General features: G+C 33.0%; 3 protein-coding genes and 1 pseudogene across 5 annotated transcripts; 1 reads left to right on the forward strand and 3 right to left on the reverse strand.

Annotated features, from left to right (window-relative positions):
* Positions 1–16862: 16862 nt before the first annotated feature.
* On the forward strand, positions 16863–19147 carry LOC107630605 (Cyclophilin-like peptidyl-prolyl cis-trans isomerase family protein). The gene is made up of 2 exons (XM_016333797.3): positions 16863–17666; positions 18835–19147. Exons 1-2 carry the CDS (start codon positions 16985–16987, stop codon positions 19041–19043), a joined length of 891 nt encoding a protein of 296 aa, XP_016189283.1. The 5' UTR covers positions 16863–16984; the 3' UTR covers positions 19044–19147.
* A 4354-nt stretch (positions 19148–23501) lies between these two features.
* LOC107630606 (xylose isomerase) lies at positions 23502–30690 on the reverse strand. Of its 3 annotated transcripts, none has more exons than XM_016333798.3 (21): positions 30496–30690; positions 29438–29520; positions 29239–29340; positions 28581–28655; positions 28351–28480; positions 28171–28262; positions 27848–27904; positions 27331–27404; positions 27201–27255; positions 27022–27123; positions 26704–26755; positions 26582–26627; positions 26450–26505; positions 25678–25729; positions 25469–25548; positions 25296–25366; positions 25162–25202; positions 24366–24465; positions 24164–24235; positions 23994–24071; positions 23502–23895 (listed from the first exon to the last, which is right to left on the reverse strand). In XM_016333798.3, exons 2-21 carry the CDS (start codon positions 29495–29497, stop codon positions 23860–23862), a joined length of 1431 nt encoding a protein of 476 aa, XP_016189284.1. In that variant the 5' UTR covers positions 29498–29520; positions 30496–30690; the 3' UTR covers positions 23502–23859. The 3 variants fall into 3 exon arrangements, with proteins under 3 accessions (XP_016189284.1, XP_016189285.1, XP_088362769.1); XM_016333799.3 differs by having other exon boundaries at positions 29438–29523; positions 30496–30689; XM_088506643.1 differs by lacking the exon at positions 30496–30690 and adding an exon at positions 30253–30404 and having other exon boundaries at positions 29438–29523.
* An 8176-nt stretch (positions 30691–38866) lies between these two features.
* On the reverse strand, positions 38867–42440 carry LOC148571464 (uncharacterized; annotated as a pseudogene).
* A 779-nt stretch (positions 42441–43219) lies between these two features.
* LOC148571465 (uncharacterized) lies at positions 43220–45429 on the reverse strand. The gene is made up of 6 exons (XM_088507265.1): positions 44996–45429; positions 44416–44584; positions 44045–44361; positions 43856–43954; positions 43560–43741; positions 43220–43428 (listed from the first exon to the last, which is right to left on the reverse strand). Exons 1-6 carry the CDS (start codon positions 45427–45429, stop codon positions 43220–43222), a joined length of 1410 nt encoding a protein of 469 aa, XP_088363391.1.
* Between the last annotated feature and the right edge of the window lie 26660 nt (positions 45430–72089).

Genomic DNA, 72089 nt, shown 5'->3' on the forward strand with positions numbered 1-72089 from the left:
TTTTTTGGTGGTTGAAAGCTTGTTTGGGTTCAAATTTGGTGTATAGCACATATTGGAAATTGGCCAAGGTATGGTTAAGGTTTTCTCTATATAATATATAATATTTCTGGACACTTAGGCTAGTGGACCATAGGATAGGTTTGAATGGTTGATAGTGGATTATGTTTATTGATGCTTGAGATGATTTTGATGAATTATGATGATAATTGTTGATGTTATAAGGAATGATGATAACTATGTGAAATATGATGAGATATGATGAATTATGTTGGTGAAGAGTTAAATTGTGTAAGATTGGGTAGGTTAAAATCTTGATTTAGAACTTGTAGAGTTTTTGTTGAATTTTGTTGGAAAAATTGAATGAAATAGGGTTGAATTGATGGAGGAAGTCAATTTGGTAAGTTGGGAGATATATGGTTGTGATTATGGACATGAATGGTAAGAATTGATGTGCAATAGAATGTTTTTGAAATTGTTTTGATTAAGGAGTTTGGAAAATTTGAGAACCTTGCTGATTTTTGTAAAAACCTTGTTTTACTGAACTTTGACGGATCATAACTTGAGCCTCAAAGCGTGAAAGTGAATGAACTTTGTTTTGAATTAAAGGTTGCTTTGAGAGCTTTAAATTGATATAAAGTTTGAGAAAAATAGATTTTTATAGAGGAAGTTATGACTGTTTAAAGTGTGGTATCTAAAAACTGAATTCTGCAACTTTGAAATTCTCCTAGCCTGGTAAGGGTCGCGTACACGACATGGTGCACGCGACGCGACCAACCCATTCGGGTTATCTCGCGTACACGAGGTACTGCATGCGTACGCGAAACAGTGCACGCGACGTAACCAAACTATTCGGGTTGGGCATCTCGCGTACGCGAGGCACTGTATGCGTACGCGAGCAACCCATTCGAGTTGAACATCTCGCGTACGCGAGTAGGGGTTGGGTACACGAGACAGGGGCTTGCGTTTGCGAGACCCCAATTTTGCTGAAAAATTACTTTTATTCATTTTTAAAGGTTCTCATGCTTTTTAAACATTCGTTAAATGTCGTTTAAGAATACTACATAGTACTTAGGTCCTAATATTTCTAGAGATGAGTTAGTAACCATGAATTTCTTTATGAATTTAGAAGATGGAGACTTAGGTTTCTAGGGTACTAAAAATGGTTTAGTTGAGTGAGATTGCGGGGTATTGTAATTATGATTAATGTGATGAGTTGTGGAATTACGCTTTGATGACATTTGAGACGAGTCTAGGACTCGGGATTAAATGATGACTTTAATGAGTACTGAGAATGAATTATGAAAAATTACTGATATTGTTGAGACGCTATGCTCCTGGTGAGGACGGTGGTTAATCACGCTTACGTTGAGATGTGAGGTCTGTGGCTAAGTATCCCGCTCGAATCCTTTTGAGTCACAAGAGTGGGCTGAGCACTATATCTCTGGGAAAGTGAGCCGAGCACTATATCCTTGGGGAGGGTACCCCTTTTTATTCATGAACGAAAGGCGACATCTCTATGGAGATGTGTCGTGTAAGACCCAAAACCTTTGAAAAATGGCTATCATTAGCTAATTTCAAATTCAGTATTTCTGTAGCTTTAATTTCGGAAATTTCTCTATTAAAGAAAATTAAAGCAAGTTTTGATTTATTGAATTTGAGACGAGTTATGATTAATATCCAATTTTACAATTATTGGATTATTTTCTATATTTGAATTATAAAGTTGATAGTTATAAAATAATAAGGATTTTATATGATTTCGATTGGATAAGTAATATTTTAAATATTAATACTGCTATTTTGAAAAATGAAGAAATTAAGTATATTATTTCTAATTATTTGACTTGAGCATTTTATTGAAAATAATTTGTAAAATTGATGAACAAATTGTATTTTCTATATACAATTAGTGTTGGATTTAATTTGGGTTTTAATTACTATATTATCCCCAATTTTATGCGAAATTACTATATTGCCCCTTACCCTAATTTGGCATACCCTTCCCTCTATTCTCTCTTCATGCTGCGCAGCCTCAAACCCTCTTCTTCACTGTCTTTGCTGCGCAGCCCTACCCTAACTAAGCACACACGCAAGGTTCTTTGAACCAGAGGGAAAAGAAGAACGGGAATCAGGAAGGGGGAAATCAGAAAAACACAACACACACACCCACGAAGCACTGTTGGTCGCGGAGAAGGGGAAGGGAAGGGGAAGAAGTCGCGCCGGTGTACTGGGTTGCACCACCACCATGTCGCCGTCTGACCGAAGAGGGAGAAGAGCGTGCCGCCGCCACAATCCATCATGACTGCTGCGAGCTCACCGCGTCGTGCCGCCTTGGAGTCTGCTGTCGGGACCGTCGAACCCTCCGTGCCGCCGCCGTTCGTATCGCGACTAGAGGGGAGCGGGAGACCTAGAGGGAGGCGTCGCGCAGAGAGGGGCGCTGTCTTGCGCGCCGCCGTCGCACCTGAATACCGTCGTTGCTTCTGCGAGTTCGCCGTCGCCGGAGCTGGGTAGTCGTCCATACCAGCAGCGAGGAAGAAGTGAGATGAAACCCCCCTCTGTGTCTGCTGCTTCGGTCCGCTGAGAAAGGTCTTGGCGCCGCCGGACTGCCTCACGTGAGTAGCACCGCCGTCGAAAGCTGCCGTCGCCTAACCAACGGCTGCAGAAGTTGTCTCCTGTCGTGTATGGCTGCCAGAGAAGTTGTTGTGGCTGCCGGAACCACCGCCGGAGCTTCTGGCTACTTCTGTCGTCGCTGGAGAAATTGCCGGTAAGGGTTTTATTGAGGTTTCTGCCATTTTGGATTTGAAGAAGGTTTTTAATACTGCGTGGTTTTTTTAGTTGATCCATCGGAGATTCTGGCCGCCGCCGGAGCTGTTGCCGGGGCCAGTTCGAAGTCGCAGCTGCTTCGTGTTGTTATTTCGGTAAGAAATTATGTTTCAAGAAGCCTCGCGTTAGTTTTCAGTTGTGTTTGGTTAATGAATATGAGTTTTGATAACGTGGGGTCGAGTCCTGATTATTGTATGTTGCGATTAGTGTTGCTATGGTTATTGCGAACGTGACTGGGAGCTGAGGTTTTGGTTGCCGTCAGTTCGGGTTGAGGCGGAAAGGACTTGATGAGGCGTTTGGGTTATGGAATTGCGTTTTGAGGTAGGGGCGCTTTCCAAAAACTATACTTTATATATTGGAATTATTACATATGGATACTGATGTGATTGAATGTGTATTTGGTGATTGTATCGGCCTTATGTATGGCTTGATTTGCCTTGGTTGGTTATGAACGTCTGTTGGTTGAATTGTTGTGTGGTTTTGTGAAACGAAATGCTTTTCAAGTTGGTTCTTTTAAAGCTTTGAGATCGAGTTTAACCCGTTGAGAATTGATTTGAGTTAATTTTTATTGAGAATGTGAAAAATAGAATCCACTCTTGATTTCAGCCTGGCTAGCTTTAAATGATCTGTTTTTGATAAACGATTGTTGCTGAACCGTTTCTTTGAAATTTTAGAAATGAGTTTATTTGGCTGATAAAGATTTGATTCTTGAAAAGGTTTCCTTGAAATATGGAATTGAGATGACTGTTGGATTTGGCTTGCCTTGAACTGATTTTGGAATTCGGGCTGTTGGAAAAGGATTGTGGAATGGTTTTGTTGGGACCCGAACCGGGTGGCAAAGTCCAAGTTTTAGGGGAGATGCTGCCGGAATTTCTATAAAATCTGAGTCTTTATTAAAATGTTGTTTGGAAAAATGATGAGTTAAAGACTTCTACTATTATATTTGAATTATCAAGAAAAGGATGATTCATGCTTTTGAAATGAATTATTAAAGAGGAAATTGTGATTTAGTCTTGCTTCTTAAGAAAGGTTGTATCTCTTTTAGGAGAAAGTTATTTAGATGAAACTTATGTTTTAAAGCTATTTTAAATGTGACAAGGGCAATGCCTTTGAATTTGACTTGAGGGTTTCAATTAGAGGAGTTTCAATGATTTTGAAAGGACTTGAATGTCTATTGATAAGTTTCATTTTAAAATGTTTTGAGAAAGGTTTTAAGTACTCTTTGAATTCTGAATTCTTGCAAGACTAAAACAATTTTGAACAGTTGAAACGTTCTAGAATTTATCATAGGGGTTGAAGTTGGTTTTTGCCTAAGTAAAGGAAACGGCTTTGAAAGAAGTAAATGATTACATGACTCGGTTTGGCTTAGATCCTATTTTCCTACTCAAATCGGAAAGCCAATGTTTTAATGATTTTAAATGAATTTGGTGAAGTGAGTTATGTTATTCTCCCCTAAAGACTTGGGACTCTGCCGAGAAACTTTGTTATAAAATCCCATTGTTGGATGGATGATTTTGAATGTTTCAAAATGAATCTTTAACTTTCAATGGTTATGGAGGTTTTGAAAAGAGGATGCCGAGAGTGGCATGGTTTTAAAAGGGGAATTTACCTTGAGTAAAAGTGGCTTATGAGCCTGAGATGATTTGAGAAATGAGATCTTTAAAGCCAAGGCTGAAAAGAGTTGAAACTTGATTTCAAAGTGAAATGAATTGAGAAAATGATTTATGGCTTAAATGCCGATTTCATGAATTTGATGATTTTGAATGTGGAAGTGCAGTTTTGTTGAGAGCCAGAATGGCTGTGTATGATTATACATATTGATTGGTTCTGGATTGAACCGTGAGCCGGAATGGCTGTGTATGATATGAATATTGGCTAGTTTTGGACTGAACCGTGAGCCGGATGGCTGAGATGGATGTTGATCCATGGATGAGATTGAACGCATGTTTATGCTGAATCATTGATAAATGTGAATGTTGTACTTCCACCATCGGAGATGAGGGTTTCCCTGGGAGGAAGCAGTGGCTAGCCACCACGTGCTCCAGGTTGAGACTCGAAGCTCTTGTGACCCTATGTCGTAAGTGTGGTCGGGCACTGTGAAAGGCCTGGATGAGCTCGCCCCCGTGAATATACACCAGTGAGGGTGTTGGATATGGATCATGATTATGATCAAGTTTATATTGAGTATAACTCGAGTTGGGGATGCGCGACAAAGGGACAGTCCATTGGTTAGCTACCAGGACTTGTCGGGTTGGCTCTATAACCGACAGATGATATCATCAGCCACTAGGGACAGGCATGTATCATATGCATCTATGTGACATTTTTTGGGTGTGCATATTATACTTGGTGTGCCTATGTGATTAATTGCTAATTGTTCTACTTGTAATAACTGTTTGTTTGTACTTGTATCTTCCTATTTGTGTTTGCTACTGTGACTCTGTTGGACTGTGATGATTGGTTGATGGTTGGATTGTTTGGGTCTAGGGCCGTGGTTGAAATGAGATGAATCGATGGTTGATTTCGGTTTTGTGTTTCTGGTTTGGAATAAAATATGAAAGGCTGTTTTGGTTCAGCATAGATAAACTGTTTTGAAAGGCTTTTGAGTTTTTGAGAATTGAACGGTTCTTCCTTCAGAAAAGATTTTTAGACTTTACTTTTACTGTAAACCGTTGTTTTTGAAAAGGAGGCATAAGACGGTTACTAATCACTAGTACGGTTTATCTTCATGTATCCTATTACAGTAATTCCCAAAAACCCTCTACTGAGAACCCTTTCGAGGATGATGTTCTCACCCCCCCTACATTTTTCCCCTTTCAGGATATGGGCGCAGAAGTTACGAAGAGCTTATTTAATTGTTGTTGTGATGCTCTATATTGTTTTAGTTATGGTTTATTGGACCCTCACCATTATCTTGATATAATCTGTAAGAGGGATAGGAATTGTATTGGATTATGTTTGTAATATTATATATATATATATATATATATATATATATATATATATATATATATATATATATATATATATATATATATATATGGATGTACTCTTTATGAGTTGTTGTAAGTTGTATGGTATTTATGGATGTACGTTATCGAACGGATGTATTTTTGTGAGTGGTATTGCGGTTTAAAGTTTTAAACAGGCTCATATTTTAGTATTAAATAGTATAAAAGTCCTCGTAATGTTCGAACTATCAGAGTCGCGCAGCCAGAAGCGTTAACTTTGGTAGTTAGGGTGTTACATTATGGTATCAGAGCAGTCCTTCCTGTAGAGCCTGAGGAATAGATCGACTATGCTTTGGTTGCATACTCTGAGCGTTTGTCATGTACTAAGTCTTGTCGAATGACGAGGATTAGAGCTTTATGCACATGACGGTCTATTAATTAACGTTGTTAGTCTTGCATTGCATGATTCTTGGTATTAAGTTTGGCCGGCTTAATACTAGTGAATTATGTATATGATAGCACTAATGGGTTATCATAGATGATCCACGAGTTTTGAGTAAAGTGAAGTCGCGGGTTTTGGGATCGTTGAAAATTATTTCTCGAGACTATTCAGTTGTGTGTCTTGAATTTTGTTCGAGTCGACTTGTTCTTTCATAGCCTAAGTTGAAGTTCTTGTTTGCTACTCCTCTTGAAAAGTAGTTTGATTTTTCAACTCTATTCCTCTATTCATATGTATTCTTGTTTGATCTTAAATGCATCTGCTCGTTTAGAATCCTTGTTGCATCTATCTTCCTCTGTTTGAGTTCTTCTTGATTCACGTATTCCTTGCTATAGCTTTGCACTTGTCTTAATGTGCTGTGCTTTTAACTCCGGATTCCGAGTCCATTCTTTGGAAAATTGTTGATTCAGTTTTTCTCTTATTTGACAGTGATCACAGCCAATTTCGAGATTTTTATAAAAATTGCTGTTGATTATATATACTTATCTGTATATATAAAACTTTGAGATTTCTTATACAGCTTAACAACTATTTATTTCTAATACCTCGCCTGTATTTTTACTGGTTACGGAACTGCATTTACTTTGAACTACAATTTGACTTTCTAGTAATTTTACTATAGTTCCAATGCACATCTTCATTTGATTATGTATTTGAATATTTTTCAAAATTTTGAAAAGAAAGGATTTACCACTTTTGTCTCGTGTTGAGTTTCGTTTGATAAGCTTTACTTAACTTATTTTGAATTGAGTTTGATTTAGCATGCTATATGGTTTATGCCATTATTGTTCTTTTGAAAATGTTGGACTCATAGCTTTCTTCTTACGAACGGACTAAAGTCTTCCTTAAGCCTTCCATCTCCATGAATGTCATGCTTGACCTTATTTTTAACTGATCTTTTACATCTTGTGAATATTGCCATTGATCTTAGTTTTTCCTTTTTGTGAATCTCATTCTTATATGAGTAAGTTTGATTCATTTCAAAATAGTGCATCATTTATCCTCTCATTGTCTCTACTAGAGTTTTTAGTCAAAGACTTATCCTTGAGAGATTACTAATGATTGAGTTGTCTTTTTCTATAAATTTTGTATTCTTTTGGATCAATTGAAAGCTTGTTTGATGACTCATGCCTAGTGAATCTTGTTTGAACTACTTTGATTTAAGATCCTTTCTAGTATGACTTGACTCCTATTTAGTACATCTTAAACTTCTTGAATGTTCTTCTGAGATGGTGATTTCAAGAACACTTTTGGAGTCTTGTTTTGAACTTTTTAAAGAAGTTTTGAATTCTCTTGTAAGAAGTTTTAAACGGAATTTATTTTCTGTTGTTTGATTGAGATTGAAACCATTGTTCAATTTTGGCGAAGTTAATTTAAAGTTGGCATACACTATTTTAAATGAAGTTTTGAAAAGCTTCCTTGTTTAGTGGAAACCGGTTCGTTTGTAACGCACCACTTATTTCCTTTACCAAATTGTAAGCAAATTTTTACTTCGAAGTTTCTTTTCTAAAAAGAGTTTAACTTCCTCTTTCGTACTTGCTATAAATGTTATACATGCTTGTTTGAATATGAAATTTTGAGAATTTTGAACAAGCATTTGATTACTTCCGAGTTTTTATGAACTGCTTTTGGTTAAGTTGTGCATCTAATTATCTTTCTAAAATATTTGAGGAAATATTTAGCTCTTAGCCAAAGTTGTGTGCATTTGTTTTTGGAACTCTACAAAATCTACTTCAACATGAAATTGTATTGAAGTAAAGCCACATTTATGCTTTTGTTACTCTCTTGAAGGATATTTGTTGCTTAACTTTTCTTTTAGACTGCGAGGTGATTTTCTTGCAAGTTTTCGATTCTTTTAAGAACAATGTATTCAGAAGTATTTTTAATCATGCTCTTGATTTTTGTGAGCTTTGCCTTGGGTTTGAGATATTCTCTTTTGTGAACCTCATACTTCTTCGACTCAGCTTGAATTTGTTCAAACTGATGCAATGATTTTCTCCTTATTGATCCTATTGAACTTCTTCGATCCAAGGGTCATCTTTGAAGTTGTCAATTGAATTGAGTCTAGCAAACTTCATTGCTTGAGTGTCCTTGTTTATCTGGATCTGGATACATTCTCCCAAATCTTTGAGTACTATCCTTGACATTTAACTCTCCTTTCTAAAGTCTTGTATCCTTCTGAGTAGACTTGAGAATTATTTTGATATCACGTGCGACTTGTAGACGTAGTAACGCGATGCGTTAGTTCTTTAAGACGTGATATGTGTATACGGAAGTTGAAGCGGTAGGTGTGCAACGTATGAGTTGTGGGTGTTTTGTTCCTTGCGAATGGGTTTGCGGTTGTCAGGCTTGTGATCGAGTATGGGGATTGTAAAGTGCTTGATGGAGTTGGAAAGTTGAAACTTTGAGGTTGATATGAGATTAGTATGCGGATGTTAAGCACGTCATTTTAACCCCATCCTGTTTTATAGCCTTGATGCTTTGCCCTACTATCGCATGATTGACCCATGTTATCTTTTGCATTGAGCCTACCTTGTAACGTTTGCTTTGCAATCACACTCCTACCTTTGCACCCTTATGCATATGACAATCAAAGTATTTGAAAATCGTATATATGTTTATATGATGAGATATTTTTACTTCTTCCTTAAATGTGTTCAAGGGTGAACTGTTATGAAATTTCTTTCGTTTTGCATCAATTTTCGAAAGCGAAAATTTTTATAAGGTGGGTAGAATGTAAGACCCAAAACCTTTGAAAAATGGCTATCATTAGCTAATTTCAAATTCAGTATTTCTGTAGCTTTAATTTCGGAAATTTCTCTATTAAAGAAAATTAAAGCAAGTTTTGATTTATTGAATTTGAGACGAGTTATGATTATTATCCAATTTTACAATTATTGGATTATTTTCTATATTTGAATTATAAAGTTGATAGTTATAAAATAATAAGGATTTTATATGATTTAGATTAGATAAGTAATATTTTAAATATTAATACTGCTATTTTGGAAAATGAAGAAATTAAGTATATTATTTCTAATTATTTGACTTGAGCATTTTATTGAAAATAATTTGTAAAATTGATGAACAAATTGTATTTTCTATATACAATTAGTGTTGGATTTAATTTGGGTTTCAATTACTATATTATCCCCAATTTTATGCAAAATTACTATATTGCCCCTTACTCTAATTTGGCATACCCTTCCCTCTATTCTCTCTTCATGCTGCGCAGCCTCAAACCATCTTCTTCACTGTCTTTGCTGCGCAGCCCTACCCTAACTAAGCACACACGCAAGGTTCTTTGAACCAGAGGGAAAAGAAGAACGGGAATCAGGAAGGGGGAAATCAGAAAAACACAACACACACACCCACGAAGCACTGTTGGTCGCGGAGAAGGGGAAGGGAAGGGGAAGAAGTCGCGCCGGTGTACTGGGTTGCACCACCACCATGTCGTCGTCTAACCGAAGAAGGAGAAGAGCGTGCCGCCGCCACAATCCATCGTGACTGCTGCGAGCTCACCGCGTCGCGCCGCCTTGGAGTCTGCCGTCAGGTCCGAGTTGAAGGAAGAGAGAGGCCGCACTGCCACCGTCGCATCCCCGCCGCGCTGCTCGAGACTGTCTTGCGCACCGCCGTCACACCTGAATACCGCCGTTGCTTCTGCGAGTTCGCCGTCGCCGGAGCTGGGTAGTCGTCCTTACCAATAGCGAGGAAGAAGTGAGATGAAACCCCCTCCGTGTCTGCTGCTTCGGTCCGCTGAGAAAGGTCTTGGCGCCGCCGGACTGCCTCACGTGAGGAGCACTGCCGTCGAAAGCTGCCGTCGCCTAACCAGCGGCTGCAAAAGTTGTCTCCTGTCGTGTATGGCTGCCGGAGAAGTTGTTGTGCCCGTCGGAACCACCGCCGGAGCTTCTGGCTACTTCTGTCGTCGCCGGAGAAATTGCCGGTAAAGGTTTTATTGAGGTTTCTGCCATTTTAGATTTGAAGAAGGTTTTTAATACTGCGTAGTTTTTATAGTTAATCCATCGGAGATTCTGGCTACCGCTGGAGCTGTTGTCGGGGCCGGTTCAAAGTCGCAGCTGCTTCGTGTTGTTATTCCGGTAAGAAATTATGTTTCAAGAAGCTTCGCGTTAGTTTTCGGTTGTGTTTGGTTAATGAATATGAGTTTTGATAACGTGGAGTCAAGCCCTGATTATTGTATGTTGCGATTAGTGTTGCTATGGTTATTGCGAACGTGACTGGGAGCTGAGGTTTTGGTTGCCGTCAGTTCGGGTTGAGGCGGAAAGGACTTGATGAGGCGTTTGGGTTATGGAATTGCGTTTTGAGGTAGGGGCGCTTTCCAAAAACTATATTTTATATATTGAAATTATTACATATGGATACTGATGTGAGTGAATCTGTATTTGGTGATTGTATCGGCCTTATGTATGGCTTGATTTGCCTTGGTTGGTTATGAACGTCTGTTGGTTGAATTGTTGTGTGGTTTTGTGAAACGAAATGCTTTTCAAATTGATTCTTTTAAAGCTTTGAGATCGAGTTTAACCCGTTGAGAATTGATTTGAGTTAATTTTTATTGAGAATGTGAAAAATAGAATCCACTCTTGATTTCAGCCTGGCTAGCTTTAAATGATCTGGTTTTTGATAAACGATTGTTGCTAAACTGTTTCTTTGAAATTTTAGAAATGAGTTTATTCGGCTGATAAAGATTTGATTCTTGAAAAGGTTTCCTTGAAATATGGAATTGAGATGACTGTTGGATTTGGCTTGCCTTGAACTGATTTTGGAATTCGGGCTGTTGGAAAAGGATTGTGGAATGGTTTTGTTGGGACCCGAACCGGGTGGCAAAGTCCAAGTTTTAGGGGAGATGCTACCGGAATTTCTATAAAATCTGAGTCTTTATTAAAATGTTGTTTGGAAAAATGAAGAGTTAAAGACTTCTACTATTTTATTTGAATTATCAAGAAAAGGATGATTCATGCTTTTGAAATGAATTATTAAAGAGGAAATTGTGATTTAGTCTTGCTTCTTAAGAAAGGTTGTATCTCTTTCAGGAGAAAGTTATTTAGATAAAACTTATGTTTTAAAGCTGTTTTAAATGTGACAAGGGCAATGTCTTTGAATTTGACTTGAGGGTTTCAATTAGAGGATTTTCAATGATTTTGAAAGGACCTGAATGTCTATTGATAAGTTTCATTTTGAAATGTTTTGAGAAAGGTTTTAAGTCCTCTTTGAATTCTGAATTCTTGCAAGACTAAAACAATTTTGAACAGTTGAAACGTTCTAGAATTTATCATGGGGGTTGAAGTTGGTTTTTGCCTAAGTAAAGGAAACGGCTTTGAAAGAAGTAAATGATTACATGACTCGGTTTGGCTTAGATCCTATTTTCCTACTCAAATCGGAAAGCCAATGTTTTAATGATTTTAAATGAATTTGGTGAAGTGAGTTATGTTATTCTCCCCTAAAGACTTGGGACTCTGCTGAGAAACTTTGTTATAAAATCCCATTGTTGGATGAATGATTTTGAATGTTTCAAAATGAATCTTTAACTTTCCATGGTTATGGAGGTTTTGAAAAGAGGATGCCGAGAGTGGCATGGTTTTAAAAGGGGAATTTACCTTGAGTAAAAGTGGCTTATGAGCCTAAGATGATTTGAGAAATGAGATCTTTAAAGCCAAGGCTGAAAAGAGTTGAAACTTGATTTCAAAGTGAAATGAATTGAGAAAATGATTTATGGCTTAAATGCCGATTTCATGAATTTGGTGATTTTGAATGTGGAAGTGCTGTTTTGTTGAGAGCCGGAATGGCTGTGTATGATTATACATATTGATTGGTTCTGGATTGAACCGTGAGCCAGAATGGCTGTGTATGATATGAATATTGGCTGGTTCTGGACTGAACCGTGTGCGGGATGGCTAAGATGGATGTTGATCCATGGATGAGATTGAACGCATGTTTATGCTGAATCATTGATAAATGTGAATGTTACACTTCCACCATCGGAGATGAGGGTTTCCCTGGGAGGAAGCAGTGGCTAGCCACCACGTGCTCCAGGTTGAGACTCGAAGCTCTTGTGACCATATGTCGTAAGTGTGGCCGGGCACTGTGAAAGGCCCGGATGAGCTCGCCCCCATGAATATACACCAGTGAGGGTGTTGGATATGGATCATGATTATGATCAAGTTTATATTGAGTATAACTCAAGTTGGGGATGCGCGACAGAGGGACAGTCCAATGGTTAGCTACCAGGACTTGTCGGGTTGGCTCTATAACCGACAGATGATATCATCAGCCACTAGGGACAGGCATGCATCATATGCATCTATGTGACATTGTTTGGGTGTGCATATTATACTTGGTGTGCCTATGTGATTAATTGCTAATTGTTCTACTTGCAATAACTGTTTGTTTGTACTTGCAACTTCCTATTTGTGTTTGCTACTGGGACTCTGTTGGACTGTGGTGATTGGTTGATAGTTGGATTGCTTGGGCCTAGGGCCGTGGTTGAAATGAGATGAATCGATGGTTGATTTCGGTTTTGTGTTTCTGGTTTGGAATAAAATATGAAAGGCTGTTTTGGTTCAGCATAGATAAACTGTTTTGAAAGGCTTTTGAGTTTTTGAGAATTGAACGGTTCTTCCTTCAAAAAAGATTCTTAGACTTTATTTTTACTGTAAACCGTTGTTTTTGAAAAGGAGGCATAATACGGTTATTAATCACTAGTACGGTTTATCTTCACGTATCCTATTACAGTAATTCCCAAAAACCCTCTACTGAGAATCCTTTCGAGGATGATGTTCTCACCCCCCCTACATTTTTTCCCTTTCAGGATGTGGGCACAGAAGTTACGAAGAGCTTATTTTATTGTTGTTGTGATGCTCTATATTGTTTTAGTTATGGTTTATTGGACCCTCGCCATTATCTTGATATAATCTGTAAGAGGGATAGGAATTGTATTGGATTATGTTTGTAATATTATATATATATATATATATATATATATATATATATATATATATATATGTATGTATGTATGTATGTATGTATGTATGTATGTATATATATGGATGTACTCTTTATGAGTTGTTGTAAGTTGTATGGTATTTATGGATGTATGTTATCGAACGGATGTATTTTTGGGAGCGGTATTGCGGTTTAAAGTTTTAAACAGACTCATATTTTAGTATTAAATAGTATAAAAGTCGTCGTAATGTCCGAACTATCAGAGTCGCGCAGCCGGAAGCGTTAACTTTGGTAGTTAGGGTGTGTCGGGTTGGAAGTTGAACCGACAATGTGATATCACAGCCAAATAGGACAAGCATTCATCATCTGCATCTTCTACCTGTTTGCTTACTTTGCTGTCCTGAATTGTTTGGTTAATTGTATAACATGATTATTTGCTTCTTGAATTTCTTGATATACATGTTTATACTTGTGCTTTACTTGCATTGTTATTACTTGTGTTTCCTACTGGGATTGAGGAGGTTTGGAAGGTGGTGGCAATGGGATCGCATAGCAGTTAGGCTGGCGAAGACTGTGGGACAGCGGTATATCTGTTAGTTTAGAAATCCCTTAAGATAGAATTTTCCATTTCATTACGATTTTAATTTTACTTATGTTTTAAGCTTGAATCTCATGATGGATATGAAGCTCTAGGATTGCCTCTAGCATCCCGGAGTCTTATATCTTATATTATTGGGCACTATTACCATACTAAGAACCTCCGGTTCTCATTCCATACTTTGTTGTTGTTTTTCAGATGCAAGTCGTAACCTACCTCAGTGAGTTACGTGATGGTGACAGAGCGAAGGACCTTTATCCCATTTTGGAGTCTTTTGATTACTTTTGTTTTGAATTCTCTCACTTTTGTATTTATATTTGCCTTAGAGGCTTACTTTGAGAGAGATATTCTGTATATTCTGTTTTAACTTTCAAAACCCTGTATGTCTGAATATAACTAGTCAGCCTAAACTCCGCAGGCTGAGGCTAGTTCCTTATGACTATTGTTATCTTGTATCTTTATCTTGTGCCTTAAGTTTGTAACTTTGTGTGAACGTTTTGCGCTTTTGAAACTCTGTTTTTGAGCTTATTTTTTCATCGGACTTCTAGAATTATTGTTTCCTTCTATATATATTAATGTATAAGCTTAGAAATTGTCATAACATTTAATTAACCTTTGCTTTATGGCATGAGGTAAGGCTTAGGGTAAATAGGGTGTTACATCCACTTTAGACATATGCACATCATTTTGAAGCCCCGAATGTTAGCTTTCCAATACCATTGAAACCACTTCATTTGGACCTCTATATCTCAAGTTATGATCAATTTAGCATGAAGAGGTCAGGATTGACAGCTTTGCAAATCCTTAATTTCTTCATGAATTCTTCCACTTTGCATGCTTTTTATCTATTTCTTCAAGTCATTCTTGCCTTCAAAACTTAAATCGCTCAAACAGACATATCAAGGCATCGAATGGGAGAAAAGTAAATTAAAATTGGCAATTCTAAGTATAAAAAACATGTTTTTCACAATTAAGCAGAATTAGAAAGAGATTCACAAAAACATGCAATTTCAAGAAATAAATGCAAGGTATGTTAATAGAATCCACTCTTTTTAAGCAAAAAATAATCGTAAAATATGGATTTATTAGAATCTCACCGAGATTTCCCTTAGTTTTCGCAGAGATTTTGACAAATTTTTAAGAGCTTTTAACAGTAGTTTGAAATAATTGTGTTGCATATTTGAGAAAAAGATAGCAAGCATTTTTCATATTAGAGAGTGCAAAGTGAAACGTTTCGTTTACGTGAATGGAGTGAGTGGAGCACGTGTTTACACACTCTATTTAATGAAGATATTTTTTGTTGGGCCTAGACCAACTTGGTTGGCATGGTTGCCAAAAATACTTGTATGTATAATACAACTGAAATATTTTTTAAAACTAATAATTATTAAGATTAATTATCAAATTAATTCTTTTAGGATGGATCGTTCTTCAAATTTATCTTTACAAATTTTTATCAATCAAATTAATTCTTCAAATATTATAAATTAATTATATTTGTCCTTCTGTCACTACATTAATAATTTTCATTAAACATGGATAATTTGAAATGTTAATTGACAGCAAATATGATACCTGATATATTTAGAGTTTTAGATGCTAACTAAGTGCTTGTTTGGGCGCCATTATTTTGATAAAAAAAGATATTTTTCAATGAAAAAAGATCTTTTTTATTTTTTAATGTGTTTGGCAAATTTCGAGTAATAAAAGTAAAAGCACTGAAAAAATCAGAAAAACATCTTTTTTGAGAAGCTGTAATTTACATCTTTTTTAAAAGATCTTTTTCCTTAAAAAAGATGTTTTTCATGTAATAAATAAACAAAAAAGTACTTTTATATTGTTATATCCAAACATAATTGATAGATAAAAAGATCTTTTTGCATGAGATATCCAAACATAAAATTACTTTTACTTTTCTATAAGATCTTTTAAAAAAGATAACTCGAAAAAAGATCTTTTCTTAGAAGCTCACACAAACAAGTCCTAAATGTATGTATAAAAATCTATCAATTTAGTTTTTTTATCAATTACATAAACTCTAATCTCAATATAACTTATGACTAAATTGATAGATTTTCATAAAATTAGCATTTAATTGAACACGCCAAGTTTTATGGATGCTGCTAGTTAATGTTTCACATCAATTATTAAAGAAAACTATTAGTTGAGTGACATAAAGACAATGTAATTAATTTATAATTTTTAACGGACTAATTGAATTGATAAATTTTTTAGAAAACAAATTTAAAAATAATCATTTTTTATGGATTAATTTGAGCATTAACCCAGAATTATTATTTAAAGAATCAATCCAGCTCTTGTTCATTTTCACGAAAGATAAGGCACTCCTTGATTAAAAAAATGGGGCATTTCTGCCCTCAATATTTTTATTTTAGGATAATATGATTCTTCTGTTAAAAAATCTGTTAAATAATAATAATAATTAGTTTTGTGGAGATTTTTTTTGTAATTTGTAAGGATTTTAAACTCCCACAAACTATTAATAAGTTTATTTTTAAAAAATTCTTTCACCGGTGGTGATAAAATAGAGAAAGACCATTGCTAAAAATAATGTCACAGAAAAAAAAATAATTGCAGTACAAAAAACTTTTAAAAAAAAATAATATCGAATAAAAAATGAAATAAGATAACATTAATGTTGATGATATTTGTATTAGTGATAATTACAATAGAGGAGATAACGATGGTGATAAAGTATAGTTACACAATAAAAATAGTAAAAATAAAAATGATAATGATGAGGATGAAAAAAGTGGTAGTACTAGTTGTCATAGTTAGTTGCCATAATTATATTGTTAAAAAAAATTTGTAAGAATTTAAAACTCCCACAACTTATAAATAAAACTCCCACAAAATTAATTTTTATTACTATTTAATAGATTTCTTCGTATTATTCTAAAATAAAAATATTAACAACGGGGAATTTTTTTTTTTAAATAAAAAACATCTGCCTCTTTGTGAAAATGGATAACATGATTACTCTATTATTTATAAACAAATCCAATTTCAAGAACGGATAATTTTATGAAGCACAGTATAACTGAGTCTCAGAGGTAGACCCCACTGTCATCCTCTAGTTTTCTCCGCCGCATAACTGAACGTCCGAACCCGAACCATGTTCACTTGGTTGCGTCCATGGGCTTCTCTCTAACACCAACCCCTACCTGTCTCCTCCACCACCCCAACCTCACCCGCCGCTCCCTCCTCTTCCTCGCCACCACTACCACCACCCTCTCCGTCCCTCTCGCCCCTACCCTCTCCGCCACCACCACCACACCACCCCAGCCTCCCAACCCCACCATCACCGACCGCATCTTCATGGACTTCAGCCTCTGTCCCAACTACTTCCTCCCCAACCGCACCCTCGGTGACAACCTCTCCACCCTCTGCTCCGACTCCACCCCACTGGGGCGCATCGTCCTGGGCCTCTACGGCAACCTCCTCCCCCTAACCGTCTCAAATTTCAAGTCCATGTGCCTCGGCTCCAACTCCACCGCTTCCTCCTACAAGAACACTCTCGTCCACAAGATCTTTCCTGGACGCTACTTCCTTGCCGGCCGGCAGGGCAGGCCTGACAAGGGCGAGGTCCGCCCACCCCATGACCTCGCCCGTAATACCGAGACTGTCGACTCTAAGGCCTTCTCCCTGATGCACTCACGGCCCGGCGTCGTTTCGCTCTCGCTTTCCGAGAACGACGACGATGACGAGATCAAGCTTGACCCTGGTTACCGCAACGTTGAGTTCCTGATCACCACTGGACCTGGCCCTTGTCCTGACCTTGATTATAAGAACATTGTCTTTGGAACCGTGCTAGAAGGTAAATCAATTTTCCATGCTATGGAATTTGTTGGAATGTTAGTTTGTTATAGTATCAAATTGAACAGAGAGAAAAGGGAGGGGGGAGAAGGAAATACAATTACAAAAAATGAAAATGAAAATGATAAGGCTGATTAGTAGTACTGGTAAGAAGTTCAATAAAACCTCCTCAATTATACTAAGATGTATTTTAAAATCAGTAACTAATATAAAATACATATTGAAATACAAAAGATATATTAAAAATAAATTAAACAACAAATATATTTGTATACAAATATTCGGTGTACACATCATTTATGAAACTCATGTATTCCCTGGTATCCTAACTTTGATACAGAGTGAAACTTGCTTCATATATCTTTTTGACTCATAATGAGTGAAATCAAATCCCTACTTTAATGGTTCTTCTTAGGTAGTCAAATGCTAAGTGTTAGTAAATAAGTATTTCAGTATGCTAAGTGTAGACTGTGTAGTGTGTTAAATGCTTGAACAGGATTGCTTTTCTCTGGTTCTAATAAAAAAATGCTATAACTATAGTTATCAGCAGTTGAGTATGCTATAGGATGTTAATTTGGTATAGCAAAATAAAAGCATGCCTACCAGAAGGAAATTAAATGGTATACAATCTAAATATGTGAAGTCGACTACACCGGTTACAATGTTTCATATGTCAGCCTGAAAGATATTTAGGAAGTGTAAGGATAGAGAAGAATAAATGAGAAAGAGGAATTATCAGAATGGGGGTTTTGGCATAACACATTCAACTTTCCCGTGGTTTTTCCTTATAATTTGTGTACTTGTACATGGAAAAAGAAATTGTTTATAGTCCTGGACTCAATACTATTACGTTGGGTTTACTGGTTGTGGTTAATTTTTACTGACGAGTCGAATTGAACAACTCTAAATTGGTTGGTTGTGTTTACTTTAAGAAACTGTGAATTCTTTCTGCTTCACAAAATCCTTGTTCTTTAGCTTTAAAAAAATTAAGATTTGACCTTTTGTTGTCCATAGTTCTATACAGTGAATGAATGTATTAATCTGATGTCACGATATGAATTGAAGTCTTGTAGTATTTGATCGTTATATAGTCTGGATGCTAAGTTACATGAGTACCATTTTCGGTCGCCCTTACCAAGTGCTCAGTTTGTGTTTGAATCTAATCGCAGGTTTGGACGTTGTCACAGCGATAGCTTCCATTCCGACTTACCAACCATCTGAACGAATTCGCCAGTTTAATGACTTGGCTGAGTTTTTTGGAGATGAAAGGGCTCAGAATGCTCGTGCCACATGGAACAGGCCACTTACAACTGTCTACATTAGTGACTGTGGAGAGCTAAAAGTTACACATCCTCCCCTCTCACCATCTCTTCCATAATTTCTTTTCATGTATATATAATTTCAGATGACTTCATAGAACTGTTGCATGTAAAATCATACTCGAATTCTTTTCAAGGTAATAACACTATTTTTTATTTAAAAGATTCTCTTTTTTATTTTTAATTTTAAAAATTATATTCTCTCCATTTTCTTGTTTTTAACATTACCTGATGTGTCTGAGGAGGGTTTGTGTTCTTTAGAAGAGAATCTCATGCGGGTTTACTGATGAGACTTTCTTAACTTTAAGCATAAATTTTATTCTGATTTCCACAGATTTATTCCCTGGCTTTGTTGAAGTGTGTTGTGAAATCTATATTTTCTTTATTTAGATCACTTGCCTAATTGTCAAAACGCAATTGGCAACATTTATACGCCACTTGACTATTTTGTTGTTACCACATTGTCCTTGCATACACTAGATTGGGCTCTGCATACACTAATTTCAACCTTTTTTTTAGTTTCTTTTTTATCCTTACATTGACGCTCTCTTTTTACCCCTCTTCTTCCTCACATCACTCATCACCACCAGCATCACAACCTTACCTCTCCCCATCAGCTGTCCTTCGTCGGCCACCTTTGCCGAGCACTCTCTGGTGCCATCTTGCTAGCAGCCACACTTTAGTGGTCACTTGCCAAAAAATTTAACAAACTAAAATTAGATTAAACATTCCAATTAAAAAATTTAAAATCTAAGACTACATTTGGAAGAGAGAATTACAGAAACGGAGACAAATTGAAAAATAGAAATTAAATTTTTGTATTATGTTTTATATGAAATGTATATATCTTATTTGGTTTAAGATAAATATAGAAATTAAAACAAATAAAATTATTTAAATACCTTTGTTAATTAGAAAAAAAAAAACAAAATAAACTCTAATTTCTCTTCATCGTCATCACTATCATTAGAGTCAGACTCACGTTTTGAGAACTCAGCTTCACCTCTCTTCCCACAGTCACAAACGACACCCTTTACTCCTTAGAACTTAGTCTCAGTTTTTTGAGAAAAAATTATTAAAAATTCACTATGTTCTCAAAAATTTCAATTTCTTGTGTTTTCTTCTTTTAGAGGTACTAAATAAACTGAAATTTTGTTTTTCAAGACTAAAATTTTAATTTAATTCTCTAGTCATCAAACACAATACTCAATTTCAATCTCTCGGTCCAAAAAAACAAATGCAACCTAATAGACATCCAAAAGTTTCTAAACCATCCAAATGAACATCCAAAATCTAATACTCAAAAGAATTTATAATTTGACACTAAATTCAAATCACTTTGTAAAAGTACCTATAAACATAAAACTTCAATTTCTAAATCAGTAAGTGTGTATATACCCCTGGTCCAATACATAATCAGGCCCAAAGTGAATAAACCCAATCTACAGACAATATGCTAGTCAGTTGTATCGACGTCAAATTCGGCATTATTTATCCGAAAAAGTAACCAATCCCTACAATCTCTCTCATCTAAGAAAGAGATCTTAACAACCTCCCTAAACAAAAGGGAACGACTACCCACCATCAAAGGTAGAACGACTTTAAAAGACGATTATCGACTCTACATCTATACTTATAAATACCTTGACACCTTTCGGTATAATTTGAATCCAATCTACTAAAAATTTGCCTAAAACCCTTGCTAACTTAAGTATCAGAGTCACTTGTAGGTACCACCTCTCACCTCCTCAAAAGGAACTCGAACAGCAGCACCTCGATACCAGAAGACGTCGGATGCTACCCCAAAAAAGTTTGGATCTCATGTTTAAACCATGGTTTTGAAAACCGGACCGGACCGGCCGGTTCAATCGAAAAAATTGGGAACCGGTTACCTAACCGGTTCAGATAATCTAAAAAACCAAATGACAAAGAACCGGTGAAAAAATCGGTCGAACCGACAGTTAACCGGCGAACCGAAAGAACCGTCCGATTTTTTGGCGGTTCAGTGGTTTGGAAATTCAGAAGCCAAACGACGTCGTTTTGGCTATTAAAAAAAAAATAAAGAAAGAAACTGGCGTACGCGTTAACCTAACCCTAATCACTAATCAGCCACCAATCACCCAAGCTCCCAGCCTCCCCTTTCTTCCCCCCTCACCCACCATTCACCAAGGCCACCATTGCCACCGCCCAGTCGCCCACCAAGCTCCAGATTCCAGAGCGCTCCTCATTCGCCAGTCGCCACCCAGCAGCGCTCCTCATTCGCCACCCAGAAGCGCTCCTCATTCGCCACCCAAACCACTGCACAGCAGCCGCGACCACCACCGCGTTGAGCCCGCCTCTCATTCGCCGGTAAGACTGATTTTCTTGTCTTCTTGATTTTGAACATGCTTCCCACTGATTGTGAGCTCGCCTGTTCTGTTTGAAAAAAAAAATAATAGGGCATCTGAGTTAAAAAAAAATAACATATGAATCCAGTTAAATATGCTTCAGGTTCAATCTGTTTTTCAAGTCGTGTTGAGTCTCGAACCAGTTTTTCAATCCAGTTTTGTTGCTTCTGTTTGCTGCTGCATGAATCTGTTTTTGATTCTCTTTTTTTGCTGCTTCATGAATCTTCAATCTGTTTTTGCTGCTTCATGAATATGTTCTGATCTTGATTTTTGTTTTTGATTTTCTATGCTGCCTGTTCTGTTTGCTGTTTCGGTTTGCTGCTTCATGAATATTTTTGTTGCTTCTGAATGGAAATAATTTTAAATTTTTATTTTACCTGAATCAGTTGATTTCTGTGACTGTCAAGCTGCATGAACAAATTACATATATTATGAACAGTGTCAATTATCTAGGCAGCAAAATTTATCTTTCATATACATGACCAAATGAAGCTCATATATACCTGTATGTTGACATAATCTTCTGTGTCATCAATATATTCATGCATATACAAACAGTATCATGATCATGATGAATATTTTTTCCTCCAACAAGTTCACCTACAACTGCGACAACCACACCTTCAACTTCCTCGTCCATAATGGCTTCATTCGGTTTCTCTGTTTTTCTCTCTAGATCTGTTTTCTCTGATTCAACTTTGTGTATATGTATACATTTTTGTGTAAATTGTGTTGTTTTGAATTTGATTTGTTTTGTTTGAATGGTGCAGTACTGAAATTGATCTGGTTTTGAAACTTTAATTAAAATAAAAAAAAGAAACTGATGATCCTCTTCTGAGCTCACTGTCACCACCGTCATTCCTCCCTCGCCGTGTCTCCAGTAAGCCGCTGCTTCTTTAGTTTTGATTTCTAAGATTCTGAATTGGGATTGTGTTTTGAGTTGGGTTGTTCCTTAATGTGAGTCTGAATTTAATTTGAATTGTTTCACTTAGTTTTTCTGTTTCTGGATTTGGAGGTTGAGTTGTCTGTAACTCTGTATTCTGAGTTTTTTTTGTTGAAAAGCATTGAATTTGTTGAATCTAGTTAGGGTTTGGTTAGTTATAAGAGGCTTGTTGCACAATAAGAAATTTCATCAATGTGTTATTCAATTGAATTGTATATTGCCAGCCCAAAAAGAGATAATTGAATTGTATAAGAGAATTGATGTTGAATAATTAGCCTTGGCTTGACAATGTTGCCTGCAAGATCTTTAATTTTTTGCAGCTTGAGTGGAAATTCTGCCTCAGTTAGTTGTTTTAAAGTTATCAATAAATTTAACTCAATCTGAATATTATCAATGAACTTTTCATTTTTAATTTTTTTTATATCTTAAATTCTTTTAAAATTTTTTTACTTAAAAATTCATGAATTTTAATGAATTTAAATATATAAAATTATATTTTAAATTTTTAATAATTTTATTTAATATTTAATTAAACCGATTGAACCCCGGTTGAACTCCGGTCGAACCACTGAATCAGTGAACCAGTCGCCTCACCGGTTCATTGACCGGTCCGGTTCTCACAACTTTGGTTTAAACCCAAATTCATCTGTTTCAGATAACCCTCGAAACAATATATATTTTAGATAGAATTAAATTATATTTATATTTATATTTTTTAACCATCACTCATCATAATTTAATCTATAGAGTTAACAAAAATAGAATAAAACATTGAGTCACCAAGGGAAATCTACATATAAACGGCCTCTCTATAGACATGATACATGACAGAATACAATGGCATCATTTGATTCATGTAGCCAACCCCACCTAGTGGGACAAGACTTTGTTGTTGTTGTTGCCAATTTTTATATTCAAGACTTTTGATTATTCTGCTTTTAAAAAATCTGATTATTTTAGTAATTAAATTTCAATTAAAAAAATGTGTATATAAACCTCGTATAAAAAACACATACTTTGGTTTAATAGTTAATCTCTAATATTGATAATGCATTTTAGAATGGACTAATAGTCACCTTGATCGTCTCTTTTGCATTCGATGCGTAAACAATACGTAACAAATGAAAAAATTGTTCAATATAATAAATACGGATATTAGGATTAAGTCTTAATAACAAAACATAATATATCATAATAATTTAATTTAATTTATTATATAAAATGACAGTTAGACACCAAAAAAATATAAGATGACAGTTGCGGAAGGAAGAGAGCTGTGAGAATTGGACACAGAAAGGGTTGTCCTCCTTATATATGCACAATAGATAATATTTAAAAGATATAAAATAAAACAGCTACCTAGTTGACTTAATTATTACTAGGAGTCTAAGACAAGCCGACTAGGATTCACATAAATTCGTTAACTCAACGTCTCGTCAGTCGTCTCCTGCGGAAACTAGCAGGTCTTGCCAACCGAGGAGGATGCTAACGATTTTATTTTCCATAATTAACTGATTTTATTCACACACGATGCTTTCTACTTTCTCACAACGCAGACTGGAGAATCATCTCAGCTAGCTCCTGCAAATAAAAAAAAGAAGACGATGATAAAACTAACATTGTTACTCGTGCCGGATACACTTGCTAGCAAGTAATACAACGAGTAGATTTGGAGTTACCTGTTTGGCTGAAGCAACCTTGGGTTCTCCCCATTCCTTAGCTTTCTTCTCCAAAAAGTCAAAATCAGCTTTACCAGCCTTTAATAAGGATTCAGTTAATTAGTTCACCACCAAAAGCATTGAGTAGAGAGTATATGACCAAATTGAGGAAGAATATTATATTGCATTACCTCTATTTGAGCACCGATTTCAGTGTCAAAACTCTGGTATCTCTTCCGAACAAGCTCAGCTAGAGTACCGTCCTTCAGGACACCATATCGAAAAGTATTTCGTTTGATTTTTAGGAGATATTAAAAGGAAGCTTTTAAATAGATTTTCCAACTTTGTGCATTATAAGAGAACCAAATATAGAAGGAAGTTAAAAGGAATCACCTCAATTAGCGTAGCAGCATTCCTGAGGCCGCGGGCCATTGTATCCATACCGATGATGTGGGCAATGAATAAGTCTTCAACATCTGTGCTCTCTCTCCGCCTATCACATTGTGGGAAAGTTGAGAAGAGAAAATGTTACATGATAACAGTATCAGATTTATAGAAAATTAGTCTATAACAAGTTAATTTAACAGATGCAAAAGATCAATTATGCTAAATGCTTAAGCAGTTGATGACCTAAGAATCGCTTTAAATCACTTATTGTGCCCTCTCGGGCAAAATAGCACTTCGAAATTGAAATGTGGAACATGCACAATTGATTTTAGCATACAATTGTTGACCAGTTGCTCATATTCCCTTGAATGCTTTTGTGAAAGAAAAAAATTTCTGAGTGTAAGCTAATGTGCAAAGGGCAAAGTATGCCTTATATATATATATATATATATAGAGAGAGAGAGAGAGAGAGAGAGAGAGCAAGAGAGAAAGGATCCATTTACTACAGGAGTTAGTCTTATTGACTTGCACCATCGAATAATTGTTGAATCAAATCAGATTATCGTAGAAAATTCGGACAATAATAGATATGTAAACTAATAGTCGTATATTTTTAAAATTAAAATATACATAAAAATAAAATATTAAGAGGACAGTTCAAAATAATTCCAAATTTTATCAGATTGATCTATAATGAGATGTTGGAATTCATCGGTTAGATTGACGAAATTCATCGCGCATAAAAAGTTACTTGACGATGGTATAGTATAATATGAAACAGAAAATATGGTGTAATACTCACAATTTGGCGTCAAAGTTGAATCCGCCTGGTGCAATTCCACCCTGACAAATGAAAATAAATAAATCAAATGATATTACAATTCTACAACAAAGCAACATTTCATGATGTAAGCTAAGGAGCAGGCACTAGCATACATTTCTAATCACACTGAGCATAATCATTGTTGCTTCTTGAATATCCACAAGAAACTGATCTGTGTCCCAACCTGCAGTAACAAGGTTTGAGTCCATTCCAGCTTTTTATCAGCAGACACAACTTTTTATATTTATATGCTGTTCTTAAATAAAAGAAATGAATTCACACATACCAACTTGAGGATCACCAGTGTTTGCATCAATATTACCCAATAGTCCATTAATCCTTGCAGTTTCAAGTTCATGGTGACAACTACCACATATAGGCAATAAAAAACGAGGAACAACCCCATAATTTCATTTATAAAAATAATTAATAAATTTAAAAGTCAGAATACAGACAACAAACTCTAACATAATCACAATATAAAGTAAGGCTCACCTATGTCCCGATAAGGTGGCATGGTTGCACTCAATGTTGAGTTTGAATTCCCCTAAAGAGCAAAGTTGTGAAAATATGTTATGATGTATTATAAAAAGTTTAGAATGAAAGATATTACTGACAATACTTTAAAGTTTTATAATGATTAATGAACTTTCAATCCAGCTACATCTACACTCTATTTATAATAAACACTGTTTTGACACCAGTATTTTCTTAACAACCAAACACGTGTTCTCTTTATTTTGTTAATTAAAAAATAATTTAAATACACAATTAATTAGTACAGGTGTCAAGAATGTTTGGCGTATGAATAGTTTTTTCTGAACTTTTCCAGAGTTATTAAAATTGGCACTCAAGCATTAACTGAAATCATGCTAGAGAAAGGTCACAGCCAACACAGCTAGGTGTGACTGCAGGCTGCAGAGCATGGTGGGATTCGGTATCTAATAGCAAGGTGTGGAACTTGATCCCAACATTGGAATTAGGTAATTCTAGTGCCAAAGTTTAAAGGGCCTTCGGGGTGTGCTTCTCACAAGGATATCAAAATGCTTTCCAGCTTCAAAGAGAAAGTGGAGTACTTGCAGGGAAGTATTTAGAGCAAAGGCAATCAATAAATTAGTAAACAGTGAAATAACATTGAAGCTCCTTATTTTAATGAGAATACACATTTTGAAAAACTAGTATTGTTTGTCAAGATCAAATTTGTGGTTGAAAGACACCAGTTTCATGTGGTTCACGGGTTCTTTTGGAAGCCAGATATAAATATTACCTATAAGTCCATACTTGCGCAAGAAATTAGCGGTGGTTGCAGCATCCCAGTCATACCTGGACAAAAGAAGTTTGAATAAAGAGTAATGTATGTGCAAAGTTTACAGACTGAATAGACAAGTAAGAAGCGCACTGGTGTTTTGTAGGTTCTTGTGGCTTGGGTTCAATCAGCAGTGTCCCTGAAATCAAATTACCAAAAATGAATTGCATAATACAATCAGAAAATCGTGTTTGCGAGGAATTTCAGCATCTTACCATTGAATCCAATCTTCTTCTTGTATGCAACAGCAGCTTCAAAGAACCTAGCCTGCATATCAGATGAAAATAGCTAAAAGCCAAACACCATTGATATATTATTTACCAAAACTGGTGACGCTCTTGGTGCAAATATGCAACAAACACCATTGTAAAGCAAAAATAATCAAGTTTCCTACAAGGCTTCATGCTCCAGGGTACCTTTTTTACCCAACTATCTTTACACTTCTTCATTTTAAAGGTCATTTCTTACAAATCGTTTACTTATACAGGAAAGACTAAACAAACATTCAAATCAAAGATAAAACGATTACGAACCAAATGATTAAGTTCTCGTTCCATATCCGTGTTCAATAGGGATTGATAACCCTCACGGCCACCCCAGAAAACATAATTTTCTCCCTCCAAATAATGTGTGACCTGCAACACATTTGAATTAAGAAATGGCAAGAATTCAAATTTGATGAGCTTTGTTGACGTGTACATAGGAAATATACCTCCAAGGCTTTCTTCACTTGGGCAGCAGCATATGCATATACACCTAATTCAGAGCTGTAAAACCAGTTGATTTTGTGAGACATGAATCCAATCAGAATGAGAAAATCATGTACGGGTCTGATGGCATACCTAGTAGCAGCACCATGCATGTAACGAGGATGCATAAACAATTGAGCAGTTCCCCATAGAACCTTTTTTTTACTCTGAAGTCAAACAAAATAAGAAGTTATTACATGCCAGTAGTTCTTTACCCAAACTGTAAAATGTAGGCCTATTTGGACTAATTCAGTGACAAAAACTTTGCATATTTGACTAGAACTAGGAACATAATAAGAAAAAACATGTTTGTGTTTTGTCTTTTAATGATATCCTTCTAAAATCATCTTAATTTCAAACAACAATGACACATAATTTAATGAATTATCAATTTTCATTCTAAGATAACACAATGAAAACAGAATATGCACCATAAAGCATAAGATATAATTAGCAATTAATTAATTTCTGCCTAGCTCCAAATTATACAGATAGATATTAGAAATGGAATGAAAAATTAATCCTTGCTCATTCTGCTATAATGCTTGAAATAATGTATAATGTATATCAAATTTAATAAATAACGACCTGTCTATTCATCTAAAATTACCTGCATCTGAAGCTCTTTGGCAAGGGCAACTACTTCATCCAAGTTTGCATTAGCTTCCTGTGATAAACAAAAGTGTAATCCTATAGCTCAAAAAGCACATGCAATTCATAATACAGATAGCAGACCTTTAAGGCTCAGTTTGACATGGAGGTATAAATGAGAAAGGAAATTCTGAATTAAATATATGAGAAGAATTTTTCATAATCTAGAAGAGAAATTCCGAATGCTATGGATGAGGACATTATATTACATAGCCTCCCATAATTCATTGCCACTATTAATCTACTAATTACACATAACTGCTGTCTAAAACTTAAACTCACCTCCAGAGTTTCTCCATCAGGGGCTATATCACGGTCGTGGAAGCACCACCAATCAACTCCAAGTTTGTTTATAAACTCAAAGTTTGCTCGCACTGTATCACCGAACAGAAGATTATCTCATGCCAAATACAAATCTACCATTATACGTATCAAATTGGAAAGAGTCATTGATTATCATACTTCTTCTTTTAGCCATTTTCAAAGAATTGGTACCATCTTCCCACGGCCAGTACTTGGTAGGTGCACCAAACGGGTCTGCACCTGTTCCACGGAATGTATGCCAAAATGCAACACTAAATCTGAACCAATCCTGCATTTACAGAATGAATCACACCCATATGCAAATCGAATGATAAAAATATAAACAAATGTTGCACAAGTCTTGGAATAAATAAAAATAATAAACCAACCTTCATTTTCTTCCCAAGAATTTCTTCTTCTGCGTTATACCATTTAAATGAAAGCGGATTCTTGCTAGAGGGACCCTGAAAGATCAATATATGCATCAACAAATAACACATGCTAATTAATTATGACAAACCAAACTAACATAAAGAAACAAGCTGTGCAGCATGAGACTCAAAGTAGCTGCCGCATCCATATTCGATACGCATCCTACAAGATGCTTTGCAGATTCCTTTAGATACTTTTAATTAAATTTTATAAAATTTTGTTTAAGTTTTTCTAACTTATATATACATAAAAACAGAAAGTCCATAATAATCATAATTAATAATCAATTAACAATATGAAAAGTGGATTTTAGTGCATTTATACTACTTAATACGAATATAAAAGCAATATTTCACTCTTTTTATACTCTAGCCATATTGTATATTGCTATATTACAATTTTTAAAATTGTTGTATCCACGTTTCAGTATCATATCATATCCGTATTTCATATTTGTGCCCATGCTTCATAGGAAACAAAACTCATCAGTCAAGTGACATTTTTTCATAAATAATATTTCACCTCTATGATAAATACGAAAAAAAAGCTACTTTTGTTCAGAAAATAAAAAAAAAGAAACAAGAAACAGAAACCAGGAATAAATAATACGTCTACCTCATATTTGATTTTGTTAATGCCAGGAAAGAATTCACCCTCCCAATCTGAATCGTCACATTTACCGACATTTTCAGCAGGGCAAGTTTGAGATTCACCAATCTAATTCCAGTCAAACAACAGAATCAATTTCCATATGTCACGTCTCATACAAAAACCGATTTAAGATTATTTAAAACAAGAAATTAACTGCTTTTACCACTGCATAAGTGATGGCTTGTAAGCAAAGAAGGAGCAGAAATATTCCCCACGCTTTCATTTTGATGGATTTCAAGCAAATACCTGCTACAAGGATGTCAATTTAACACCAAGAAGATATCAGAGTAACAAAATATTGTTCCAAAAAAAAGGTGAAAAAGGAGCAACTGAGCAAGATTTTGACAAAAACAGGGTTCTTAAAAATGGACCAGACATGAAAGGCTGGGGTTCAACTGGATTAGGCGGATTATAATAAAATAATATATTGAATTTTTATATTTATATAACAAAGACAGCCTGGTGCATAAACATCCGCGTTAACGTAGAGTTCGGAAAAAGGCCGCATCCAAAGGATGTATGTAGGCTATATAAATAAAAACATGCAACAAATATGAGAGAGAGAGAGAAAGGAGAAATTTCCAAAAAATAGAAAATAATCCTACATCATTCATACTGGAATGAAAAAAAATCTTGAAACATGAATTCATATGTTCAAATTTATTCAGAAACTCCCAAATCCAAAAAAAAATTTGCATAAATGCAAGTAAATCATCATCGTCAATTCATCCTGTATCAAGCTATATCTTAAAAAAATATAGAAAGCTGGAATGGTTCCTGCTCTGATGTTAAAGATGGATCCAAATTTTCAAGTAGCACATGTGTGCCTTGTTCGTGAGCAGATTTCATTCTTTGTTCCCAAGGCGGAACAGAGTATCAATGATATAAGCAGTTTCAATTAACTCGGGATTTTAAAGAACAATAAAGAACAATATTTTAAATGCATAAGCATAAACTGCACAAATAATTAAACATTACTGAACACTAGTAGGCAGTAACCAACATATCTATTGCATTAAGCTATGCGTCTTTTGAATAATAATAATAACCATCTCCATCAGAATATATATGCACAGAAAGAGGTCATTGTCTAAAAGATGCATTAAAATTATGATAGTCAGTCCTTATTTGATTTTATTCGAATACAAATATCACCAGAGTATATATCATATATTAATATATTCTATTTAGAATCAAAAATAAAAGAAACACATGGCTTACCTTGCAGGAAGACAGCGAACAGGATGATGCAGCAAGCAAGGAGGCCTCTGAGCGGGAGAGAAAGCGAGTGAGGACTCAGCTGCGAAAGGGAGCAAGAGAGAACTGAACTGCGAGGAGGCAAATTGGCAAAAGGAGATGGGAGATTGGAAACACGTTAGGGTTCTCGAGTACCGATACACAAGCCAAACCAAATCCTAAAAATTTATATAATTTATAAACAAATAAACAAATAAGCTAACTACAAAATATTATATTAAACTAAATAAAATTATAAATTTTTATTTTTATTTTTATTTTTATCTTCATTTTTATAGTAATACAAATGGAAAGACTTTTTGCTGTGATATCGCTCATCTTTATCTTTAATCTTTAAAGTAATACAAATAAAAAGATTTTTGACTGACATGACACTCATAGATTAAGTTTAAAAGTTTATTTACTTATGTGTTGTTATTATAAATTTTTTAATTTTTATTTATAAATTATAACTTATTGTTTATTTATTTATTTATAGCAATACAAATGGAAAGACTTTTTGCTGACATGGTACTCATATATTAAATTTGGGAGTTTATTTGCTTAGACGTTGTTAATATAAACTTTTAAATTTTTATTTATAAATTATAACTTATTATTTACTTAGGTTGTTACATTTTAAATTTTTAAATACGCTTTCTTAGATTGTTAGGTATTTAATTTTTAATATTGTTGAATTAATTATTTATTTAGATGTCGTTACAATAAATTTTTAAAAATTATAAATTATTATTTGCTTAGGTTTGTTTATTAGAATTTTTTAAAATTTTATTTATAAATTATAAATTATTATTTAATTAAGTTGTTAGTTTTTTAATTTTAAGTTATTTGCTTTGGAAGGTTGTTTTGCTTAGATTGTTATTTTTTAAAAATTTAAGTTATTTGTTTAAATTATCTTAAATAAGTTCATGTAATTATTGATTATTATAGTTACCTCATATTTCTAAGCTAATAAATTAAAATTTTGAAAAAACTAATCTAAATTTACTTTAATTTAAATTTATTCCTAAATTAATAAGTTTACTAATTATTGTGATTTTTGAAAAAACTAAGTTCTATTTAAATAAACTAGATAGAAAGATAAGAGAGTCCGTTCACGTAATAATAATAATAATTCTATTTAAATAACTAAATAAAAAAATACTTTTATCATTTTTTTTAACTAAGAAAGAATTAGTTTTATCACTTAGGATTTGTAACTAAGTGCGAATTAGTTTTAACGTAGTAATAATAATAATAATAATAATAATAATAATAATAATAATAATAATAATAATAATAATTAGTCAATTAGTTTTCGTGTAACAATAATAATTTAGTTTGTATTATATTATCTTTTAGTTAGTTGTTAAGATTTATATTTTAAATTCAAATAAAAATTAATTAGGTTTAAGAAAATTCTAGCTATGATTGAATTATAAAAGTATAAATTAGAGATGCATAGTATTACATTTCTCTTACTTAGTACAATTAATTACTCCTTTTAAAATTTTTGTATTTTTTTTAATGGAGGTTCGTATTCACAAAATTGTTAAGATTAATCCTACAGTTGATAATTTGTGTGTACGTATACGAGTGATAAGGTTATGAATACTACCAAGTTACAAAAATTCTCCATTTTCATACCCAATTGAGATAGTTTGGCTAGATAAAAATGTGAGTTTTCTACCATTTTTTAAACAATATTAAATTTATATTATTAATATTTCTTCTATTTTGTGATTAGATTAAATGAGTTTTATATTTTAAAACAAATATTTGTTTTATATCTTATATAATTGCTAATTAAGAAAGTATACTTAGGCTTAGTTTGGTAAACCTTTTTGAAGAGGTGCTTGTACTTTTTAAAAGCCCAAGTTCTTTATTTTGTATTTGGTAAATCAAAAACACTATGTGCTTATGCTTGCAGCTTTTAAAAGATTTGGGTACTTTTGAAAGCACCTAAGTAGAGCTTTTCAAAGTTGGTTTGTGCTTTTTAAAATTTAAAAATCTAATATAACTTGAATATGTCTAAAATGAGCACAACAATTATGTGCTTATTGGATATGCCACATTTATATAGACCATTAGATTATGTTAGATAGAAATCAAAGGTTAATATAAAAGAAGAGCATTGATAGACTCTAATAAATGCAGAATATTCTAGTACATAATTAAATGCTTTAAATGACAAAACTTTAATACACAATATTTTAAATAGCAACACAATCTTTTATTTTTAAATACATAAATATAAAATATATGAGTATTTTTTATTCATTATGATTAATTATTATACAAAAAATTTTTATAATATCAAAAATTATATTAAAATAATATTTTAAACTGTAATATAAAAATATAAAATAATTAAAATTTTATTTTATATTATTTGACAAATAATTAGATTATTATATTCAAAATTTATTAATTAACTACTTTTGTTAAAGATATTATTATATAATATAATTTTTTATTAAAATATTTTAAAAATATAATTTATTTAAAATATTATATATAATACATAAAAATATTTACTTTTTCATTTTTTTTTAATTCTTTTTAAAAAAATAGAATAAATAATATAATTTTAAATACATGTCTATCACATTATATATTTGAAAAATTATCAAGTATGTATTTTCTGACAAAAAGTAGAACATGATATTCTATGATACTATCAAATTGTTTAGAGTGCTTTTGTCTTATAGTGAATTATGAAATGACGAAAGTGTCCATCATTGTACAAGTGTATTAACGTAATTAACCCATTGAAATATAATTAAACGGCTAAATACAAATTTAACACAAAATAATATTAGAATAATTTGTGACTAAATAAAAATATTGAAAAAAAAGTACACTTATCTATTTTTTAAATATAATAATTGTACAAATAAATAAAAAATATTTTTTGAAGTATACTTTTATATCTGACAAATTTTGTATTCATAATTTAGTTTATTTTAGAGTATTGATGATTAATTGTTAGTTGTTTGAGAGATTTTGTACAGAAAAAAAAAGTATTACAAAAAAATTTTAGTTATTATGCTTTTTTAATACGCTGAATTTGTATCAAATTTAAGAGTGAAATAATATTAAACTCGTTTAAAATTTTTTTGAACTAAAATAAAATATTTAAAATATTAGAGATTAAATTAAAATTTAGCCTAAATATTAAGATTAAAATAATAATAAAAAAAGATAGAAGACGGAAGGATCAAGAAAAATTGATACATATAATCTGGATAAAAATTTTTAAATAATTATGATTGATGATATTTTTTTTTAAAGGACAATTATTAAATTATTTTTTAATAAATTTTTACGTGTTAAATTATTAAAAATTAAATTAAAAAGTATATTGTCACTTCTATTTTCTTATTTTTTACAAATTATGCTAACATATAATAGAAAAATTCATATATGACATTATAAGAAAATTACTACTAATATATATTATTTAAATATATATTTTAGAAACAATAAAAATAAAAAAAAATTGTATAAATAGAGTCTAATCCAAATTAAAATCAAATTTGTACTGGTCTTATTTGACTTTTCTTCTTATAAAAAGATAAATAATTTTTTTATTAATAAAATTGTCATATTTTTTTTAAATATTTTTTATTTATTTATATTATGACAAAATTTGCCAATTACGACATTATATAAACACTGAGAGAGTGAAAAATGATATTCCTATTAAATTACCATAAATAAAATTCTTTTTATGTATTTCATGATCACTAAAAAAAATTTCCTTGCATGCATATAAAAAATGGCTAACCCAACAAAATAACTTAGCTTTAAAGGTTACTCCTTCAAGCAGCTACCTTTCATTGCACATGAAAATATTACACGTTTTTTTAAATATTATATAATAATTAATTTTGTTAAAATAATATTATATATACTATTTTAAATAAAATGTATGGTTACAAATATTTGAATAAAAATTTATATTATATAATAATATATTTTTAATAAAGTTAACTATTAATAAATATTTTTTAATAAATAATTTAATTATTTTTTAATAATATAAAATAATTTAATTATTTTCAAGTAATATAAAATAATTTATTTTTTATATTATGTAATTAAAAATAGTACTGTATAATAATTAATTTTAATAAATAAAAAATATTTTTATATGTATTTATATATTTTATATTTATTTTAAAGTAAAAAATTATACTTGCATTTTTAAAATAATCTGTATTAAAATGTATTTATGTATGTATGTACTAATATATTCTATATTTATAAAGTCTATCAATATTTCCCTTTCATAACATCCTTTAATTTTTATTTAATAAAATCTAATGGTGCATCTAATGCACACAAAATAGTTGAGCTGATTTTAGACATATCCTTTTTTTATAAGCTACTTTTGAAAAGTAAAAATTTTACCAAACTAAGTTTTAATATTTAACATTGTATTTGACATAAAAAAAAATAATTGAGTGTGCACTTTTTGGTAACTATGAACAAGAGTTAAATGTTTTTTTGGGTTCTGGCAATAAGGATGGAGTTGTCGTCATCCTAAAATTTGCTAAAGTAAAGTTATTTAACGGTAATATTCATTCACAACTTTCTCAAAATATGTTCTTTTTTATGAATTTTTACTCTTTGTGTAATAAATTAAATTTTTTAGGAAAAATTGTTTTACAAAATTTTATTTATGGCACAAAGATGTTCTTCAATCTAGAAGATGAAAGTGTAATTCAATTTAAAAATAGATGTGTATATTTTTTTTATTCTTTAGCTTAAGACTATTTGTGTGTTATCTAATGTAATTTTTTTTCTTTTATTTATTTAGCTTTGTAAGATCTGAAGGACCTAGAGGCAATATCGACAGAATTTTAAATGAGGCTACATTTTTAAAAATATATCAAGACAAAATCATTGAGCAGTTAAAAGAATTAGATACGATAATTTTTTTAGCTGAAAAAAAAAACATAAAAAAATTCAATTCATTACACATAGATTATTTTTATTTATTCACCTTAATTATTTCAGTTTATTTTTTAGATTTATAAATCCATTGAATTAGAAATTTTGTTTGTTTTTTATATTCAAATCAAACTTTATTTTTTTAATTCAAATTATACTTAAATTTTATTTTTACTATCATATTATATTTTATCTTTTCACGTATTTATTCTTTCTATCCATATTTTAAATTAATAATTTTTTTTACAGTGCTATTTGTGTTATCTTGGCTATCATAGATTATATTATGGATACTCCGAACTAGTCATACGGGTAATGTGAATGCAATAAATCTACTTATGCTCTTACAAAAACTTTCAAGTGTTCAAGTTGTGGCCATCTTCTTTTATCGGTAACTCCAAAATTTTTTATTTATTTTTTTAAGTTAAAGTTTAATAATAGTGGATTAAATATTGAATATATTCATATTTAATTTGTTTTATCAAGCAAGTACCGAATCAATATTGGTGTTGTTGATTACTATGATTGTGCATTATCAGTGCATATTTTGTAGTCTTTGATAAGAAAGCAAAACAAGTATTGAAAAAGAACTTTGTTGAGATACTTGATCTACTTCTTTTGGTAGGTGACTAGGTTTTAACCAATATATATTTATTTCTAGAAACATTACTGGAGGCATTTTTAATGACAATTTTTATATTTTTTTCATTATTAATATGTTAAATGATACCTTATAGAAAGGAGATTTATCGAATACACCTACACTTTTGTTCAACCTAATTGACAAGATTTTTCTCTTTTTTTTTTATCGTTGAAGTCCAAATATAGGATAATCCACATTTTTTACCTTCTTATAAAGTTAAGAAGATGACTGATGATGTAGATCTCATAAATAAATTTAGAGAGGTTCACCCTATTCAAATTCGAAGTGCAGTTATAATTATAATTTTTATTAAAAATCAATTAACTTTTTAATTCTTTGGTTATTGGTAGTATCTAATTTATATGAAATAATTAATAATTAATTATAATTTCAGGAGGTTGACTACACCGGTAGTTTGCTTCTAACTTCAAAGATATCCTCAATCATTGAAGAAGAGAAAATAGAAGGTACAAAGGTAGTTATTCAAAAAATAAATTATTAAATTTAGGAGTTTATTTGGGAGTTGTCTTTTCTTGAATTGTTATTTTTCTTTTGGTTCTTTTCGATTTTTATGTTTGAAATTTAGAATTTTTTTATATATAAATTGAAGTTATTTGGTTATTACTTGTAGTTTTATTTTCAATTCGATTCACACCGTTGATATTTTGTTAATTTCTATTTTAGTATTTAATGTCATAAAGTTATAAATTTCTCATATGAATTACTGTTGATACAATTAAGTTAGTTATTAATTTTTAATGTGTACTTATTTTAAAAGAAATCTAATTCTAATTTTTAATTAAAGTATTATGTTTAAAATTTTTAATTTAAATTCAAATATTTTTTTTTAATTTTTAAGTAAGCAATTGGGTTTGAGAATATTTTTTAAAAATTTATATAATTTATAAACAAATATGCTAATTACAAAAGATTATATTAAAGTAAATAGAATTACCAATCTTATTAAAATGTGAGGTTATTTATACTATTTAAAATAAAATTTTAATTTGACATTCCTCTATACTTAATTCTGTTTCTAATGTTGTTTCGACAAAATTGAATTAATTTAGTATTTTAAAAAATTAAATATTTTTTTCTAAATTTACGTAATTTATAAGGTTATTAATTTTTATATTGTATTTAATTTTATTTATTTTTATCAGCAAATAATAAGATTGATGCTATTTATGATGAAACTAAAGTCATATATTTCTAATGGACAACCAACGTTTAATTAAAAAAATTTATTTAAAAATTTAAAATTTGTAATTAGGAAATTCTATTTAAAAATTTGAAATTTGAAATTCTAATACTAATTCTTAATTAAGTGACTTCTTAACCATTTTAATTTTTAAATTTAAATTTTTTTACTTGCCACATTTATAATTTTTTTCTTTATTCAATTTACATTGTTATCTTTTAGATTATCTCTGCATAATAATAGAAGTACTTTCATCTTTTTCGGTCTTTTTAAATATGTTTTTTTTAAATTTACGTAATTTATAAGGTTATTAATTTTTAGATTGCATTTAATTTTATTTATTTTTCTCGACAAATAATAGGATTGATACTATTTATGACGAAACTAAAAAAAATTTGAACTTAACAAATTCCTATATTCCTAATGAGCAACCAATGTTTAATTAGAAAATTTTATTTAAAAATTTAAAATTTGCACTAGCTAATTAGGAAACTCTATTTAAAAATTTGAAATTTGAAATTCTAATACTAATTCCTAATTAAGTGACTTCTTAACCGTTTTAATTTTTAAATTTAAATTTTTTTATTTGTCACATTTATAAATTTTCATCAATAGCACCACAATTATCGATGATAGTGAATACCCATCATATAGAAGACTAGACACAAGAGTGGTTACTGAGAAAAAGGGAGTCCATATGGATAATAGGAATGTGGTTTCATACAATGCATATCTGCTGATATCTTATCAAACGCATGTTAATGTAGAATATTGCAACAAGTCAAATGCTATCAAATATTTGTTCAAGTACGTGATAAAGGTCCAGACAGGGTAGCAGTTGGAGTGACAAAGGAAGCTTCCAATGAAGAGGATGCTCAGGTTATTGATGAGATAAAATAATTTTATGATTGCAGATAAGTCTGCATGTGACGCTGTGTATAGAACTTTAACTTATGATATTCATCAGAGGTGGCCTTTGGTGATGAGATTAACCTTTCATTTGCATGGAGAGCAAAATATCATCTTTAAAGATGATGACGATCTTGAGAAAATCGTGGCCACTAGTGTTAAACCCGTACGATGCAGGGGTTTATATTTAAATTTGACATGTTAAATTAAAAATAATATTTTATAATCATAAATTTTTTGAGTTTAGTATAACACGATCATCATCATTATATAATAAATGTATTGAATATGTTGTTTTATCTTTATTCAAAGTAAAAACAAATAGAAGAGTTTGAAGTCTATAATATTCTTGAACCATAAGGAGGGAGACATGAAAAAAATAAGAACATATATAACTGTAATAATAGCATGTCAATTTTACAATAAATTTTATATCAAAAGGTTAATAAAAATTTATCGACAACCTAGTATCTTACTAACTTCATTAGAAAAGCAATTGGCATATGATGTTGTGCTCCTAGTTACACATTTTATCTCAAATCTGAAAACAGAGTTGTAGATAAATTAGTTATATCTACAGTAAATATTTATACAAAAGTGTAAATCATAACATGATATTAAAATGAAAATAATATTATTCTTACCTAAATATTATTAAAAACATCTTTGAACACAACATTTGTTGTTTATGACTTTGGATTGTCGTCTTCGTTTAGAATTAAAACCCTGAGGCCACTGCGACTCTTAACTCTTGACAAAGCAACATAAAGTTGTCCATGGGTGAACATTGATTTTGGCAAGTAAAGTCCTACATGTGATAACGATTGACCCGGACTCTTGTTAATGGTCATTGCAAAGTATACTGTTAATGAAAATTGTCTCCGTTCAAACTTAAATGGCAATCTTGAATCTAAAGGGATCAAGTTCATTCTTGGAATGTAACTTTATCTCCAATATTTCTAGCGGTCACTACCGTCACTCCAATTATGTTGCTGCCAAGTTCGTTAACTATTAATCTTGTCCCGTTGCATAAACCTGAAGTCTGGTCTATGTTTCGCAGTAGCATTACAGCGACTTATGGCTTTAAAGTCAACTTGTAATTGGGTAGTCTCAAACATTTGATGTCATTTAGGAACTCTGGTGTGAACCACTCTTGTTGTACATCTTCATTCTCATCAGCTTGACATGTTGTGTCAGAACTCAAATACTCTTTTTCCATTCCCGAAAAGATTGTAATGGGTACTGAAAATCTAGAATGAGCTGTTCTGCCACCAGGTAGGAGTAAAGACGCAATTTCACTGTATGCGACATTTAAAACAATTTTTCCTCTAGACCGAATAGCAGAAGAAAGTTCATTCCAAATAAATGTCTTACCACACCCACTATGCCCATAAACGAAGTAAAATGTAACGACCCGACTTCTAGTACGTCATGATCGAACCAAAGGTAAGGCGTTATTGACTGGATTTCCTTTATTAACTATTTAATATTGAGTCTTTAATTCGATATCGCGTTTCAGTTTAAGAAAAATACCAGAAAATCTTGTTTTTATTAATTAAAATCACATAAAAAGATCTTCAAATAATAATAATCACATAATTACTAATAATAATAAGTGCTATACAAATAAATTCAATATAAAACTCGAATACAATACCTATCCCTCTGGATAAAAAAGAAACTAAAGCAACAAGAGTGAGGGAACTCTATAAAAGTGACAAGAATCATAAGTAAATCTACTAATCGTCTGCAGTTTCATACTGAGTCTTTGAACCTGTGTCACTGAAAGGGTGGAAGATTTTGGGGTGAGAACAAACCATACATTCTTAGTAGGGAATGAGAATGCCATAAAAGTAATGAATATAATGCAAATAATTAACTTACTCAATAAAATTATTTTATTAAACCTTTGGAAATACTTTTTAATTTTACTTTATATAACTAATTACCCTCTTCAAATTTCCGAACTTAAAACAAATTTTAATCACAACCTCATTTCTTAGTCACCTCAATACACAAACTAATAGCACTAGAAACAAATCAACACACAAACAAATAGCAATAAGACAAACAGCACAATAACAGAAAAACAAGATAAGCAAACATAATCAAATGCAAATACGGAAACAAGAATGATGCATGTCTAGTCCTATCACAGGTAATGAGCTCATTTGTCGGTTTCGACCCGCACCCGACGCAATCTGACTCGCAAGTCAGATAAGGCATTCCAGTGGCATAACCTCTGCAAGTTTCTACTTCTTGCAGGTGCAGATTCTCCAGGTAAAGTATGCAGAACATGACCTCTGCAAGTACTTGCAGGCGTTGATTCTCCAGCTGAAGCATGTGCCCCTTTCTCCTGGAAGCCATTTCATTCACACGGGCATCCACATACAATCATTCACACATAAAGTCCACAGCTTAACATTTTTACATCAGCACCTTAACCATTTACTTTTCGTCACCCTTTTGTGACCCTTTAATCATGTCATAATCACACATGCCGTGTTGTCTTTTCTCTTTCTTTCTTTTTCTCAACAAACCGAACTCATATTGTAACTTAAAACAAAATCTCTCCTTAAAAGATTGGATTTAAATCATTATACTTTTCTTAATAAATCGAATTCAAAATAGAATAAATCTTCTCTTAACTAAATAAATCTCAAATAGATTAACTTTCCAAAACCAAATCTTTTAAAATAGCATTTCAAATAAAGTCCCAAATCTTATAAAAATTTCGGCAGCACTTCGCCTAAAATTTGGGCTTAGCCACCCTTACGGATTCTCTCTTTCTCAACAATTATCAAACAGACATTTCCCAATCAATCAGACATTCACAATTTAACAAATCAATCATACTCCACAATTTCTATGTAATCCATCAATCCAACTCCAATCTCATCAATTCATAATTACTTTTCGAATATCATAGAATCCTTTCCAAAGTTCAACTCAATCAACTAGTAATCCCAAAAATAAGCCTTTCGTAGTTCTAGTTATTTTAAAGTCATTTACTCTTTAGCAAAGTTACTATTTTGTTTTAAAAGTCAGATTTCAAGAAAATAATTCAATAATTAAACTTCAATCTTTTAACAGTTCTCAGACTTAATTCTAATTATTCTTGAATCAACATTAACAACCACTAAAACTAAATCCAACAAGTCGCAAGTCAGTTCCACGGCCACTCCGATACATCAAATAACTAAAATCAACATCAAACACTTATTCTCAATAATTAGAATACAGCTACAACCAACCAATTCAGTATAATCACATAAATCAGAATCTTAAACAATTCCATCAAAATCAGAAAACCAACATCAGTCACAGCCTCAATTCAACCAGTCGTAATTCAATTTCATCAATTAGCCACTCCCAACAACAAAACTAGTCACACGGGACATTTATGAATTATTTTCACTTAGTCACTAAACTTCAATGGCATTCATAGATTAAAACGATTAATTTTAAAATAAAATCCTTTAGCAGTGGCGTTGGCTCCCACAACAGTGATCGTGGTTGTTTTGAAACGAAGATTTCGAATTCAATAGAATCAAAAGCAGAAACGGCTTTGAAAATTTTAAAATAGAGCACAGACCAAAGTTGAATTAAAATAAGAACAAGCAGATTAATAAGATATCGGCAGAATAGGGCGTGTAACTGGAGCAAAAATAAGGGAAAAAGCTAACCCAGCATAGGGGATGTTGAACCTAATTGGAACGGGAACAGGGCAGCAACGATTCCTAACAATTCTCTGCGGTGGTTCCAGCAGCAGCAACACCCCGTTAGTGGCTCCAATTCACAATAACTCGAACAATCGAAAAAAGGAAGACTAGACATAGAAACTACCGTGTTTGTGACAGCTCCAACTCGACAACAGCAGCAGTGCCATCCCCTTCTTCTTGCGTGCAGTGGCAATAGTGATGGCTAGGGTTTAGCGGCGGCGGTAACCCTAGCGACGGCAAAGGTGGTGTTGCGCGACAGCAGCAGCGCTGCCTCCCTCTCTGGCCGCTACATTCTCCTTCTCTCTTGCGTCTTCGCTCTTTCGCGTGCTACTCTTTCTCTCTTTCTGTCCTCTGCGACGGTGACAACCCCTTCGGCTTCACGAGCGACGGCGGTGCGCGGCAAGCTAGCATCGCGGCGGAGCCTCCCCCTCCCTTCTTTCTCCTTCCACGACTCGGGCTCCCTCACTCGGATCTCTCTTTCTCCCTTTTTCCTCATTTTCTTTTCTTTTCTTTTTTTTTTGGTTTGCTGAAGTTGTGTTGTGTGTATATGGGGGAGAGGGGCTGGCGGTGGGTGAGTGAGTAATGAAAGGAGGGTAAGCCTGGCTCACCGAGGAGTTGACAGGTTAGGGGGTATACGCGTGTATATTGTAGAGATTGGGGTTAGGATTAGTGAATTAGGGATTAGGGTTTAGATTTGAGAATTCAGAGTTGACAGGTTAGGGGGTATACGCGTGTATATTGTAGAGATTGGGGTTAGGATTAGTGAATTAGGGATTAGGGTTTAGATTTGGGAATTCAGGATTTGAGTAGAGTTTTAATTTAAAACCAAATTTAATTAATATAATTAATTTTGAGAATACTATTTTATTTTTCAAATTACAAATTATTTGTAATTAAACACTTTAATTTAAAAATATAGATAAATAAATTTTTTTTATTTCACAATATTAATCAAAACTTTAAATTATTTCAATTTAAATTATATACAAAACTCTCTTTTATCTCCAATTACTAAAACTTTGAATTTTAATTAAGCAAGAACCATTAATTTCAGTAAATCAAAAATATCTAATTATAATTGAAATTTATATAAAACCGAATTAATTTAAAACTCGAAGTCTCATAACTTTTCTAAAAATAAAATCTTATATATAAACATAAATAATTCGTTATTTATTTTCTAAAAATTTGGGGTCTTACATAAAAACCACCAGAGTCTGTAATAACAGCATTGAGTATCTCATCAAATACTAACCTTTGCTCATGAGTCATCTTTTATTCCGTATATAAGTTTGTATGAGTCAACTCATTTGTGTCATATGCTAACTCCTCCTCTATTAGATTATTCTGAAAAAGGCAAACATCAGACATCTCAGGGTATGGCATTGATTGATAGTCTCTTAAAGATCTCGCATTGCTGTTGAGTATCTTCTCAATCTCAATAAGGCAGAGGTTTTTCAATTCGTCATCAGTCATGTTTAGTCCTAGCAAAAGCACATGGTGGTTTTATGGAATATTTAATAAGTAATTCCAAAATAAAATATTAATATTATTAATAAAATAAAAATAATAAGAGAATATAATCTTGATATAAAAAAAAGACATAGTAAAATACCTTGGTTTTTCAAAGCTTTTCTCCTCTCATATAGTATTCCTTCAGCTAATAATGTCCAAGTTGCGTTCCAAACACGCTCTGGGTTGCTAATGCTATTAGATATCAGTAGCATCGCAAATAATTTTCTCAATTGATGACCAGATGCAAGTTCAGCTACCTCATTAATAGTTGTAATGAATTCCCTATCAACGCACAATAGTCCCACAGAATAGCAAGCATTTTGGAAGCTAGAATATGTAATTCTATTAACTGTCCTAATAGACTCATATGTTGTGCATCCTCTCTAAATAGCTAACAAAATTCTCATATAATAAATATCACCTGTACCCGGTGGAACATAGTTTAACCTCCTAATAGAATACCCTCTTTTGCGTGGATGCCATTCCCTTGCTTCTCTATCATAAACAAATTAATTTGGAAACTCATCATATGTCAAAATTTGACCTGATTCAAATTTTTTATTGGCCTCCATCCATGCTAAGAACATCGTACATTTTCCTTCCTCTTCTTCCACGATTTTCTCAAGATCGTCATCGTCTTTAAAGATGATATTTTGCTCTTCAGGCAAATGAAAGGTTAATCTCATCACTGAAGGCCACCTCTGATAAATATCATAAGCTAAAGTTCTCCACACAGCCTCACATGCAGACAAATATCTGCAATCATAAAATTGTTTGATCTCATCAATAACCTGAGCATCCTCTCCATTGGAAGCTTCCTTTGTAACTCCAACTGCTACCCTGTCTGGACCTTTATTCATGTACTTGAACAAATATTTGATAGCATTTGACTTGTTGCAGTACTATACATTAAGATGCGCTTGATAAGACATCAGCAGATATTCATTGTATGGAACCACATTCCTATTATCCATATGGACTCCCTTTTTCTCAGTAATCACTCCTGTGTCTCGTCTTCTACATGATGGGTATCCACTATCATCGATAACTGCGGTTCTACTGAATGTTTTGGGATAATATTCAGTGCAGTACCCATCTTTCATGCAGGAAGATTTTGAGAAAACTCTACCACATAGTCCATGAATCATATATGTAGATACAGCTCTAAACAATTTGGGTGCCGAACAGGATCTGGGAACTCTGAAGATATTAACTGATCAATTTGAGTTGTTGTTGTTATCTTATGGTCTCCACTTAACCATAAAAGAATGTAAGCATGTGGTACACCTCTTTTTCAGAATTCCACCGTATACATCCCTTATACCAAAAAGACAAAAAAAGTATATGTTATAAATAAACTATTTATTTTATATATGTGCTTTGATAAATTAAGGGCGATAATAGAAAATCAACAATATGTTAAGTAAGAAAATATTTTGGCATTTATTTTATAACAATCTAAAGGAATATTTCTCTAAAACTAAGGTTGGATGATGAGCAATACCTGCATCTAGCACTCCAAATGGAATTCCTTACTTAAGATCCGAGATTATTATGTCAAGCTTAATTTTGAACACTCTACACGATATATCTGGCCAGTCTTCAACCTTTAAGTTCCTTGGATTGTTAACCCTGCCAATCTCTTGCCAACTCGAGTTACATGTCATTGTGATAAAAAGGTCTAGATATCCATATTTCTTACAAATTGCCATAGCATCTTGACAATTATTAAACATGTATCTCATGCCACCAGTGAAGGACGCGGGTATGATGACACGTTTACCTGCTTTCGAAGCACGAGTCTCATCCCTAACAACTACATCTTGAATCCCTTTATATATATCACTCCTCACCTTGGTTTGGTTGTTTCGATAGTAGGTCAACCTTTGTGCTTCAATCATAGAAAAGCAATCAACCAAAAGCTGCTGAAATAGTCTTCCACCATTAACAATGGTTGCATACTCGACCATTCTCTCTTGTATTCTAAATGGTATGAACTCCCTTAAACTCACACGTTGTCTCTTTCTATTTTTATATGCCCTATTAGATTCTCACAAATGAATGTCTTCTTGGTAGGCATATTTACCATAAGGAAACATCATAGGATACTAAAGAGGAATAAATGCAGTGTGTGTCTCATGAATCCTTTGTAGATGTCCGAACTTTAATTGAACTATAATATCACGCCCTGCATCTCTAGAATCAAAATCTCCTACTATTAGAGCTACGACCTCGTTAGAAGATGGTAAATTGTATACTTTTGCGTCCTTTGATCTTTTTCGGTACAACCGTAGCCTTATATTTGTGATATCTCCTTAATTCAGGTAGTTTCTCACTATTCTAAATGTGTAAGCAAGAACATTATGTTGATCGATCATGTCCTTGAGGTCTAGAACTAAGGACTGGTCAATGTTGTTATTGGTTGTTCTTGATCTATATAAAACATCAATTGAAAAATATTAGTATCCATAATTAACCAAAATCAAAGTACGAACTACCTTAATATGTTTTTAATCAGTTTGGAATGCATGATACAAACTTAAAAATCTCTATCCTGTTTGAGACCTCATTTTCTGTATCATAAATATATAACTACGCGAATTTCGGTCTTTGTCCCTCAATTGGCACCAATCTTCCAATTCTGTGGTAGTCTTATCCACTCACAATGAACTGGGGAGGACCTGTCCCATCATTGATGAAGGTCTCTATTTTACCTCCAAGGGACATGAAGCAAAACATACTATTATAAGTCCTTATATTATCCTTAAAGTGTTTACTTCTTTGGTCTGCTCCAGATATTAAATCTTGCAAGAGCTGAGGTGGACGTTGCAAAAATGGCAGTTGTACCTTCCCTCGCATACAATATATTGAGAACTCAATATTGGATCCTGTTTCGAACTTCTCTAATCTCTCCTTATACCACATCATAGCATCGCAATGTCGACAAAAAAATTTTGGTCACCAATATCTATCACATATAATAATCACCAAGATAATAAATTATGTTTCAGTTATATCTACAACAAATACTTTATATAAAAACATACCTTTCTTTCACCATGTGAGGTATAAAAATAATATTTACAAAAAACTACCGATGACTGCAATTTATGGATTAAAAAGATGAGATCATATAATACGGTTTCATTGTGCCGACCTCAAGACAATAAATCAATGTTCAAATACAAAAAATATAATATATAACCATATCTTTGTTAGAATTTTAAAAACTTGTACACTAAACAATAATTTTTTGTTTATAAAAAGCATAACAATAGTAAATAATAAAGTGCTAATATTGTTACTTCTTAGATTACCTGTATTCTCAACAACATCGAATATGGCTAGGTATTCAAGTTGCACAAAATTACCTAATACAGTCATGTTTTCAGTAATATCCTCAACTTCTTCAAAAATTTTTGAAAGATTTATAGCCAATTCCTTCAAAAATGATTTCCTTTGTTTTAGGTATCTTCCTTTTTCAGCTATGCACACTTCTTCTAATCCTTTAGTATCTAAATTTGAATTAGATGTACTTGCCTCTGTAATCATTAGAGATAATACATCAAGTACTTTATATTATATAAAAAAAATTAATGTATCCATAGATTCAAAAGCAAACTACATTATATTACCATTACTACTGACTATGTTGGTAATGTTGCTACATGTTACCATCATCTTTGTAAAATGTCTTTGCATTAATGTATTACTTGTTGAAAGCATCATGGTTTAATTAAATTTTTGAATCAGATAAATTATGAATATATGAATATATATATATATAATTCTGCTGTTGGGATAGGTGAATCAATGGGATCCAGTCATGAGCGATAGTTCTAAGGACAGCTGACTACCGCTAAAAGTCCGGAAAAAAACCCATTTCTTCAAAAAAAGACGAATCGCAACGCGCCGTAAGGAGTTTAGGTTTTCGCGCAGCTCAATCCCTTGCTTGTAACTAACTACTGAAGGAAGCAGATCGATCGAACCTATATATATATATATATATATATATATATATATATATATATATATATATATATATATATATATATATATATATATATATATATATATATATATATTATGAAGGTAGTATTAAAGATAAAAGAAGTGAAATTTTAGTTTTGTGATAATTACAATCTATCATGCTTATCTTACCATATCTCTTTTGAAGTAGCATAGTCTTCCTATTCAGTCTTGCATCCATTTGCAATCTAATTCGATTTGTGCACTCCAATAAATCTATAATAATTATATAGCATATACCAAATATTGTTTTTAATAGACCAATTAAAAAATTAAATGTTTGGACTTCAAATAATAAAGCATATTGACATACGCTGGCTTTGCAACTGGTCGATATTGTTTAATGTTTGTTGAAGCTGTTGTTGACTTGTCTGATGACATGGGCTATCATATGCTCCACGTGTGATATCCAAATTACTAATACCACTAATATTGGCACATTGTTCTTTTTCACCTACAGAGTGTGGATTAATAGTTGGAAACCTTGATTGATATGGTATTGGGTTATTACCTAATAAGATAATTCAAAACATTAGTTTTAAACATTTTTTTGTTAAAGTTTATAATTGAATAAATAGTAGGAAAATCAAAATACATAAAGTGAATGCATATTCACATAAGTAAGTTCTAAAAAAATTCATCCAAAAATCAACCTGTATCGATGCTACTATTTGTAATGTCCGACAACACCGATTCAAAATGCACAATATTGGAACTATCACTCAGATTTTCTGTAATTTTTTCATAAACAAATTTAGTAAAATATTACGAAAAAAATATAAACTAATAATTTATTACTTGTCAATAGCTAAATAATGTATAGAAAATATTGTATTTTATGTGATTTTATTTGGCCAAAATACTCATGACATGTTAGTTGTTTTCTATACTCAATAAAAACCAAATATATAAAACTGACCTACTTGAACATACCAAATAAAAAGATATATTATTCTAATCTAAAAACAAAAATTGTAAAATAATTAATTTATTTTTTGTATGAAATATACCTTAAATTGTGCTTTGCTTTGTATTTTCTTTGTCTTTCAATATCAATTTTCTTTTCAATCTTACTTCTCTTTGGACTTCTTGCATCTTTTAATATATACATGAAAATAGCAAATAAATAAAATTTTTTTACTATAAAAAAATACATTATACGTAATACATTTTTTTTGGTAAATTTTTTATATTATTAAAAAAAATAAAGTCCTAAGTTGAATTTATGTGTCACGAAGAGGAGTGGGGGTTCACGTGTAATATAAGAACAGCACCCATGACCCACTACGTACATTTGCTCCTTCTTCTCTATTCCTATTCCATCATAAATTCTAAATCAATCATTATTTTTGTTTTATATGTATATCCATGTAGTTCTCATTTTCTCTCTCTATTTTTTTTCCAACCATTTCACCAACTATCCAGTTTGAATTCAACCTCCTCGCTCCTCCGCATCTCTACTCAATAAATAAATAACTAAATGGTCAGTTCAACTTCAATGGCTGCTTTAATTTCCTTTTCATTCTCATTTATTTAGTTACGTAAATATATTTTACGAAAAATAATATATATTTTTTCACAAAAGTTTATTTTTTCAAATAAATATAAGTTTAATCTCACAATCAATAAATCCAACTAATAGTTAAAATTTTTTTCATTTCTTTAAATAAAAAAATTGAAAATAAATAGCTTATAATTAAAAACAGAGAAAAAGATGAAAGTATCTCTATTGTTATACAGAGACAATCTAAAAAACAACAATGTAAATGGAGTAAAGAAAAAATTTATAAATGAGACATAAAAAAATTTAAATTTAAAAATTGAAACGGTTAAGAAGTCACTTAATTAGGAATTAGATTAGAATTTTAAATTTTAAATTTTTAAATAGAATTTTCTAATTAGTTAGTGCAAATTTTAAATTTTTTTAAAAAAATTTCTAATTAAACGTTCGTTGTTCATTAGAAATATAGGAATTTGTTAATTTAAAAATGATTTTTATAAATTTCATCATAAATAGTATCAATCCTATTATTTGTCGATAAAAATAAATAAATTAAATACAATCTAAAAATTAATAACCTTATAAATTACGTAAATTAAAAAAAATATTTAAAAAGAGAGAAAAAATAACAGTACTTCTATTGTGCAGAAACAATAAAAAAGATAACAATATAAATTGAGTAAAGAGAAAATTTACAAAAGTGACAAGTAAAAAATTTAAATTTTAAAAATCAAAACGGTTGAGAAGTCACTTAATTAGAAATTAGTATTAGAATTTCAAATTTCAAATTTTTAAATAGACTTTCCTAATTAGCAAGTCCAAATTTTAAATTTTTAAATAAAATTTCATAAATTAATTCAATTTTGTCGGAACAACATTAGAAACATAATTAAATATAGAAGAATGTCAAATTAAAATTTCTTTTAAATAGTATAAATAACCTCACATTTTAATAAGACTGGTAATTCTATTTACTTTAATATAATTTTTTGTAATTAGCATAGTAGCTTATAAATTATATAAAGTTTTAAAAAATATTCTCAAACCCAATTGCTTACCTAAAAATTCAAAAAAAAAGTATATTTGAATTTAAATTTAAAATTTTAAACATAATACTTTAATTAAAAATTATAATTAGATTTTTTTAAAAATAAGTACACATTAAAAATTAATAACTAACTTAATTATATCAACAATAATTCATATGAGAAATTTATAACTTTATGACATTAAATACTAAATTAGAAATTAATAGAATATCAACAGTGTGAATCGAATTAAAAATAAAATCACAAGTAATAACCAAATATCTTTAATTTATATTTTAAAAAAATTCTAAATTCCAAACATAAAAATCGAAAAGAACCAAAAGAAAAATAACAACTCAAGAAAAGACAATGTTTCTACAAAAAAAAACATATGCTTGGCATTATTCTATTAGATAGACTCTAAAAGGGATTCCAAAGCCTGTGCATCCAAATTTTCAAGTTTCATTCTCAATCTTAATCTTCTTGCAAGTTGAGGTATCTCCTTGCACCTTCGAATCTTCCGACTCCGAGGATAGTCGCTTGGTTGGTGTAATAGTATTTTCCAACACTTCGGATTCATCATTGTCCGCAACTTCATTGGAGAATTCAAGCAATAAATTCTGTACAAAATACTACATTAAATTAAAGACTTCCTTCTCACCTTTGATTTTATCTCAATAATATTTTTTGAATAACTTTGAGAAAACAAACAAACAAAAAATTCATTTTTTGAACAGATACCTTAGCACCTTCTACTTTCTCCCCCTTCAATGATTGAGGATGCCTTTGAAGTTGGAAGCAAACCACCGGTGTAGTCAACATCCTAAAATTATAATTAGTTATTAATTATTATTTATAAATTAGATACTACTAATGACCAAAGAGAAAAATAAACTGATTTTTAATAGAAAGTACACTTATAACTGTACTCAGAATTTGAATAGAGTAAGCCTTTATGAATTTATTTCTGAGGTCCACATTATCAGTCATCTTCTTAATTTTATAAGAAGGTGAAAAATGTGGATTATCAGATATTTGAACTTCAATGATGAAGAGGAAGATCTTATCAATTAGGTTGAGTAAAAGTATAGGTGTATCCGATAGATCTCCTTTCTACAGGGTATTATATAATATTTTAATAATAAAGAATATAAAAATTACCATTAAAAATATAAACTTTTAAATTTTTATTTATAAATTATAACTTATTATTTACTTAGGTTGTTACTTTTTAAATTTTTAAATACGCTTTCTTAGGTTGTAAGGTATTTAGTTTTTAATATTGTTAAATTAATTATTTGTTTAAGTGTCGTCAAAAATTTTTTTAAAAATAAATTATTATTTGCTTAGGTTGTTACTTTTTTAAAATTTTATTTATAAATTATAAATTATTATTTGATTGGGTTGTTACTTTTTAATTTTAAGTTATTTGCTTCGGTAGGTTGTTTTGCTTAGATTGTTATTTTTTAAAATTTAAGTTATCTGCTTAGGTTATCCGAAATAAGTTTACATAATTATTGATTATTGTATTTACCTCATATTTCTAAGTTAATAAATTAAAAATTTTTGAAAAAACTAATCTAAATTTACTTTAATTTAAATTCATTCCTAAATTAATAAATTTACATAATTATTGTGATTTTTGAAAAGACTAAGTTCTATTTAAACAAACTAAATAAAAAGATAAGGGAGTCAGTTCATGTAATAATAATAATAATTCTATTTAAATAACTAAATAAAAGGATACTTTTATCATTTTGTGAACTAAGAACGAATTAGTTTTATCACTTAAGATTTATAACTAAGTGCAAATTAGTTTTAACGTAATAGTAATAATTAATAATTAGTCAATTAGTTTTCGGGTAACAATAATAATAATAATTAATAATTAGTCAATTAATTTTCGTGTAACAATAATAATTTAATTTGCATTATATTATTTTTTAGTTAGTTGTTAAGATTTATATTTTAAATTCAAATAAAAATTAATTAGGTTTAAGAAAATTCTAGCTATGAGTGAACTATAAAAGTACGAATTAGAGATGCATAGTATCACATCTTCCTTACTTTGTACAATTAATTATTTTTTTAAAATTTTTCTATCTTTTTTTAATAGAGGTTCGTATTCACAAAATTGTTAAGATCAATCCTACAGTTGATAATTTGTATATACGTATACGAGTGATAAGGTTATGAATACTACCGAGTTACGAAAATTCTCCATTTTCATACATAATTAAGATGGTTTGGCTTAATGAAAACGTGATTTTCTACCATTTTTTCAAACAATATTGAATTTATATTATTAATATTTCTTCTATTTTGTGATTAGATTAAATGAGTTTTATATTTTAAAACGAATATTTGTTTTATATCTTATATAATTGCCAATTAAGAGAGTATACTTAATATTTAACATTGTATTTGTCATCAAAAATAATGGAGTGTGTACTTTTTGGTAACTATGAACAAGATATGTTCTTTTTGGTAATTATGGAGTTGTTGTCGTCCTAAAATTTGTTAGGGTGAAGTTATTTAACGGTAATATTTATTCACAACTTTCTCAAAATATGTTCTTTTTTGTGAATTTTTACTCTTTGTGTAATAAATTCAAATTTTTAGGAAAGATTGTTTTATAAAATTTCATGTATGGCACAAAGATGTTCTTCAATCTAGAAGATAAAAGTGTAATTCAATTTAAAAATAGGTGTGTATATTTTTTTTATTCTTTAGCTTAAGACTATTTGTGTGTTATCTAATATAATTTTTTCTTTTATTTATTTAGCTTTCCAAGATCTGAAGGACTTAGAGGCAATATCAGCGAAATTTCAAATGAGGCTACATTCTTAAAAATTTATCAAGACAAAATCATTGAGCAGTTAAAAGAATTAAATATGATAATTTTCTTAGCTGAAAAGAAAACTTAAAAAAAAATTCAATTCATTACACATAGATTATTTTTATTTATTCATCTTAATTATTTCAGTTTATTTTTTAGATTTATAAATCCATTGAATTAGAAATTTTGTTTGTTTTTTATATTTAAATCAAACTTAATTTTTTTAGTTCAATTTATACTTAAATTTTATTTTTACTATCATATCGTATTTTATCTTTTCACGTATTTATTCTTTCTATCCATATTTTAAATTAATAATTTTTTTTAGAGTACTATTTGTGTTGTCTTGGCTACTATAGATCATATTATGGATACTCTAGACTGGTGATACGGGTAATGTGAATGCAACAGGTTTACTTATGCTCTTACAAAAACTTTCAATTGTTCAAGTTGTGGCCATCTTCTTTTATCCATAACTCCAAGATTTTTTATTTATTTTTTATGTTAAAGTTTAATAATAATGGGTTAAATATTGAATATATCCATATTTAATTTCTTTTTATGCTAATTTTTTTTATTAAGCAGGTACCGAATCAAGATTGGTGTCTTTGATGACTATGACTGTGCATCATTAGTGCATGTTTTGTAGTCTTTGATAAGGAGGCAAAATAAGTATTGAAAAAGAACTGTGTTGAGATATTTGAATACTTGATCTACTTCTTTTGGTAGGTGACTAGGTTCTAACCAATGTATATTTATTTCTAGAAACATTGCTGGAGGTATTTTTAATGATAATTTTTATATTTTTTTCATTATTAATATGTTAAATGATACTCTATAGAAAGGAGATCTATCGAATACACCTACACTTTTGTTCAATCTAATTGACAAGACCTTTCTCTTTTTTTATCGTTGAAGTCCAAATATATGATAATCCACATTTTTACCTTCTTATAAAGTTAAGAAGATGACTGATGATGTAGACCTCATAAATAAATTCAGAGAGGTTCACCCTATTCAAATTGTGAGTGCTGTTATAATTATAATTTTTATTAAAAATCAATTAACTTTTTGATTCCTTGGTCATTGGTAGTATCTAATTTATATAAAATAATTAATAATTAATTATAATTTCAGGAGGCAGGTTGACTACATCGGTAGTTTGCTTCCAACCTCAAAGATATCCTCAGTCATTGAAGAAGAAAAAATAGAAGGTGCAAACGTAGTTATTCAAAAAATATTTTTTCATAGAGTTAAAGTCTAATTTCATTCAAAAAATATTATTGAGTTAAAATAAAATGTGAGAAGGATGTCTTTAATTTAACATAGTATTTTATACAAAATTTATTGCTTGAATTCTCCAATAAAATTGTGGACAATGGCGAATCCAAGGTGTTAGAAAATGCTATTACGCCAACCAAGCGACTATCTTCAGAGTTCGAAGATTCGAATGCGGAAAATATACCTCAACTTATTGATGCACCACTATTTGGTGGTGCATTCTATACTGAATTTAGGGAATTTTATCACCCTTTTTCCACATTTATTCCATGAAATGGAATGGTTTCATAGTTTCTCCCTAATTTGCGCTTAAGAGTGAAAACATGCTTTTTAGGCCCTTAATTGGTTAATTTTAATTCACCTTTGATTCCACTAGATGCCTTGATGTGTTTGTCGAGTGATTTCTGGTTGAAAAGGCTAGGAATGGATGAAAGAAATGAAGAGAAAAATATGCAAAGTGGAGAAATCATAGAAAATTAAGGATTTGGGATGCAGTCATCGACGCGCACGTGTGGAATGTGAAGTCGCATGGTGACGCACACGCGTATATGACGCGTACGCGTGGAACGCAAATTGCCAAGTGACGCGTACGCGCGACGCTCGCACGTGACTTCATTAAAGTGAAAATACCGGGGGCGAATTCTGGGCTTCCCAGGCCCAAATCCAACTCATTTCTGAGCCTATTATATGCATAAATCAAGAGGAGTCAAAGGGGGGGAGGAGTCATAATTGAATTTTGGAGGGAGACACTTTAGTCTAATTTAGAGGTAGTTTCTAGAGAGAGAAGCTCTCTCTTCTCTCTAGAATTAGGATTGGGTTAGATTAGGATTTCTTAGATCTAGGTTTAATTCATGCTTTGATTTACTTTTTCTTTTGTAATTCTTGTTTCTCTACCTTTTCTGTCTCTAGTTTAGCATTTAATTCTTGTAATTCTTCACTTTTATGTTGATGCACTTTTGTTTATTCTATTTTCCTTTTAATGCAATTTATGTTCCATGTTCCTTTATTGTTGATTTGAATTGTTGTTGTTAATTTCCTTGCATTTAGTAGTTGTAGATCTACTTTCCTTGCAATTTTATCTTGCTTTCCTTTTGTGCCTTCCAAGTGTTTGATTAAATGCTTGGAAGGATGCTAGAGTAGACTTTTCTTCTCTTGGCTTTGGTTGAGTAATTGGAGACTCTTGAGTTATCAAACTCTTTTGTTGATTGATAATTAAAAGTTGCTAGTTGATTTGAATTCCACTAACTCTAGTCTTTCCATGGGAGTTGACTAGGACTTGTGGACTCAAGTTGATTTATCCACTTGACTTATCTTCATAGTTAGAGGTTGACTAAGTGGGAGCAATGGATAATTCTCATCACAATTGATGATGATAATGAGGATTGGACTTCTAGTTCTCATTCTTTGCCAAGAGCTTTCTTAGTCATTAGTTTACTTTTTTTGCAATTTATCTTTCATGTTTCTTATCTAAAACCCCAAAGATATACAATCCATAACCAATATCAAGAACACTTTCCTGCAATTCCTTTGAGAGACGACCCGAGATTTGAATACTTCGGTTATTATTTTTAGGGGTTTGTACTTGTGACAAACAATTTTTTGTATGAAAGAATTGTTTGTTGGTTTAGAACTATACTTACAACGAGATTTCATTTGTGAAAATCTAAACAATCAAAAATTCATTCATCACTTATCGATAATAGTGGATACCCATCATATAGAAGACGAGACATAGGAGTAGTTACCAAGAAGAAGGGAGTCCATACGAATAATAGAAAATGTGGTTCCATACAAGGCATATCTAAGCGCATGTTAATGTAGAGTACTGCAACAAGTCAAATGCTATCAAATATTTATTCAAGTACGGAATAAAGGTCCAGACAGGATAGCAGTTGGAGTTTTAAAGGAAGCTTTCAATTGAGAGGATGCTCAAGTTATTGATGAAATCAAACAATTTTATAATTGTAAGTATCTGTCTACATGTGAGGCTGTGTAGAGGACTTTGGCTTATGATATCCATCAAAGGTGGCCTTCAGTGATGAGATTAACCATTCATTTACTTGGAGATCATCATTAAAAATGATGACAATCTTGAGAAAACTATGGAAGAAGGGAAAGAAAAATGTACGGTGTTCTTAGCATAGATGGAGGCCAATAAAGAATTTGAAGCAGGTCAAACTTTGACATATGCTGAGTTTCCAAATTAATTTGTTTATGATAGAGAAGTAAGGGAATGACATCCACGCAGAAAAGGGCAATCTATCGAGAGGCTAAACTATGTTCCACTTGTAAGAACCGCGACTAATTACCTGTTTAATTAAGTAATTAATATTGCCCAAATTAGGTCCCAAGAAATTAAACTGAGAATTTGAGGATTTAAATATGATTTTTGGACTCAGTAGGTTTTTCTGAGTCAGAAAATGTATTTTCTGCAAAAAACCGCAAAAAACCGCGACAGCCGAACCGGTTTGAGTTTGCCCGGTGCTGCGCGAGAAAAAGTGAAAAAAGTAAAAAAAAAACTTTAGAAAAATATTAGAAATAGAAAACTGGACGTTAATTTTAAAGGTTTGGCCCGAAGTTAGGCCGAACAGGATAAAAACGCTAACGGGTTGGACCGGGCCCAAATTGGGCCCAAGCCCAACATATAAAAGGTTCATCAATGAACCAATTTCAGCACAAACCACACTCAAACACACACACTTCAGCTGAGAAGGAGAAGAAGAGAAACTCCATTGTCACTATTCACATATAGATTCACAAACTTGTCATGCTTCGCAAATGGATATTACACATTAATGATATGCAAGGTAGCTAAAAACTCAACTGCTAGTTCATGGCTACCTCGAGTCTGAGAATCGGATTCGGCTGCATCTCGGCGTTTCTTGTGTGGACAGTCTCGAGCTGTATGCCCCGGCTTCCTGCACTTGTAGCATACACCTAGCCCGGCTCTATGCAACTCATCTGGAGCAGTCTCTCCATAGCATTCCTGTAGCATCGCACTCTTCATGAAGTAACTTCCTGCGAATTGACTTTTCTTAACCAATTCAGTGAAATTCGTTAACCTTTGTGGATACACGTAGTTGAAGATGTCTCTCCTAAGTCCTTTCTCATACTGAGCGCACTTTCACGCCTCATAGTCAGCTGGATTTCCTTGACAAACTTTTGAGAGACGACACAGGTTATCAAATTCACGGGTATAGTCAGCAACAAACATATTCTCTTGCTTCAGCTGCATTAACTTCAACTCCTTTGCAATACGAAGTGCGTGCAAGAAATATTTCCCGTAAAATTTCGTCTTGAATCTATTCCAAGGGATATCTGTTAACTCCATCTGCAAGGTATAATATAACTCCTGCCACCATTTCTGAGCAACTCCCTCCAACATGTAAGTCACTATTTCCACATCTCGAAACCACCGATTAGCCTTTAACGCATTGGCATTTCCATTAAACCGAGGTGGACCACTCTTGAGGAACTCAGTAAGGGTCATAGACTTATAGTATTGACCTGTGTTGCTTGTACTAGCACCTAAGCTTCCATCTCGAGGTCCTTGCATCAGTTCGGTCCTAAGATTTTCCCTCCAAATACCTCGTTTGGATCCGCGAGACGAAATTTGGTCCCTGTTCACACCAAACAATTGATATTAAGGTGATCAGTCTCAATATCTCAAGTTTAGTGCTTAAGAGTCCCAAATGCATGCTCACGAACATGTATGTTACACATATCAGTTAGATATCCTAATAGCACATAGACACATACACAGAGAATGCACAAAAGCATATTCAGTCCGGCCTTAGGCTCTATAGAAACGAACTGCTCTGATACCATAATGTAACACCCCACTGCACAGAGTTTTATGCTTAAGTCGTAGAACAGAGGTAGTGTGGTGTTACAGACCTCTAATCTGAAAATATTTAATATAATAGTGAAAAGAGATAATATACTAGGAGCCTTGAAAAATGGGTAAAACAAAATCGCAAAATAAAAAAAACGCAACCCTCAAGAAATAGAGTTACTTGCGTGCTACAAAACTTAAAAGTTAAGGATAGGAACAAGTGAAAGAGTCACAAGAGTGCCAATAACACAGAGGAACTAGCTCCTGACTCAGCCTGCGAAGTTAAGGCTGGCCGGAGAATATTTACATATATATACATAAGTATTCCAACACCCAAAATATAGAAACAAGTCCCTAACTCTCTTGTAACCTCTATGAGGAACAAAATAATCAAGTTTCTTGGAGAGCAAGCTAGAACATATATATATACATATACAAACTAGAAACCCAAAATACACCGGGGACTGCTCCGCTTCAAGGAATCCAGACGCCTAGTGAGGAGCCTCTCGACCTGCATCTGAAAACAACAACACAGTATGAGATGAGAACCGAAGGTTCTCAGCATGGTAAAGGTGCCACGCGTATAATAAATAAGGTCCTGGGAATGCCAGAGGCAATCGTAGAACTCCGTCATACAATTATAAAACTTAATCTCTAATCAGAAGCCATAAGAAGGGGTAGGTGGCCTAATGAATTCTAACCTTACATATTTTAAACCTAACATTAACTCCAAACCGGTCCACCCTTCCTCTGCTCCTCCATCACCAATTAGTTTACACAGACAAATAAGCAAACAAGGCAAGCACAAGTAACTTACAAGTAATACAAATAACAAGTACAACAGATAGCATGTTATAATCATGTAGGCAATCCCAAATAGTTCACAAACAAGCAATTCAAACAATGTGCACATGATGCATGCCTGTCCTATGGCTGTTGATATCAACTGTCGATTACGTAGCCATCCCGACATGTTCTCAAGCTTAGAAATACACCATGGGGAGAATCCCCAAGCTGACATGGGGAAGAGAACGCCCCCAAGCTCAATAATATCCATGGGACGAATCCCAAACTGACATGGGGAGAAGAGACAACACCCCAAGCTGACATGGGGAAAACAATACCCCAAGCTCAATAACAACCATGGGAAAAATCCCGGCTGACATGGGGACAACGCCCCAAGCCTAAGTTATTCAATCATTTTCTCATAATTATCATTTTCATTCTCGAAACCAATTCATATCTCATCTCATCATTCTCAACTTTACTTAACTCATTGCTCAGACATTTTATTATTCTTAATTGATTAACATCATCAATTCTCAACTTTTATTTCATTCCTTGTTTCTCATTTTTTCTTTCTTCTCTTTATCTCTCAATATCATTTGTCTTTAACTTTAACCCTTCCTATAGGCAACTTACATTTCTTTTCATTTCCTAAGCTTGTTTAATCTAAAACCTTCATGTGTTGTAAATACTTATGCACGACCTATTTTTCTTGGTAAGGGAACTCTAGAGATCATAATCTTCAATTTAAGTTAGGTTTTGCTGAACTTGGATTATAATTGAATTTTTTACAAAATTTAGAATTCTGCTACTACATTTACGAAATTTCAGAAAAATAGACAGCAGCAGTATTTTTATAAATTCCACAATAATTATAATTCTAATTCGTTGCCTCTAAATTTTGGTGGGATTACAATCAACATTTCAAAGTTTAAAAACCCACAAGTTTCAGGTTTATATCACTTCATTTGAGTAATTAATTATCAATTGGAAGAGGTGCCCTGTTTTTATGAATCAGTTCAGAATTTCCAGCAAACAACCCATCTTCCAAATGACTTATCTAAGTCTACAAAATAGGTATGGATCTGAAACTTGTTCTTATTTAAAATATACTGATAAATCTTTAAATCCCTTTTGGAAGCAACTCAAAATTCCATTTAAATCCAAAGCTATAGTGTCTGGAAGTTGGTACTGCAGAACAAGAAAACCAGAAAAATCTTCAACAACCACTAAACTTCAAAAAAATCATATCTTCCAAACCACTTGGCCAAATTTCCTGAAATTTTTCTGGAATAATCTTGACATATAGAAATTTGTTAGAAAGATAGATTTGTTCGAAAATCATGTCTAGATTATTCCCAGTTTTCGTTTTAAGTTGCTGCCCAAATAGTTTAGGAATTTCTGCAGCAAGACTTCTCAATTTCACTAACCAAATTTAGTCCTCTAGGTTTCCAACTTATACTAATCCACCATTCCTCTTATTCATCACCATATCTACTTTAATTATATCATAACCCTACTCCAAAACCTACAAATTTACCACATATCAAGTCCCTTTTTACTAACACCAACCACTAGCACACTAGTACACACCATTCCATAAAATCCATACATTAATTCTAACATTCACAATTCCAACCACAAGCTACAACTTTTAAAACTTCACTAATTTACTTCTTCAATTCATTAATAACCAATCAACAAGTCATAACCACAAAATCTCATTGACATATGCAAACAACATCATCAATTCACCATTATTAATTCCAATAACACATTTTCATTAATTCCATTCATCTTATGACCATTAATTCCAACACAAGCCTAATCATCAAGTTACCATCAACATCACAAAACTAACCATTTAATGCTTAAAATAATTTCAACTTATCCTATAGTTCTCTAGCCTAAGTTTTCACACAACCTTACATATTAAACGCACGAAACCTAAACCATACCTTGGCCGATCACTTTATTTCGTCCAAGGTAGCCCCCCAAGGTCACAACACAGCTCCTCAAGCTTAGAGAAACCAGCCACAAGCTTAGCCTCAATCACCACCAGGCTTCCAAATGCTCACTTTTTAATTCCAATGCTTATATACAAACTTAATTCACACATAATTCACACACACACACACACACACACACACACACACACACATATATTCCAAATTCATATTTTACATAATAAAATCAAAATTGGATTAGGGTTTGAGTGATCCTTACCGTACCCACACATGTAGCAACTCAAACCCAATAAGTTCTGTAAGCTAAATCGAACCTAGAACACCAAAGTTGAACAATTTTCAACATAATTGTTCATGAATTTTCGAAATTGGGGGAAGCTGGATGAGAAGGAAATTGACTTACATACTAAATTTTTTCATGGGTTTCGTAGAGCTTGTCGCAGCGAACGCGTAGTCGCAAACGGTTCGTCAATCGGAGCTCCGGATCAAAAGTTATTGAGAAATCAAATTTTGGGTGAGGTTTTGGAAGCTTCAAACGTTCTTCCTCTCTTTGCTGAGCTTTCCAGCGTTTTTCATGCCAAGTGACGGAGAGAATGAGCTTAAGCTCATTTAAGTGATTAGTCTGGTTGGGCCCACGGGCCCGATTTGGGCCTGATTCAACCAGTTCGGCCCATCTGATCCAATTTTGGGCCAAATTTTTTGAAATTGGTGTCAAAATTCTCGTTTTGAAGAGCTCTATTCTATTTTTATATTAGTTTTACATTTTTAATATTCCTTATTAAAATTTAATTTATTGACTAATTATTTGCTAATTTTACGGGGTTTACATCCTACCCACCTAATTAGGAATTTTACCCTCAAAATTCAGATTCAGTTATCTTAAAAGAGGTGTGGGTAGTCTTTCGGCATATTCAGTCTCTCTTGAAGCTGACCTCGTTACTCGAAACATCCATCTCCTTTCATTTAAACTGGTTTAGGTTATAAGACATGAATATATTTTAGAAGCGTGTTTCAGAAGTTATGAAATATGGAGTACGTCGAATAGGTTCGAAAGGTACGGCAGAAGACTACTTTGCACGCCCCTGACCACCAAACTCTCCAAAACTTGGAATGGGCTAACATAGCGGGGTTTAACTTCTTAGTTTTTGATTGCTCATCCGATTCCAGTTCGTTGAAGTAATCTTCAGAGATAGGTATCCTCTTTTCTTCTAACTTGAGAAGTCTTCTTCTTAGATCTGCCTAATTCTTTTGTCGTCTTACATGGTGAGAATCCTAACTCAAATTTGTGTACTGTAAAGTCTCATTTTCTCCCTGATGTATAGTCTCGTTACGCGTTCCGTACTTCATCGATACCACGTTGTAACCTAGCAATGGATTTAGACCGACACTTCCAACCGCACTCTCTTTCTTCCAACTTAGAACTTTAACTCATTGATGAATCCATATTTTACGATATATTTTGGTTTGATTTGAGTGGATTCCATTACATAAACCCACATTTATTCACCTAAATAGCATGCTTTTGAGATTTCTTCCTAAATTGTGCTTGAAAGTGAAAACATGCTCTTTTGTGCTTAATTTAGTCAATTTTATTCACTTTAATCCCATTTGGTGCCTTGATGTATTTGTTAAGTGATTTTTAGGTTTTCAAGGTAAGTATGGGTTGAAGAAGTGAGGAAAAAAGCATGCAAAAGGGAAGAATTCAAGAAATGAAGGATTTGGAAAGTTGCCAGCCCTGATCTCTCTGTACTAAATTGGTCATAACTTGAGCTACAGAGGTCCAAATGAGGCGGTTTCAGCGGCATTGGAAAGCTAACGTCCGGGGCTTCAAAATGATATACAATTTGCTATAGTGGACATAAGTCTAAGTGTGCGTACACACAGGTACTTTTGCGTACGCACAAGTCAGGATTCAGCATGTGTGCGGACGCACACATCTGTGCGTCCGCACAAGTCCCTACACATGACCTCATTAATTGTAACTCGCTGGCAGCAATTTTTGAGCCCCCAAAATCCAATGCAACTCATTTTTTGAAGCTATTTAAGGCCAAATTGAAGAAGGATAAAGGGGGGCAATTAGGGTTAGCTCTTATGATGTTTTCTCTTAGTTTCTAGAGAGAGAAGCTCCCCCTCTCTCTAGAATTAGGTTAGGTTTAGTTAATTTCTCCTTAATTTCTGTCTTTAATTATTGTTTTTATGTAGTTTCATTTATGTTTCTATGCTTTCTTGTCTTTATCTTCTTCATCTCTTTTGTTATTTTCTCTTTTATGGCATTTTTCATGTTATGAACACTTTTGTTATTTTAATTCCAATTAATGCAAATTTATGTTTCCATGTCATTATTGCTTTCTTTAATTGTTATTGTCATTTTCTTGCTTTTGGTATTTTGGATTTTATTTTATTGCAATTTAATATTATTTTATTTTCATGCACACCAAGTGTTTGATAAAATGCTTGGCTTAGTTTCTACTTAGTTTTTCTACACTCTTGGCTTGAAATTGTTGACTTTGGTGATCCTTGAGTCATTGATGTCCATTCTTGTTTGATATATTAGAGTAGTTAGTTGATTTAGTCTCCCTTGACTCTATGTGACCCCTTAGTGTGGATATAGGACTTAGGGATTGGAATTAACTATGCCTATTTAACTTATCTTCGATGTAAGGTTGACTAAGTAGGATTAACTCTTCATAATCATCATGTGTTTGTGGTCAATGGCTAGGATAGGTAACCTTAGCCCTCAATTACTTGCCAAGATGTTTTCTTGCATTTGAAGTTTCTTTTCCCTGCATTTAATTGCTTTGACTTTTATTGCTCTGATGTTTAATTTCTTGCATGATTAGTTTCCACACTCTTGGTTGAGAAATTGGATGTTTGGGAGGAATTGAGTTGCAGATGTCCATTCCGCATTGTGTGAGAATAGTTAATTGGTTTGGTTTCCATTGACGCTAGTCTTTCACTAAGTAATTAGTGAGTTGACTAGGACTTATGGATTGGGATCAATTACACTCTTTTGACTAATTCTCAAGGAGGATTGACTAATTTGGATTGATTTCACACAATTGCCATTTTTGTGATCCATAACTAGGATAGGAATCCCAAATTCCCCAATTCTCACTAAGAGCCCTCTTTAGTTTTTAATTGTCATTTCCATTGCTTTAATTACTTTTCTTTCAATTCCTTGCATGCTTGTTTCAATTCCTTGCTATTTACATTACTTGCTCTCTTGCTTCTATTCCCAATTCCCCATGCTCTCTCTCATAGCCAATAATTGTATACTTAATTGCAACTCCTAAGGAAGACGATCCGGGAGCTAAATACTCTCGGTTTATATTTTGTATTGGATTTAATATTTGATAGTGAGAATTCATTGTTGGTTTGGACTATGCTACCAACGAATTGATTCTTGTTTTGATTGATTCCAAACCATACAAAAATTCTCTTATCACTCATCTAACATTTTCTCCTTGGGAATTGTCGTCCAAGAATTTCTTAGGAACTTCTTGCTTAGGGCGTCTACCACAACCTCACGGTGTTGAATTAGCACGCATCTTAAGTCCTCCAATAATATATCGTAGTCATTCCCTAAATGGTTCATTAGGCCTAAGCGATACGAGTATTGGTAGAACAATCAATCTTCTTTCCATGACTCAAGGCTTCCATCGCATCCTGGAATTTTGATCACACGGTGCACCTCATTGCATCTATTTAGTCACGAGCGATACGATCAGCGATGATTAAGGCTCTAAATTCCCTAGTAAGGTCGCTGGTTCATTTTCATGTTCAATAGTCTTTCCTTAAAGAATTGACACTCTAATAATTGCATCTAAGAATTATGCGCGACGCAACATCCAATACGAGTTGATTTTCTCCGAGAAATGTTATGTTCAAAGGGACGAACGAGTAACCCAAACGGTGTTCATGAGAATTCAAAAAGAAAGTCTTGCATACAGTTAACTAGAGTTGTACGGAACTAATGGAGTCAGGGGAGAAGTTCGAATCAAGGAATGTCAAATTAAATAGGTTCTAGTTGGCTTTAAAGGAATGTGAGTTTCTACAAGAGAACAACTCCACGCACCGCAGGTCTCCAGGATTCAAAGATTATGTGATTATATTAGGATGAGTTCAAGCTTATTCTAAGAGAGGCAAGCTTTGTACAAGTAAGGAATAAAATCAGGAGAACGATGAATTGGGCTTTTACAGGAAAAGATTTAAGATAAAGTTTTCAATGTAAGCTATAAGAGAAAGATTAGATTAAGTCGTAAAGATTAGTTGGCGTGCTCTCGCAAGGAACATTTAGATTCTCTCTTCTTGTACTCCCTTCAACTCGGTCTTGAGTTTTACCGATTATAATGATGTCTTCACTTGTGGTGAAATCAACATTGATCCAGCTTTCGGCATTAAGTCTATCGCAAACTCACGTTCTCTCTAAGGTGGAAATTCTAGTACATCTTCAAGAATGGTCTCAAAAACTCTCTTGTATAGAAATTTGGTCTCATCTTTACTTGTCTCTTAATCAATTAGCAACTTAAAGGTTAAATCCCCTCTATTCCTCTTCCTTGAAGTCTTAACGTCAATGGGTTTCAAACAGTAACTCCGCACAGCTCTCGACAGTTCCGATTCTTTAGTTGTAATCCAACCCACTTCACTACATCACTCTGATTCTTATCCTTCAAGAACCTAGTCACTTCTCTAAGTTAGCTAAGTATCGCTCTATCTTAATAACTAATAGTCTTCGACTAACCATCGGCTCGGACTCCATGATCATCAAAAATTGTCATGCTTCGCAAATGGATATTACACATTAATGATATGCAAGGTAGCTAAAAACTCAACTGCTAGTTCATGGTTACCTCGGGTCTGAGAATCGGATTCGGCTGCATCCCGGCGTTTCTTGTGTGGACAGTCTCGAGCTGTATGCCCTGACTTCCCGCACTTGTAGCATACACCTAGCCATGATCTATGCAACTCATTTGGAGCAGTCTCTCCATAGCCTTCCTGTAGCATCACCCTCTTCATGAAGTAACTTCCTGCGAATTGACTTTTCTTAACTAAATCAGTGAAATTCGTTAACCTTTGCGGATACACGTAGTTGAAGATGTCTCTCCTAAGTCCTTTCTCATACTGAGCGCACTTCCATGCCTCATAGTCAGCTGGATTTCCTTGACAAAGTTTTGAGAGACGACTGATGAGCGGATAATTTATACACTTTTTGGCACTGTTTTTAGGTAATTTTTAATATATTTTAGCTACTTTTTATTATATTTTTATTAGTTTTTATGCAAAATTCACATTTCTGGACTTTACTATGAGTTTGTGTGTTTTTCTGTGATTTCAAATATTTTCTGGCTAAAATTTAGGGACCTGAGCAAAAAACTGATTCAGAAGCTGAAAAAGGACTGCAGATGCTGTTGGATTCTGACCTCCCTGCACTCGAAGTAGATTTTCTGGAGTTACAGAAGCCCAATTGGCACGCTTTCAATTGCGTTGGAAAGTATACATCTTGGGCTTTCCAGCAATATATAATAATCCATACTTTTCCAGAGTTTTAATAACGCAAACTGGCGTTTAAACGCCAACTTTCTACCTTTTTCTGGCGTTAAACGCCAGAACTGGCATAAAACCTGGAGTTAAACGCCCAAACTGGCACCAAAGCTGGCGTTTAACTCCAAAAAAAGTCTCTACATGTGAAAGCTTCAATGCTCAGCCCAAGCACACACCAAGTGGGCCCCGGAAGTGGATTTCTGCATCATTTACTTATTTCTGTAAACCCTAGGCTACTAGTTCATAATAAATAGGACCTTCTACTATTGTATTTTCATCCTTTATCTTTTAATCATGTTTTGATGATTGAACCCTCTTTGGGAGGCTGGCCGAATGGCCAGCCTAGACCTTCTTTCACTTATGTATTTTATATGGTGGAGTTTCTACACTCCATAGATTAAGGTGTGGAGCTCTGCTGTTCTTCATGAATTAATACAAGTACTATTATTTTTCTCTTCAATTCACGCCTACTTCTTCTCTAAGATATCCATTCGCACTTCAACATGATGAATGTGATGATCAAGTGACACTCATCACCATTCTCACCTATGAACGTGTGCCTGACAACCACTTCTGTTCTACCTGAAAACGAGCTTGAATGCATATCTCTTGGGTTTCTAATCTAAGATTAGAACCTTCATGGTAAAGGCTAGAATTATTGGCAACCATTCCTAAGATCCGGAAAGTCTAAACATTGTCTGTGGTATTCTGAGTAGGATCTGGGAAGGGATGACTGTGACGAGCTTCAAACTCGCGAGTATTGGGCATAGTGACGGACGCAAAAGGATCAATGGATCTTATTCCAACATGAGTGAGAACCGACAGATGATTAGCCGTGCGGTGACAGCGCATTTGGACCATTTTCGCTGAGAGGACGGACGGTAGCCATTGACAACGGTGATCCCCCAACATACAGCTTGCCATGGAAAGGAGTATGAAGGATTGGATGAAGGAAATAGGAAAGCAGAGGTTCAGAAGGAACAAAGCATCTTCACACGCTTATCTGAAATTCCACCAATGAATTACATAAGTGTTTCTATCTTATTTTCTGTTTTAATTATACTTTAATTATCAAAATCCCATAACCATTTGAATCTGCCTGACTGAGATTTACAAGGATGACCATAGCTTGCTTCAAGCCGACATTCTCCGTGGGATCGACCCTTACTCACGTAAGGTATTAATTGGACGACCCAGTGCACTTGCTGGTCAGCTGCACAGAATTGTGTGAAAAGTGTGCGATCACAATTCTGTGTACCAAGTTTTTGGCACCATTGTCGGGGATTGTTCGAGTTTGGACAACTGACGGTTTATCTTGTTGCTCAGATTAGGTACTTTTATTTTATGTTTAAGCTTTTTGACTTTTATTTTATTTTCAAATTTTTTTTATTTTGTTCTTCAAACTTTTTAAGAATGAATTCTAGAGTTTCATGATGATCTGTTGAGGTCTGGCTGGTTGTGAAGCCATGTCTAATCTTTTGGGCCGAGGTTTCAACTTATCATCACAAGAGCTTGTTGATTTCTATCAATCTTGCTGTTGAATGTAATGATCTGCTAAAGCTTGGCTGGCCATTGGCCATGTCTAGTATTTTGGACCGAAGCTTTCACTGAAAGCTTGGCTGGCTAGTAAGCCATGTCTAATTCCTGGACCGGAGTTTTAGACTAACATTGCATGATTCCTGGAATTTTGAATTTCTTATTTTCTTTTTCCAAATAATTTTCGAAAAAAAAATACAAAAAAAAAAATTAACAAAATCATAAAATCAAAAATATTTTTGTGTTTCCTGTTTGAGTCTAGTGTCAAATTTTAAGTTTGGTGTCAATTGCATGTCTTTATTCTTCTTGCATTTTTCGAAAGCATGTTCTTGTGTTCTTCATTGATCTTCAAGTTGTTCTTAATGATTTTCTTGGTTCTGATCTTTAAATTCTCCTGTTTGGTGTCTTTTGTTATTTTTCATATGCATTTTCAAATTGTTATTGTCCCTAGTATACAAACTTCTAAGTTTGGTATCTTGCATGCATTATTTGTTTTGATCTTGATTTTCCATGTTTAGCTTCATTCTGTTGTTTTTCTTTCTCATCATTAAAAATTCAATTTTTTTTAAAATTATGTCTTTTCAAGTCAATAATACAGAGAATTGAAGATTCAGAACATACAGCAGAGGAATTACAGAGAAAAAGCTGGGCGTTCAAAACACCCAGTGAGGAAGGAAAACTGGCGTTTAAACGCCAGCCAGGGTACCTGGCTGGGCGTTAAACGCCCAAAAGGGTAGTATTTTGGGCGTTAAACGCCAGAATGGATACCATTCTGGGCGTTTAACGCCAGGACAACACAAATGAGGTAATTTTATTTTCAATTCAAATCTTTTTCAATTTTGAAAGTTTTAAAACTAATTTTTCAAAATCTTATCTTTTTAATATCCTCTCTTATCAATCATATCTTTTTCAAAATCAATTTTTTAAAATTATTTTTCAATATTGTCGAAAATTCTGGCCACAATTAATGATTTGATTCAAATTTTTTTTCAAGTTACTTGACTATTAAGAAAAGGTTCAATATTTGAATTTTAGAATCATATCTTTTAAATTTCTTGTTAGCCAAGTCATTGATTTCTAATCATATCTTTTCAATCATATCTTCTCAACCACATATTTTTCAAAATGATTTTCAATCATATCTTTCTGATTAACTGATTTCAAAATATTTTTCAAAATCACCTAACAACTTTCTCACTTTTAATTTTCGAAAAACCATTAACCATTTTTCAAAATTCTTTTTTTTAACTAATTGTTTTAAATTTAAATTTTATTTTCCTTAAAATTTTTTTTTTCGAAAATCTTCTCCTCACCTTCTTCTATTTAAGGACTAACACTCCTCCTCAATTAGCAATTCAGACTCTCTGTCCTTCTTCATATGTTCGAATTCTTATCTACCTATCTCATCTCTTTATTCCTGTTTTTCTTTGACACCTCAAGGAATCTCTATACTGTGACATAGAGGATTCCTATTCTTTTCTGTTCTCTTCTTTTTCATATGAGCATGAGTAAGGATAAGAACATTCTTGTTGAAGCTGATCTGGAACCTGAAAGGACATTGAAGAGGAAGCTAAGAGAAGCTAAAGCACAACGCTCTGGAGAGGACCTGACAGAATTTTTCGAAAAAGAAGAAGACATGGCCGAACCCAACAACAATGGTGGAGATGCAAGGAAGATGCTTGGTGATTTTATTGCACCCTCTTCCGACTTTTGTGGAAGGAGCATCTCAATTCCTGCAATTGGAACAAACAACTTTGAGCTTAAACCTCAATTAGTTTCTCTAACGCAGTAGAATTGCAAGTTTCATGGACTTCCATTGGAAGATCCTCATAAGTTCTTAGCTGAATTCTTGCAAATCTGTGACACTATTAAGACCAATGGGGGTTAATCCTGAGGTCTACAGACTTATGCTTTTCCCCTTTGCTGTAAGAGACAGAGCTAGGACATGGTTGGACTCACAACCTAAAGAAAGCCTGAACTCTTGGGAAAAGCTGGTCAATGACTTCTTGGCCAAATTCTTTCCACTTCAAAAGTTGAGCAAGCTTAGAGTGGAAGTCCAAACCTTCAGATAGAAGGAAGGTGAATCCCTCTATGAAGCTTGGGAAAGATACAAGCAATTGATCAGAAGGTGTCCTTCTGACATGCTTTCAGAATGGAGCATCTTATGTATATTCTATGATGGTCTGTCTGAATTGTCCAAGATGTCATTGGATCACTCTGCTGGCAGATCTCTTCATCTGAAGAAGACGCCTGCAGAAGCCCAGGAACTCATTGAAATGGTTGCAAATAACCAGTTCATGTACACTTCTGAAAGAAATCCTGTGAATAATGGGATAACTCAGAAGAAAGGAGTTCTTGAGATTGATACTCTGAATGCCATATTGGCTCGGAATAAAATATTGATTCAGCAAGTCAATATGATTTCTCAGAGTCTGACTGGAATGCAAGCTGCATCTAGCAGTACTAAAGAAGCTTCCTCTAAAGGAGAAGCTTATGACCCTGAGAATCCTGCAATGGAAGAGGTGAATTACATGGGAGAATCCTATGGAAACACCTATAATCCTTCATAGAGGAATCATCCTAATTTATCATAGAAGGATCAGCAGAAGCCTAATCAAGGCTTCAATAATAATAATGGTGGGAGAAATAGGTTTGGCAATAGCAAGCCTTTTCCATCATCTTCTGAGCAACAGACAGAGAATTCTAAGCAGAGTCACTCTGACTTAGCAACCATAATCTCTGATCTATCTAAGACCACTCTCAGTTTCATGACTGAAACAAGGTCCTCCATTAGAAATTTGGAGGCACAAGTGGGTCAACTGAGTAAAAGAGTGGTCGAAACTCCTTCAAGTACTCTCCCAAGTAATACAGAAGAGAACCCAAAAAGAGAGTGCAAGGCCATAACTATAACCAACATGGCCGAACCTGGATAGGAAGAAAAGGCAGTGATTTCCAATGAGAAAGACCTCAATGGACGTCCACTAGCTACTAAGGAGTTCCCTATTGAGGAACCAAAGGAATCTAAGGCTCATATAGAGACCATAGAGATTCCACTGAACTTACTGTTGCCATTCATGAGCTCTGATGAGTATTCTTCCTCTGAAGAGGATGAAGACATTGTTGAAGAGCAAGTTGCTCAGTATCTAGGAGCAATTATGAAGCTGAATGCCAAGTTTTTTGGTAATGAAACTTGGGAGGATGAACCTCCATTGTTCATCAATGAACTGAATACCTTGGTTCAATAGAAATTACCTCAGAAGAAACCGGATCCCGGAAAATTCTTAATACCCTGTATCATAGGCACCATGACCTTTAAGAAGGCTCTGTATGACCTTGGGTCAAGTATAAACCTCATGCCACTCTCTGTAATGGAGAAACTAGGGATCTTTGAGGTACAAGCTGCAAGAATCTCACTAGAGATGGTAGACAATTCAAGGAAACAGGCTTATCGACTTGTAGAGGATGTCTTAGTGAAGGTTGAAGGCTATTACATCCCTGCTGACTTCATAATCCTAGACACTGGGAAGGATGAAGATGAATCCATCATACTTGGAAGACTCTTCCTAGCCATAGCAAGAGTTGTGATTGATGTGGACAGAGGAGAGTTAGTCCTTTAGTTGAATGAGGATTACCTTGTGTTTAAGGCTCAAGAATCTTCTTCTGTAACCATGGAGAGGAAGCATGAAAGGCTTCTCTCAATATAAAGTCAAACATAGCCCCCATACTCAACTTCTAAGTTTGGTGTTGGGAGGCCACCATTAAGCTTTGAGTTTCTGTGAAGCTCTCTAAGAGCTCACTGTCAAGCTATTGACATTAAAGAAGCACTTGTTGGGAGGCAACCTAATGTTATTTAATTATATTTATTTATTTTCTATTGCTATTTTATGTTTTCTTTAGGTTGATGATCATGTGAAGTCACAAAAACAACTGAAAAATAAAAAACAGAATGAAAAACAGCATAAAAAATAGCACACCCTGAAGGACAGGCTTACTGGCATTTAAACGCCAGTAAGGATAGTAGAATGGGCGTTTAACGCCCAGCCTGGCAGCATTCTGGGCGTTAAACACCAGAATGGACAGCACTCTGGGCGTTTAACGCCAAAAAGGGCTGTCTGGCATCTGGCTGGCGTTTAACGCCAGAAATGGGTAGCAGAGTGGCGTTTAACACCAGGAAAGGTAGCAGAGCTGGCGTTAAACGCCAGAATTGGCACAGAATGGGCGTTTGAATGCCAGAATGGTGCAGGGAGCAGAATTCATTGACACCTCAGGATCTGTGGACCCCACAGG

Source organism: Arachis ipaensis, chromosome B3 (assembly GCF_059453495.1).
Source record: "Arachis ipaensis isolate K30076 ecotype BB chromosome B3, ASM5945349v1, whole genome shotgun sequence".
NCBI lineage: Eukaryota > Viridiplantae > Streptophyta > Magnoliopsida > Fabales > Fabaceae > Arachis > Arachis ipaensis.

What these genes read in the sequence shown, in the direction of transcription:
- LOC107630605 (XM_016333797.3), top strand. Translation starts at nt 16,985, where the DNA reads ATGGGCTTCTCTCTAACACCAACCCCTACCTGTCTCCTCCACCACCCC. An exon ending in CTTTGGAACCGTGCTAGAAG is followed by an intron (nt 17,667 to 18,834) that starts GTAAATCAATTT and finishes ATCTAATCGCAG; the next exon opens with GTTTGGACGTTGTCACAGCG.
- LOC107630606 (XM_016333798.3), bottom strand. Translation starts at nt 29,497, where the DNA reads ATGAAAGCGTGGGGAATATTTCTGCTCCTTCTTTGCTTACAAGCCATC. An exon ending in AAGCCATCACTTATGCAGTG is followed by an intron (nt 29,341 to 29,437) that starts GTAAAAGCAGTT and finishes GACTGGAATTAG; the next exon opens with ATTGGTGAATCTCAAACTTG. An exon ending in GCCACCTTATCGGGACATAG is followed by an intron (nt 25,549 to 25,677) that starts GTGAGCCTTACT and finishes TATATGTGGTAG; the next exon opens with TTGTCACCATGAACTTGAAA.
- LOC148571465 (XM_088507265.1), bottom strand. Translation starts at nt 45,429, where the DNA reads ATGGTCGAGTATGCAACCATTGTTAATGGTGGAAGACTATTTCAGCAG. An exon ending in ATAATAATCTCGGATCTTAA is followed by an intron (nt 44,585 to 44,995) that starts GTAAGGAATTCC and finishes ACTATGTGGTAG; the next exon opens with AGTTTTCTCAAAATCTTCCT. An exon ending in ATATGGATAATAGGAATGTG is followed by an intron (nt 44,362 to 44,415) that starts GTTCCATACAAT and finishes CTTAATGTATAG; the next exon opens with TACTGCAACAAGTCAAATGC.